The sequence below is a fragment of the Scyliorhinus canicula genome, chromosome 16, assembly GCF_902713615.1.
Source record: "Scyliorhinus canicula chromosome 16, sScyCan1.1, whole genome shotgun sequence".
Taxonomy (NCBI): domain Eukaryota; kingdom Metazoa; phylum Chordata; class Chondrichthyes; order Carcharhiniformes; family Scyliorhinidae; genus Scyliorhinus; species Scyliorhinus canicula.
Genome location: NC_052161.1, coordinates 106066992 through 106139080, shown reverse-complemented (window position 1 = coordinate 106139080; position 72089 = coordinate 106066992). Strand labels below are relative to the sequence as shown.

The following is a 72089-nucleotide window of genomic DNA, read 5'->3' as shown; positions in this document are numbered from 1 at the left end:
TAAGACCGAAGGTGGCTATGAGAAAGAGGAGTCCGAATTTAATAGTTGTGACAATAATGAATAGTCAGGCGAGAATTTTAATTTGATCATATTTTTGATTATGAGGTGATGGTAAACAACTGTTACTGAATAGACCTATCACTACCTGATCTTGAATGAATGGCAAATAATTCTTCCAAAGTTAGGAAAGAAGACAGGAAACTGGAAGAAGAAAGTGACTTGGACCTTTCCAAAAGTAATTTGTTACAGCCTCTTGTAGCAACCTCATTGCTTGACCCTTCAGGTACAAATATTTCCCAGAGCATGCTTGCTTTGAAGGAAAATATACTTGATAGCATGGCATCAGATAGTCAGCACGAGGACTGTGAAGTGATATCAAATGAACAGCTGGTTAACCCTAATCATGCTAAAGGTCCACAGTGCCTCTTACAGGTAAAAGAAGCCAAAAATAAAGGAGGTGAAATAATTTGTAATCAATTTATTTAAAAAATTAACAGGAAAGTGGATGGAGAACCATGTGGTGGTTCTACCACCACATCTGTTAACAACAGCCAGAAAGTTCAAGGTGCCAGGATTGGTAAGATACTTCTGTTGATGTAAACCTTCTCAAGGAGCTTTCCTGTTGCAATCTCACTCCTTATGTGAGGGGCGGAATGTTGCTCACGATTGGGAGCCAGGGGAGTTGAGTTGATTTTATTAGAGGATACCTGAGATGATGCACATTATTGTGTTGAGCTGAGTATTATAAGACTGGTATGGGATAGGTTGTACCATACTGGTGCACAGTACTTTACAGTCGAATAGACAGTGGTAAGAGCTAGCGTCCTTAAGGTTTGAGCATCTGCATACTATTAAGGGCCAGCAAGTTTGCTAAGGAGGTTGTTCCTTTTTTAAAATAAATTTACAGTACCCAATTTGTTTTTCCAATTAAGGGCAATTTAGCGTCGCCAATCCACTTACCCTGCACACCTTTGGATTGTGGGGTTGAGACCCAGGCAGACACGGGGAGGTTGTATAAATGCCATATGGACAGTGACCCGGGGCCGGGATTGAACCCGGGTCCTTGGCATCGTGAGGCAGCAGTGCTAACCACTGCACCCACCATGCTGCCCTTGCTAAGGAGGTTGTTTCAACTTTTGATCTTTGCTGTTGTCTTGCTCAGATGTTTCTTTTATGTTAGTATTCAGTTAAAGGGACGTTTGGTGACACATGAGGTGGCTCCCGCTGGAGAACTGATCGTTTTGCTCTTTTTCTTGGTGCCACTGGTTGTTTATTCCTTGGAAACTCATTAAAGTTATCGGGATAGTGTTCTCTCATTGCTGAGATGCCCAGAAAAAACAAAACTAAGAAATATTTGAGCAAAAAACCGTCGACAGAGACTGAAGCGTCTCCGGGCTCAACGGGAAGTAAGATGGCGGAGTTGGTTTCTTTCTCTTCGCCGACTCCACTAATGACCGAGGCTCTCACTAGTATTTCGGCGAAAGAATTTGAGAAATACCGACAAATCGTATCGGGGGATTTCACACCTATCCTTAACATTTGGGGGAAAACCACTCATCCTTGCCCTAGTCAAGTGCAGCCTGTGCAACACTTTAAACTGAATTAGGCTCAACCTGGCACATGAGGTTGTGGTGTTGACTGTGTGAAGGGCCTCGCTCCGAACCTCACTGGCAAGAATGGGGCCCAATTCACTTTCTCATTTCGCCCTCACACCTGGGAGGCAAGTTCAATTGGGGACATTATCTTTTGGGGAAGTCATTGGCTCTGTCCAATTTATTGTTTTATTACTGGGCCGCTAACATTCAAAGAATGTTGTTGTGGATCAGTGACCCTGATTCTATTTGGGGACAAATGGAGGCTCACTCCTGCACGACTTCTACTCTTCCTGCCACAGTCACTACACCATTGCCCTCTTTCCCCACTACGTTTTCCTCAAACCCAATGCTGGTCTCCTTTCTGAGAATTTGGAATAATTTTAGATAACACTTTAAGCTTCTTACTCTGTCTTCACTGGCCCCTATTTGTAATAATCACCTTTTCCTACCTTCTGGTTTGGACCCAACATTTAAATTTTGGGAAGGGAAGGATCTGGAGCATTGTTTGGGACCTGTTCGTGGAGGGGAGGTTTGCCAGTTTTAGGGATTTACCTGATAAATTCCAGCTGCCCAACTCCAGCCTTTTTCGGTATTTTCAGGTTTGTGACTTCTCGGGTAAAGCTTTTTCTTCCTTCCCTTTGGTGCCACCATCTTCTTTGATGAGGAAGATTCTGTCCCTGGCTAGGCTTAGCGATGGGTCTATTTCAGACCCAAATGGCCATATTCTCTCCGGTTCCAATCCACAAAGTGTGAGGGCGAAATGGGAAAGTGAATTGGGCCCGATTCTTGCTGGGGAGATTTGGAGCGAGGCCCTTCACACAGTCAACACCACATCCTCATGTGCTCAGTTCAGCCTCATTCAGTTTAAAGTGTTAGACAGGACGCACTTGACTAGGGCAAGTATGAGTGGATTTTTCCCAAATGTTGAGGATAGGTGTTATCACTCTTCTCTTGGTCACAGTGCCAGAGTCCCGGGTTCAATTCCCGCTTGGGTCACTGTCTGCACGTTCTCCCCGCGCTTGCGTAGGTTTCCTCCGCGTGCTCCAGTTTCCACCCACAAGTCCCGACAGACGTGCTTGTTAGGTCAAGTGGATGTTCTGAATTCTCCCTCTTTGTACCCGAACAGGTGCCGGAATGTGGCGACTAGGGTATTTTCACAGTCACTACATTGCAGTGTTAATGTAAGCCTATTTGTTATTATTAAATTATTCTGAAGAAATTCTAATAAACATCCTTTTAAAAAAAAGTATTCAGTCAAGAGTAACACCAAGATAAACAGGATGTTGTTCATGGTTCCATCTATTGCCATTCAAGGAGATGTAGAGTTCCCTCTTGGTGCTGGCATTGTGGAGGTGAATATACTTGTGACTGGTTTTGTTGCTGTGGGCTGAAGGCACCATGTCTTACAGTAATTAGCCAGCTTTGCAACATTGTTGTTTAGTGTTGCTTCAAGTTTAGAAAATATGTGAGCACTCTTTATTGAAGCAGGGTTGATCCCCTGGCTCGGTGGTAATGGCAGAGTGGGGGATCCATGAGGTTGCAGATTGTGGTTGAGCATAATTCTGCTGACGGTGATGGCCCATAGCGCCTTATGGTTGCCTAGTCTTGAGTTGCTGGATCTGTTTCAAGTCTATCCCTTTTAGCACGATGGTAGTGGCACACAACAAGATGGAGGGTACGCTCAATGTGAACATGGAACTTTGTCTCCACAATAAAATGGGGTAGTTACTCCTACCATTACTGTTTTGGACAGATGCATCTGCATCAGGCAGGTTGATGAAGATAAGATCAAGTATCTTTTTCTTGTTGCTTCCCCTCGCCATCTGCCGCAGATCTCGTCATGTTGCTATGTTGTTTAGGACCCAGCCGGCTCAGTCTGAAGTGGTGTTACCGAGCCACATTTGGTGATGGACATTGTAGTTCTCCCACCCAGAATACATTCTGTGCCCTTGCTCCAAATGGTGTTCAACATGGAGGGGTACTGATTCATCAGCTGAGGGAGGACGGTATGTAGTACTGTAAATCAGCAGGAGGTTTCCTAGCCTGTATTTGACCTGATGTCATGGGACCTCATTGGGTCCAGAGTCGATGTTGTGGTCTCCCAGGTCAACTCCTTCCCAGTATACCACTGTGTCACCACAGCTCCAGGCTGGTGATGGTGGTGCTCTGCTCTTTCTTAAAAAATCTTTTAGCGGAGATGTTCTTTAAATCTCGCTCTTTTTAAAAGGAAAAAAAAATCACCGGAGTTTCTTCCATTTGACGTTCTCTGTTTTCACTCTTTTTCTTGCTCTGTTGTTTTTGTTAAAGGAAGGAAAAAATTTGAGATATAAATTTTTTTTTTGTAAGGGGATAAAAAGAAGGATGCAAAATAAAAATCACATAAGATTGGTCCCGGTGACACTTAAATTGTCTGCTGATGTTACTAAGGTAATTAAAAGGAACCCCCGGCCCCCCCGGGTCACCAAATGCTGCTGCATTTGCCACAACAGTTAAAAGAAACCCCTCTCCCCCCCCCCCCCCCCCGCAGTGCTGTTTCTCCGCTCACCACTGTAGTCCAGAATAAAGATAAAAGTGCAATCAAAATGGCAGAAATAAAATCGTGAGATGGCGCTGATGCACTTGTCACAGTAGATATCCTCTTTGAGATCATAGCTGCAGATTTTGAAAAATAATTCACCAAACACATCGAAAGACAAAGTAAAGAAATGATGAAAACCCAGTGGAGGATACCTTGGCCTCAATATAGGAGGCTTTGAGCATCAATGACAGTGCAGGAACATGGCTAAGTTTTGAAAAGGATAGAAGAAGCGCTTGGCATGGGAGTGTCCCTTTAAGAAATATTTTTGTCTTATCACATGGCTTCAGTGCTGTCACTGTGTGGGTGGAGCTGGGCTGTGGCTCTGAGTTTTTACTTTTGTTTTTCAGTTGGGAGCTAACTGTGGCTCTGAGGTTTACTTTCGTTTTGAGCTTGACCTGGTTTTGTGGTGCACAGGTTGGAAAGACCTGTTATCAGTTTAAAAGCTATTTCCAGATTACTTGATAACTTAAAAGTGATAACTGTTTTCTGGAAGGAATTCAAACTTGCTGTTTCGGAAAGGAAACAGGTGTATCCATACCAAGTCTTAAAGATAGTAAGAGTGCTGTGTGTTGGGCCACACCTTTGAAAAGGGGTTTCTGGTTTATGGGATCTTGTTATTAAATTGGAACAGTTAAAGGGGGGAATTTATGAAGGGTGATACATAGATTACTGTAGCTGTGTGGGGTATTTATGTTTGTAGTTGATAAAAATGCTTACTGTGTGTGTTATAAAAATGTTAACTAAATTCGTTGAATAAAGCTTGTTTTTGATTTAAAGTGCTTAAGGCCTCCGTTGAATAACACCTGAAAGGCAGGCCCTTGAGCTCATCATAACCAAAATCGATAAACAGTTGTAGGTCAGGTGAACGCCATGATATACTTCGGGGTTTTCTAAGACTGGTACAAAAGGTGAAGTCACACGGGATCAGGGGTGAGCCGGCAAGATGGATACAGAACTGCCAAGGTCATAGAAGGCAGAGAGTAGCAATGGAAGGGTGCTTTTCTGATTGGAGGGCTGTGACTAGTGATGTTCCACAGGGATCAGTGCTGGAAACTTTGCTGTTCGTAGTATGTATAAATGATTTGGAGGAAAATGTAACTGGTCTGATTAGTAAGTTTGCAGACGACACAAAGGTTGGTGGAATTGCGGATAGTGATGAGGACTGTCAGGGGATACAGAAGGATTTAGATAGTTTGGAGACTTGGGTGGAGAGATGGCAGATGGAGTTTAATCCGGACAAATGTGAGGTAATGCATTTTGGAATGTCTAATGGAGGTAAGGAATATATAATGAATGGTAGAACCCTCAAGAATATTGACAGTCAGAGAGATCTATGTGTACAGGTCCACAGGTCACTGAAAGGGGCAACACAGGTGGAAAAGGTAGTCAAGAAGGCATAGGGCATGCTTGCCTTTATTGACCGGGGCATTGAGTACAAAAATTAGCAAGTCATGTTGCAGCTGTATTGAACCTTAGTTAGGCGACACTTGGAGTATAGTGTTCAATTCTGGTCGCCACACTACCAGAAGGATGTGGAGGCTTTAAAGAGGGTGCAGAAGAGATTTACCAGGATGTTGCCTGGTATGGAGGGCATTAGCTATGAGGAGAGGTTGAATAAACTCGGTTTGTTCTCACTGGAACGATGGAGGTTGAGGGGCGACCTGATAGAGGTCTACAAAATTATGAGGGGCATAGACAGAGTGGATAGTCAGAGGCTTTTTCCCAGGGTAGAGGGATCAATTACCAGGGGCCATAGGTTTAAGGTATGAGGGGCAAGGTTCAGATGAGATGTATGAGGCAAATCTTTTACACAGAGGGTGGTGGGTGCCTGGAACTCGCTGCCGGAGGTGGTGGTGGAAGCAGGGACAATAGTGACGTTTAAGGGGCATCTTGACAAACACATGAATAGGATGGGAATAGAGGGATACGGACCCTGGAAGTGTAGAAGATTTTAGTTTAGACGGGCAGCATGGTCAGCATAGGCTTGGAGGGCCAAAGGGCCTGTTCCTGTGCTGTAATTTTCTTTGTTCTTTGTTAAACCCTGGCCCATAACAAATTTGGGGCTCGTCCGGGATAAAAGTCAACCTTTAGTGATTGGGTTGGCTTAGTGAACTTAAAGACAGTGAGGGGTGAACATGTTTGTGTTTGCTTTTCAGGTGTGGTATTCCAGTTTAAGTAGGGAATGTGTTGTGGACAATGGTTCTTTCAGAGACTCAGAGGTTTTTGAGGGTGGAGAAGGTAATACACAGTACCTTACAAACAGAGACTAAAAAAAGGCTTTTAGATTTGCTAAAAACATTCCAGTTAACATTGCCTGATAAAATACAAAAAGAAGAGGGGCGCGATTCTTCACTCCCCACACCGGGTGGGAGAATCGCGGGAGGGCCCCCCGACTAATTTCACGACCCCCTGGCGCCCCCCGCGATTCTCCCACCCCCCGTTCGGAAGAATCGCTGCTCGCCGTTTTTCACGGCAACCGGCGATTCTCCGACCCGGATGGGCCGAGCGGCCTGCCGTTCACGACCATTTCACGACGGCGGCAACCACACCTGGTCGCTGCCATTGTGAAATCGCCGTGAGATGCCTGTTTTAGGGCTTGTAGGGGGCCTGGTGGGGAATGAGCACCACGACTGTGCTCGGGAGGGGACAGGCCCGTGATCGGTGCCCACCGATCGTCGGGCCGGCGTCTCAATCAGACGCACTATTTCCCCTCTGCCGCCCTGCAAGATCAAGCCGCCACATCTTGCGGGGCGGCTGAGGGGAAAGACGGCCACCGCGCATGTGCGGGTTCGAGCTGTCAGCATCGTGACGTCAGCTGCACATGCGCGGGTTGGAGCCGGCCAACCTGCGCACGCGTGGCTGACGTCACATAGGCGCCGCCGTCGCGTCACTCTCGGTGTGCCGCTCGGTGTCCGAGAGTTACGGAGCCCCGCTCCTAGCCCCGCCGGGAGGGGAGAATAGGGGGCGAGGAGCGGCCTCCGAGGCCATCGTGAAACTCGGCCGAGTTCACGACGGCCCTCCCGATTTTTCCCGGGAGCGGAGAATTCCGCCCGAGGTAATTGCGGCGGTAGCTGAGCATTTAAAATTGCCTGTGACACAGTCAGAATCATTGGAAATGGCAAGAATTCAATTACAGATCAAGCAGCTTGAACATAAAAAAACAATTAAAGCAGCTGGAATACAAAATGTGGGGAAAAGAAAAGGAGAGAGAATAAAGGGAAAAAAGCCTTAGCAGAACAAAAATAAAGAGAAAGGGAGGTACAGATCAGGGAAAAAGAAAAAGAGAGAGGCTTACAACTTCAGAAAATGGCCTTGAAACATGACAGTCAGCTAAAATTGGAAGATGTAAAGAGAAACATACAGTCTGAGGGTAGTGATGAGGATAGTGAGCATGAGCGGCATAGTCGAAAGCTGGTGGAGAAGGCCAGGGTGGATCTTTTTTTTAATAAACATTTTATTGAGATATTTTTTGGTTTTACAGCGACAACAATATAAACAATATACATGAATCTATAAACATAGTGCAAAAGTCGTCTTCCTCCCTTACAGGTCCCACCTTTATTAACCCCCTACTCTAAGCTAAACTAGCCCCCCCCCCCCTTCTGCTGACGATTAATTTTCCGCACAGAAGTCGTCAAACGGTTGCCACCTCTGGGCGAACCCTAACATTGACCCTCTCAAGGCGAACTTGATCTTCTCCAAACAGAGAAAGCTAGCCATGTCCGATAGCCAGGTCTCCGACTTCGGGGGCTTTGAGTCCCTCCAAGCTAATAATATCTGTTTCCGGGCTACCAGGGAAGCAAAGGCCAGAACGTCTGCCTCTTTCTCCTCCTGGATTCCCGGATCTTCCGACATCCTGAAAATCACCACCTCTGTACTCAGTGCCACCCTTATTTTTAACACCGTGGACATGACATCTGCAAACCCCTGCCAAAATCCCCTAAGCTTTGGACATGTCCAGAACATGTGGACATGGTTCGCTGGCCCTCCCGCACACTTTGCACACCTATCTTCTACCCCCACGAACCTGCTCATCCGGGGCACTGTCATGTGAGCCCAGTGAATGCCCTTAAATTGTATCAGGTTGTGGACGCTTTGACTCTACTCAACGCGTCCGCCCATAGATCATCCTCTATCTCTCCTCCCAACTCCTCTTCACACTTGCGCTTCAGCTCCCCAGTCTGCGTCTCCTCTGACTCCATAAGTTCCTTTTAAATGTCAAAGACCCTCCCTTCTCCCACCCACTCTCTGGAAACTACCCTGTCCTGCATCCCCCTTGGTGGTAAGAGCAGGAAGATTGAAACCTGCCTGCGTAGGAAGTCCCGCACCTGCAGGTACCTGAATTTGTTTCCCTCGCCAATCCAAGTTTTTCCTCCAGCTCCCTCAAGCTAGGAAAGCACCCCTCCATAAACATATCCCCCATCCTCTCAATCCCTGCTTTCTGCCATCTCTGAAACCCCCCCCGTCCACCCTTCCCGAGGCAAACCAGTGATTATTACAAATTGGAGGCCACACCAATGCGCCCTCCGCTCCCACATGCCTCCTCCATTGCCCCCAGACTCTCAGGGCCACCACCACCATGGGGCTGGTGAAAATGAATATCGCTTATTGTCACAAGTAGGCTTCAATGAAGTTCCTGTGAAAAGCCCCTAGTCACCACATTCCGGCGCCTGTTCGGGGAGGCTGGTACGGGCATTGAACCGTGCTGCTGGCCTGCCTTGGTCTGCTTTAAAAGCCAGCTATTTAGCCCTGTGTGCTAAACCAGCCCCTGGAGTGGAGTGCCGCGGGAAAGGTAGAGGCACCGTTATCAACACCCCTAAGCTGGTGCCCTTACATGAAGCCGCCTCCATACGCTCCCATGACAACCCTCCCCCCACCACCCACTTCCTGATCCTGGCTATATTCACTGCCCAACAGTAATTACTGAAGTTTGGCAGCGCCAGTCCGCCCTCTCCCCGGCTCTGCTCGAGCATCCCCCTCTTTATTCGCGGGGTCTTGCCCGCCCAGACAAAGCCAGTGATCACTTATTGACCCGTTTAAAAAAGGACCGCGGAATAAAGATGGGGAGACACTGAAACACAAACAGGAATCTCGGGAGGACCGTCATCTTCACCGTCTGCACCCTCCCGGCTAGTGACAGCGGAAGCGCGTCCCACCTCCGAAATTCGTCCTTCATTTGGTCTACTAGTCGGGCCAGATTTAATTTGTGCAGCCGTTCCCATTCCCAGGCCACTTGGAGGCCTAGATACCTGAAGCTCCCTCCTTCCAGCCTAAACGGCAGTTCCCCCAGTCGCCTCTCCTGTCCCCTCGCCTGGACCGCAAACATCTCACTTTTCCCACATTTAGTTTATACCCCGAAAACCGTCCAAATTCCCCAGAATCCTCTTGATTTCTTCCATCCCCTCTGCTGGGTCCGATACATACATGAGCAGGTCGTCTGCGTAAAGCGAGACTCTGTGCTCCACCCCGCCAGACCAGCCCCCTCCAGCCCCTTGAGGCTCTCAATGCAATTGCCAGCGGCTCTACGGCTAATGTGAACAACAGTGGGGAAAGGGGGCACCCCTGTCTCGTCCCCCGGTGCATTGTCCGATGTTGTCCTATTCGTCCGTACGCTCGCCAAAGGAGCCTGGAACAGCAACCTGACCCAGTCAATAAAGCTCGGCCAAATCCAAACCCTCCCAGTACCTCCCACAGATATTCCCATTCTACTCGATCAAAGGCCTTCTCTGCGTTCATTGCGACCACTACCTCCACCTCCCTACCCTGGGGGGGGGGGGGGGGGGGGCATCATGATCACGTTTAATAGCCTTCTTGGCCACCAACTGCCTTCCCTTAACAACCCCCGTCTGGTCCTCCCCAATAACACAATCCTCAATCCTAGAAGACAAAATTTTGGCCAGCAGTTTGGCGTCCACATTCAATAAGGATATCAGCCTGTCGGATCCACACAGCTCTGGGTTCTTGTCCTGCTTCAGGATCAGCGAAATCATGGTCTGACATCGTTGGGGGAAGCACCCCTCTCTCCCTTGCCTCATTGAATGTCCTCATCAACAATGGCCCCAGTATCCCAGAGAACCTGTTATAGAACTCCACTGGGTACCCGTCCTCCCCGGGGCTTTACCCGACTGCATGACCTTCAGACCCTCCGCTACCTCTTCCATCCCGATCCGGGCCCCCAGCCCTTCGGCCAGCTCCCCGTCCACCTTCGGGAAATTCAGTCTCCCGAGGAAGTGCCTCATCCCCTCCGGCCCCGTTGGGGGTTCCGAACCATGCGGCCTAGGGTAAAACTCCTTAAATGCCTCATTCATCCCTGCTGAGTCTCCAACCAGGTTCACATCGCCATCTTTTAATTTCCCTATCTCCCTGGCTGCCTCCCTCTTTCTAAGCTGTTATGCAAGCATTCTGCTGGCCTTCTCTCGATGCTCATAAATCGCCCACCTCACCTTTCTCCGCTGCTCCACCACCCTCCCTGTGGTTAACAAGCTGAACTCCGCCTGTAGCCTCCGCCGTTCCCTTAAAAGTCCTGCCTATGGGGTCTCCGCATATCTCCTGTCGACCTGTAGTATCTACTTTACCAGTCGGTCCATCTCTGCCCTGTCTACCTTCTCCCTGTGGGCCCGTATCGAGATCAGCTCCCCTCTGACCATCACCTTCAATGCTTCCCAGACCACCGCTACCGAAATTTCCCCTGTGTTGTTGACTTCCAGGTAGTTCTGAATACATTTCTTCAGCCGCCCGCACACCTCTTCATCAGCTAAAAGATCCACGTCTAACCTCCAGTGTGGGCACTGGTTACTGTCTTTACTCACCTTATATAAAAAAAATTTAGATTACCCAATAATTTTTTCCAATTAAGGGGTACTTTAGCGTGACCAATCCACCTACTCTGCACATTTTGGGTTGTGGGGGCGAATCCCACTCAGACACGGGGCGAGTGTGCATACTCCACCCGGCCAGTGACCCAGAGCCGGGATCGAACCTGGGACCTCAGTGCCGTGAAGCAGCTGTGCTAACCACTAGGCCACTGTGCTGCCCTCTGTCTTTACTAACCTGTCGGTCAACCCAGTGCGGGGCATGGTCTGAGATTGTGATCGCCGAGTACCCCATGTCCACCACCCCCGTCAGTGAGGCCCTACTCAGAATAAAGAAATCATCTGGGAGTACTCTTTATGCACGTGTGAGTAGAAGCAGAACTCTTTCACCCTCGGCTGCCCAAATCTCCATGGATCCACCCCCCCCCCCTCCCCCCTCCCCCCCATCTGCTCCATGAACAATTTTAGTTCCTTTGCCATTGCGGGCACCCTGCCCGTTTTTGAGCTTGGCCGGTCTAAACCAGGGTCAATAACTGTGTTGAAGTTGTCATGTGAGAGTATCTTTAAGAAATTAGTGTTTTACTTTCGTTTTAGGCTGTTTGCTGCAGGGTTTGTTTTAGTTTCGTTTTCAGAGCTGGATAGCTGCAGTCACAGCCAGAAGGTGTATTAGAGTCTCTCTCTCTGTAATCTAAAGACTGTAAATCGATCCTTTGGTGATTTAAAATGAATAACTGCTCTCAGTAGTGACTTTAACCTGATGTGCTTCTGTTTAAAGGTTTTTCAAAAGTCTTATGGATGTTAAAAGGACAGCTTAAGGATTACTTAGTGTTGTATTCTTTGGGGGTTATATTTGAATTAATGGTTGTTAAGATGTTCACTGTATGTTTTAAAAAGGTTAACTTGAGTTCATAGAATAAACATTGTTTTGCTTTAAAAATACTTTTCCATTTCTGCTATACCACACCTGTAGAGTGGACCGTGTGCTCCCCCATACCACAATCTTTTAAAGTTATGGGTCAGGTGAACTCCATGATACACTTTGGGGTTCTCTAAACCCTGGCCCATAACTAAGTCCCCTCCCATGACCAACTTACGCAAATCCAGGTCCGGTTTCTTTCCCAGCATCCTCTTTATAAACTCCACATCGTCCCAATCTGGAGCATAGACATTTACTAGTACCACCTGCACTCCCTTCAATTTCCCACTGACCATAATGCACTGGCCTCCCACATCCAAAACTGTTCTTCCCGCCTCAAACACCACCTGCTTGTTGATCAGGATCGCATCCCCCCCCAGTCTTCGAATCCCATCCTGAGTGAAAAACCTGTCTGACCCAACCTTTCCTTACTCTAATCTGGTCAGCTACTCTAAGGTGCGTCTCCTGCAGCATTACCACGTCCGCCTTCAGTCCTCTCAAATGCGCAAATACGCTTCTCTTGACCGGCCCATTTAGCCCTCGTACATTCCAGGTGATCAGCCTAGTTGGGGGGCTCATCGCCCCCCCCCCCCTTCGCCGATCAGTCATCACCATTCTTGGGCCAGTCTCCAGCCCGCGCCCCGCCCTCAGCAGCCTCTGCCCCCGAACTCCTCTCTGTCCCTCAGCAACAGTCCCTCCCTCGTCAGCAGAACATTTCCCCCTCCCCCCCCAGTAACAGCGCAATGTAAATCGACCCCTTTGATAAGCCTAACATCTGCTCACCCCCCACTTCGCTTCTGTGGGCTAGCCCGCCCAGCTAGCTTAGTGGCCCCCACCCTTGGAGCCAGACATTCTCCCACCTATTGTTCCCTCCCCACCTTCCTCCCTCCCGCGCATACACACATATTCAAATGACAAACAATCCCAACACAATTGCCTGACAGAGAAAAAAAAACGCTAAACAAAGAAAAGATCAAATAAGAGATGCAGCATCTAAATAAACACACCTCCATCCCTCAACAGTGCAAATGTAAACTTTAACTCACTCAGCTCTGCTACTTGCCCCAAATCAATAGAGAAGCCATTACAAATAGCGTCCACAAAACAAAAAAAAAAGAAACTTTTTAAAACATGAACGTTACAGCAAAGTTCAAAAGTTCTCAGTCCGCCACCAGTCCTTTCCCTTTCGCGAAGTCCAGCGCTCCCTCAGGTGACTTGAAATAAAAATATTGCTCCTTGTATGTGACCCAGAGACGGGCCGGATACAGCAGTCCAAACTTCACCTTTTTCTTAAAAAGGGTTGACCTGATGTTGTTAAACCCCACTCTTCTCCTGGCCACCTCCGCACTCAGGTCCTGATAGATCCGCAGGATAGTGTTGTCCCACTTCATAGAATTTACAGTGCAGAAGGAGGCCATTCGGCCCTTCAAGTCTGCACCAGCTCTGGGAAAGAGCACCCTACCCAAGGTCAACACCTCCACCCTATCCCCATACCCAGTAACCCCACCCAACACTAAGGGCAGCTCTGTGTCTGGTTGGCCCACTGTAGAATGCGCTCCTTATCTGAGTACCTGTGGAATCTCACCACCATTGCCCTCGGGGGTTGGGGGGGGGGGGGTCTCCCATTTGTGGCTTCCTTGCGAGTGCTCTGTGAGCCCTGTCCACCTCCAACGGCCGGGAGAATTCCCCATCCCCTTCTCAAACATGTCTGTGATGTATGCCCCGGACCTCTCCGGGAGCCAAATGATTCTCAGGTTCTGCCGGTGGAACCTATTCTCTAGGTCCTCCACCTTCTCCAGGAGCCTTTTCTGCTGGTCTCTCAGCATCCCCACCTCCAGCTCCACTGCAGTTTGATGTTCGTCCTGCTCAGCCAGCACCTTCTTGGACCTCAGAGTGTGGAGACCTGGATTAATGACATGGCGGGATTTATTAAGTTGGAAAGGGGAAAGAGGGGGGAAGGGGGAAAGAGGGGGGAAGGGGAAAGAAGGGGAAAGAGGGGGGAAGCGGGAAAGAGGGGGGAAGCGGGACAGAGGGGGGAAGCGGGACAGAGGGGGGAAGCGGGACAGAGGGGGGAAGCGGGAAAGAGGGAGGAGGGGGAAAGAGGGGGGAAGAGTTGGAAGGGGGAAGGGGAGGGGAGGGGGAAAGGGGGAGGGGGAAAGGGGGGGAGGGGGGAAAGAAGGGGAGGGGGAAAAGGGGATAAATGGGGAAGGGGAAAGAGGGGGAAGGGGAAAGAGGGGGAAGGGGAAAGAGGGGGAAGGGGAAAGAGAGCGGGAAGAGAGGAAGGAGAAAAGAGGGGGAAAGGGAAAGAGGGGGGAAAGGGGGAAAGAGAGGGGAAGGGGAAAGAGGGGGAAAGGGGGAAAGAGGGGGAAAAGGTAGAAAGAGGGGGGAAGGGGAAAGAAGGGGGAAGGGGGAAAGAGGGGGGAAAGGGGGAAAGAGGGGGGAAAGGGGAAGAGGGGGGAAAGGGGAAGAGGGGGGAAGGGGAGAAAGAGGAGGGGAAGAGAAGGGGAAAGGGGGAAAGAGAAGGGGAAAGGGGGAAAGGGGGAAAAAGGAGGGGAAGGGGAAGAGGAAGGGAAAGGGGAAGAGGAGGGGAAAGGGGGAAGAGGAGGGGAAAGGGGGAAGAGGAGGGAAAGGAGGAAGAGGAGGGGAAGAGGAGGGGGGGAAATGGGAAAAGGGGGGAAAGAGGGGGGAAGAGGGGATGAAAGAAGGGGAAAGAGAGGGGAAGGAAGCGGGAAAGAGGGGGCAGAAAGGGGAAAAGAGGGGGAAAGGTGGAAATGGGGGGAGGGGAAAGGGGGGGAAGGGTAAAGAGAGGGGAAGAGGGGGAAGGAGGAAAGAGGGGGAAAGGGAAAGAGGGGGGAAAGGGGAAAGAGAGGGGAAGGGAGGGGGAATGGGGGAAAGAGGGGGGAAGGTGGAAAGGGGAAAGAGGGGGAAAGGGGGAAAGCAGGAAAGAGGGGAGAAAGTAGGAAAGAGGTGTCTCTCATCAATGCCCTCTACATTAATGTTTCAATATAAGGGACTCCATGTTGCACTTAAACTTCTCAGAAAAGTATACCCATCTTATAGAGTGCTGCTTTCGCCTTGTTGAAATCCATACGTTTGTTTGCCAGCTCAGTTATCAAATCTTGGTAAATGCGAATGCCGTTGTTTTCCATCGCACTTCACGTTTCAGCTTCGCCCATCATAATATTCATTCCTTCGATTAATATCTGCTGAAGCAAATGATCACTGCTATTGGTGGTTGGTTTGCCTGGGAAATCGGGCAAAGTGATCAGTAGACCCTGTCTAGCACGAAAGGGGAATCTCCTCTTCTTCACCAAGAGCTCCACAAACCTTCCTTTTAAAAAAATGTATTTTATTACAAACATGTATGAACACAGGTTACAACAAATAAACACCCTGGGAAACATACTTCCCAATAATCAACGAGACAGTTCGTACAACTTTTTCCCCCTTTTCACCTGATGCACTATCAATTACCACAAAGACGAGAGTAGTGGAATAATCAAGACTTTATTGAGCAAAGATGTTGTGCCTCCTGTAGCTGGAACCAGAATGGCTGCAGCACCGGCGAGCACACACATTTATAGGCCGCCTACTGGGCGGAGCCAGCAGGCAGGAATTTACCCATGTACCTCTAGTATCTGTGTCTTACCGTAATACATATAATACAGCTAGTGGTGAATACCACATCACCCCCCGAAACCCCCCTCACGACGAACAGCTCCTCAAACATGGTCACAAACATCCCCTTTTCTCAACCCCCTCAGCTGAGCCCTGTAACTCATACTTTATCTTCTCAAACCGCAGGAAGTCATACAGGTCACCAAACCAAGCCGCTACCCCCCATGGCGACATCGACCGCCACTCCAGTAAAATATGCCGCTGATATGGTCCCTCATGGCAGGCTGGTGCAAAAGATCAGATCACATGGGGTCAGGGGTGAACTAGCTGGATCCAGAACTGGCTTGGCCATAGATGACAGAGGGTAGCAGTGGAAGGGTGTTTTTCCGAATGGAGGTCTGCAACTAGCGATGTTCCGCAGGGATCAGTTCGGGGATCTCCTCGTAATACATATAAATGACTTGGAAGAAAACGTTGTGGGTCTGATTAGCAAGTTTGCGGATGATACTAAGATTGCAGGAGTTGTGGATAGTGATAAAGATTTTCAGAGAATACAACAGGATATAGATAGACTGCAAAATTGGGCAGAGAAATGGCAGATCGCACTTAACCCAGACAAATGCGAGGTGATGCATTTTGGTAGATCCAATTCAGGTGGGAGCTGTAAAATAAATGGCAGAACCATCAGGAACATAGAGACACAGAGAGATCTTGGCGTGCAGGTCCACAGATCCTTAAAAGTGGCAGCACGGGTAGAAATGGTGATGAAAGCAGATGGCATGCTTACCTTCATAGGACGGGGTATCGAGTACAAAAGCTCGACAATTGTATTAGAATGATATAGAACGTTGGTTAGGCCACATTTGGAATACTGTGTCCAATTCTGGTCACGGCACTACCAGAAGGACATGGAGGCTTTGGAGAGAGTACAGAAAAGGTTTACCAGGATGTTGCCTGGAATGGAGGATATTAGTTATGAGGAGAGATTGAATAAACTGGAATTGTTCTCCCTAGAGAGACGGAGGCTGAAGGGCGACCTGATAGAAGATTATAAAATTATTACGGTATAGATAGGGTGAACAGTTGGAGGCTTTTTCACAGGGCGGAAATTACAATTACAAGGGGGCACAGGTTCAAGGTGAGGGGGGAAGGTTCAGTGGAGATGTGCAGGAGCAGTTTTTTTACACAGGGGATAGTGGTGGCCTGGAATGCACTGCCAAGTTAGGTGGTTGAGGCAGATACGTTAGCGACCTTTAAGACTTATCTGATAAGGCACATGAACAGACGGGGTATAGAAGGATACAGGCGATTGGCCAAACAGGATACATGATTGGCACAGGCTTGGAGGCCCGAAGGGCCTGTTCCTGTGCTGTATTGTTCTTTGTTCTTGCCCTAGTCATATGTACCCTGTTTACCACATTAAACTGTATCAGGCTCATACCTGCGCAGGAGGTGGTCCCGGTTACCCTATGCAGTGCCTCACTCCATACTCCCCAATTGACCTCCCCTCCCAACTTCCCTTCGCATTTTTCCTTGATCTTCACCACCCATTCGGTTCACTGCTCCCCCAGCCACTTGTACATCCCCAAGTCTTCCCTCCCCTTCCACATCCGGAAGCAGAGTCGCTCCAGCAAGGTGTATCCCGGCAACCTAGGGAACTCCTTCCAGACCTTTTGCGCAAAGCCCCTAACCTGTAGATACCGGAACTCCCTCCCCCGCGGCAGATCTACCCTCTCCCTTAGCTCCTCCAAACTGGCGAACCCCCTTAGCTCCTCCAAACTGGCGAACCCTTCCACCAAATACAGGTCTCTCATCTTGACCAACCCCATATCCCTTCTGTATACTCTATCCATCCTCCCTGGCTCAAACCCCTGGCACAGCTGCATTAACACCGACATCCTCTCCACCCTAAAATGCCTCCTCAACTGATTCCAAAATCTTCACCGTGGACTGCACCACCGGGCTCTCTGAATACCTACTTGGCACCATTGGCAACACTGCTGCAACCATAGCCCGTAAACTGGACCCCTTACAAGATTCCTCCTCCATCCTAACCCACTCTATCCCTTCTCCTTCCCACCACCGCCGCACCTTATCCACATTCGCTGCCCAATAATAATGAAGAGGATCAGTTGCACCAACCCCCCCTGCTGCCTCTGTAGCAGGGTCCTCCCCACCATCGGCACCTTCCCCACCCATACAAAGCTCAAATAATCGTGACCATTTTCTGAAAAAAGACCTTTCTTTGGTATAAAGATCGGGAGTGCCTGAAAAATAAACAAGAACCTCGGCAGAAGATTCATTTTGACCACTTGGACCCTCCCCCACAAAGTCAACTGCAGTGTGTCCCACCTCTTAAGATCCACCCTGGCGATTTCCGGTGGCGGCTATGAAGGAGTAAGTCACACATTTGGTGACTCCCGCTCGGGTCGTCTTTTGGACCTTTTCCCAAAATTTTATTACTGGTCCTGATTTGAAAAATCAATGACAGAGGCAATTTGGTACTGGATTCTCACATCAGTGCATGGAGAGGAGGACTAGAAGTTCCCGCAAAGGCAGAAACAGGCGGACAGAGAAGGCTTGGGCTGAAGCTGCATGGGGAGAAAGCATGGCGGATGACCAGACCGCAGGCTTGTCGACCCAGCGGTCAATGGAGCAGCTGATGCAATTCATCCAGGAGGGCTTCACCAAGCAGAAGCGGGACTGCTTGGACCCGATTAAAGAGTCAATTGTGCAGCTGGAGCTTAGATTGGATGCCCAAGATCAGGCGATCCAGAAAGGGTTCTTTAGGAGGTGGCAGCCTTTCCTCGACTTTCTGGCTCAACGATAAGGTACTAGGTCAGCAGCAGCAGCAACCCGGGGGGGGGGGGGGGGGGGGTTTAGGGGGATAGTGTTTAAGTTAATTTGCTTATTGTTAATTTATTCTGTTGTTTATTGGGGTTGGGGGGGGGGGGGGTTTGTTATATGCGTTGTTACGGGTGCCGGGGGGGTGTTTATTATTATTATTGTTAGTGTTATTATTGTATTGTTGATATATATTTTCCAAAAAATTTCAATAAAAATTATTTTAAAAAAAAGAAAAAGCCGGATACAGGAACAAAGGAGTATAAAGAAGTTTGCCTGAGGTATGAGTTTATTAATTATGCCGCTGCAAATCAGAATGCAAAGTTCGTGTGTATTATATGTGGGGAAGTACTGGCAAATTAAAGATTAAAACCCTCAAGTTAGAGGACAATTACATTCTTTCTACGGATGCAATGAGATCTTAAATCATCAGCTGACGTCCTTAGCAGAAATGTAACGTTGAATGAAAAAGCAGTGATCGTGAGGACCAAGCAGACTCACCTGCCACATTAAAGGCAAGCGAAGATTATGGATCATAAAGTTTGGGCGGCATGGATGGGTGGTTGGTAAAAATGGGTCCCAGGCAAAAAAAAGTTTGAAAAACACTGGTGTACAGCATTCCTGCATGGATGCCATCAATGACTATTGCACTTTGCAAAATGCAGTTGTATTAAATAGCTGAGCTATGCTATGGTTGTTATTCAAAGAAAAACAATAGAAGAGTTTGCCCTGGTGTACACCTGCAGTCACTTAAGTAGATGATCACATGTTGTAAGTTAGCTATGGGTGCCCTCATGGCAGATGGCACAGCACTACATCAGCCTGAGTTTATCAGGAGCCTGCATAGACCTATACCAGTGCTTTATAGGTGTGGCAGGTGCCGAAGTGCAGCTGTAAAGGCAGATTAGTTTTCATGTCACCTGCTATGCCCTCTATGCTCTTTTGTCTTCAAGCATGTAATAAGAGTACTTTGTAAGAACAAAGTAAAACAAAAAGCAGTTCAAAAAGAAAATTGCTGTGGAGGCAGATGTAGCCTTCGCCCTGTTCATTGCCCGAAGGCAGATGCTGTTCGGGTGGAGATCAACCTCTCCACCCTATGCACTGGCGTGGCGGGGGGACTTGCTGGAATTCTTGACGCTTGAAAAGGTCAAATGTGAACTGATGGGAAGGATGGAGGGATTCTACAATTCATGGGCGTTATTCATTTATGCACTTTCGAGAATTGGATCACGTCAAACATTAGGGGGGTTGGGGAAAGAGGTCTGTATGTGTTAATGGCAACTATGGGTGATTCCTGATTCCTCTTTGTCATTTGTTTATGTTAACATGCAGGCTGATGTTTTGGGGGGGGGGGGGGGGGGGGTTTGGTGGGAGGATGGGATCGTTGTTATTGATATGGGGATTGACATTACATTCGTTACTGTTGGGTGTAAATTTGGGAGAAAATGTGAAAAAGGAGGAAAAAAAAGAAAATTGCTTTGTTTTAAGTATGACAATATTGCTATCCACATTATCTAGTTTATAGGCAGACTAGGGAGGCCTTGTAGTGTAATTTCGGATCAGGTGTGAAACAAAGCTCCCACCTCTCCTTTTACATGATGGCATATTCTTCAACTTACGTCATATAAATTTTTAACAAAATTTGATTTGGCATCAAAACAAGTCAGAGGATCAAGTTGCAAAATTTAACCCTATTTTTTCAGATCAGACAGCACACAAAAACTTCATGCTGCTTACGCATTACCATGAATGCAGCATGCAATGAGTATGCCGGAGTCTGCACGTGCTCCCCATTTCTGCATGGGTTTCCTCCGGGTGCTCCGGCTTCCTCCCACAAATCCCGAAAGACTTGTGCTTGTTAGGTGAATTGGACATTCTGAATTCTCCCTCAGTGTACCGAACAGGCACCAGTGTGGCTACAAGGGTATTTTCACAGTAACTTAATTGCAGTCTTAATGCGAGCCTACTTGTGACACCCAAGCACAGGGCTGCACCACAAGGTGGTGAGCACCACTTACAGTGAGCTAAATGTACAAGTCGTGTTACACTTTTCCATCCTTCTGATCTAGCTTTTATTAAACATTACTTGCATCACATATCTTCACACTGCTGAGTTGCTCAAATAGATATTTTGGTAACATTTGTAGCACAATGAACAGAAAACCTCAATAAATACTTCAATCATTTGGACCCGCCCTTTGAGTAGGTCCCACTTTGGGAGTTTGACATGGTTTACCACACCTCAACAAGTTGTGAATAATGGGCGAACCCAAGCTGGAGTTAGGAACCTTTGGACAGGCAAGTTCAAAAGGTGTTGCCAACTTCACATATCATAATGTAATTGTTTAAAAAAAAAGTGTTTTTTGTTGGGAGTTTCTTAGAAAAGGTAAATGATTAAATTGACCAGTATTGTGAAAGTGGAAAAGTTTTCAGATGCATTAGAATACATTACCCATTTGATATTCAGAAATGCATTCTACAGACTTAATTTTACAGTGTCAATTGGACCTGTGTTTTTAACTGATTCACAACCCAGGCAACTGCCGAACCTTTGAAGCAATGGATGCATAAGATCTTTGCTGATAGGGCAACCATCAATTCAGCATTTGAAGCAGTGCAGTAGATGGCCATTTATTATACTATTTCTATGTATTCAGCTCTGGAGTCTTTTGTTGTGCAGTTGAAGATTAGGGAGAATTGAATAAACTTCAACCCCCACTAATGGATTCAGCGCAACTGTTTTAATTGCTAATTTCATGAGCTCCTCGGGTTTATTTTTGAAAAGGTTTCTGGATGCTAGTTTGTTAATTTTGACAAGTGTGCGATCATTTATGTTTTATGAACTCTTCAGAGGATTAATGCATTTTTTCTAGCACAATTTGAATTAACTTTTGTTTATCTTGAGCATCCAAACATTCTCAAGATTCAGATTTTATGCAAGGTAGCAACATTTTTAAAAATTAATTTACGGGATGTGAGTGGTACTAGTAAGGCCAGCATTTATTGCCCATGATAAGGTGGTATGAGCTGCCTTCCTGAACTGCTGCAGTCTCTGATGTAGATATACCCATAGTACTCTTAGGAAGGGGATCTCAAGATTTCGACCCTAGGTCTGAAACCAAAAGCCAGGAGTAGCAGCAAACAGTTCAATGTTTAGCTTCTTGGGTATATTTAACAAGTACCATAATTAGACACAAATATTTATACAGTCAGATCATAATTTTGTCCAAATACAATTTATTTATCTGTGCTGTAAAGAACAGATTTTTCAACTTCAGTGTTAATTATGCTAAATTCAGCAATCATTGCTTGGTATAAACACAAGCATAATTGTAATGCTGATGGCATTGCATTAAAACAGTGACTATGCTTCTTAAAAGTAATTCATTGGCTTTTGGCTGTAAAGCACTTTAAGATTCTCTGAAGTCGTGAAATGGGCTTTTTCATCGAAATCTAATCTTTCTTCATTAGAAATTATGAATGTCAGGGCAGCTGGGCGGCACAGTGGTTAGCACAGCTGCCCAACAGCACCCAGGTTCGATCCCAGCTCTGGGTCCATGTGACGTTTGCATATTCTCCCCGTGTTTGTGTGGGTTTCACCCCCAACCCAAAGATGTGCAGGGTAGGTGGATTGGCCATGCTAAAACTGCCCGTTAATTGGAAAAAATGAATTGGGTATTCTAAATTTAAAGAAATTATGGATGTCTCCAAAAAGATCAAAAGAACTTAGCCTTCACTTTGCTCAAAGTCAACCAAGTGATCAAAATGACCACAGATTCTCAGGCTTCTGGAAGGGGGCCGAATCTCTGCAGGTGAAATGCATGAGAAAAAGTAACAAATAATGAATTTAAAAACAGGATAATCCGAGAAATCTGCTGTGTGTGGGGAAGAGAGTTCCTGGGAGTGTATTAATACCTTTACGAACCAACCCCCCACCACGTTTGCAAGCCGCCTCAGGAATCAGTAATCAGAGCAAAAAGGTTAACTTCAAGAATAGCAGATTTAAGTTGCATATGAACAAAGTTATTCTAAATTAGAAAAGGCTGAGTATTTAAAATTTTATTTTTCATGAACATTAATATTAATGTCTGTAGCATTAGAAATGTGTGCAGATTTATACAAAGTCAATATGAATAAATAATGAAACACTACATTATGATACAGCACAAAATCCCAAATTAGATGACAACCTAATGAGCTTTGTGGCAAGACATTCCTGCGAGAGAGATTGTGGTTTCCCAGCATATTTTAAAATGGATTTTAGAACTAAAAAGGGTAAATATGGTCATGTTTTGTATAAACACAATAAGTTGCAAAAATTCCCAGATCAGATACTTTACCATAGTAAATGGCCAGCGTACAAGATCACCCAAATTGCCCACCACTTCCAACGCCACAGTGATTGGAAGTTATTCAAATATGATTTCACCAACATTGGATGTGCAATGACCTTGTAAATCCATTCTTTGTTAGCGAGTTTCTGATGTTACTCCAGTGCAACCGGAGGGAATCTTTTCATAGTTTTGAACCCATTGGCGATGCCAAGTCATGCTCAGGACTGAATAAAAAGGGGGACCAAGGCTTTGTTCCCAACTCGAGGAACAAAAAAAGCTGATGGATTAGACGGCAAAGGTCAGTTGCAGATTTTAAAAATCCAAACCTTCATAAGGTCAGTTATTCAAACAGTGAGCAAGTACAATAAAATCCCATGTTAGATACCACTCGCTACATGCAGGAATTTCACACCCTCTATACAGCAGCTACTTGTACAACCAGAATGAGCTGTCGGACCATTGAAGCCAAAACAGTAACTAGAAATTGGGAAGCATCTTAAGAATCCAGATGCTTTCCAGGAATTTTAATTGTTCTCCATCAATCGTATAAAAAATATATACACAACAGGGAATACTGGAAAATTTCACACATCAGTCAGCATCTGTGGAGCAAAAAGACAAATTAACCCTTCAGACAGTGTCCTCCATAAGTACTCCAAAATGTTATCCTGTCTTTTTCCTCTATAGGAGGTTGATGCACTGCTTATCATCAATTTCAGATTTCCTGTTCCCCTCCCCTCATACTGACAGAAATTGGAAAAACCATTTAAATTTTATGTGCCCACGCTCAACAAACTGGTGAAGAATTAATTCATCTATAGGGCAAGAGAGCAAAAATAGGATACAAATTAAAAAACAAGCTATAGCTGTGCTAAGAGACCTTTAAAACTATTGGTCCATAAGCAAGACAGAATTCTTAAGTACCAAATGCATTCAACAAGATGTGGTATCATCTCAACTGAAAGAAAATGTTAACAGCATTTGGTGATTATAGTGTGGGTTGTACGCTAGTTTTATATTCAATATATTTTATACATTTCTATTTCCAATGGGTTAATTTTAACACTTAAAAAAGGTATATCCGGAGCCCAGGCTACACTCCTGCTGGTGATCGGAGATTAACCGCTATATATTGCCATAGTTGAAGCTTTACAAAACGAACCCCAAAAAAAAAAATGACAAGCAGATTTCTCTTTTAAGGTGAATTGTGTTCCAGGTGAAGGAAGTGCACTCAGAGGCAGGAATACTTGCCCCATTTCAGGCCCCGTCACAATCTAGCAGTTCCCAGATCAGATACTTTACCATAGTGAATGCCCAACGGAAAGTCTCTTTTAACAAGTTCACCCGAACAGGTTTGCCATTTGACATACCTTGAGCAAGGCTGGTATTTCAGTGTTAAATCTTATACAGGATGTGCAGTGATAACTAGGTTGAGGCTGCCAAAACTAGTTTCATTTGAGGTTTTGAAGGTATGGAGTATCATGTATTGTGGTACACGAGAACTTTAGACTTCTGTGGATTTAAACCCACGTCCCATTGGTGAAGCAGTTGTCTTACTACAGTTTATACGCTATAAACCATGAAGAATTCCCAGAATTCCCAATTCTACTTTGAGGAAAGCCCCCACCCCTATCCTAAACTCGGAAATATTTCTTGAAATTGCACATGATAATTATATTCCAACAGATAAAATAAATAATGGTCATTTCATCATACACTGCCCACTGATTTTTAATGATAATCCTGCAAGTACGATAATTCTAGAATACAATAATTTAAATCATAGAAATTGACAATTAAATTATTTAAAACCAAGCTACTTTTAATAAAAAAAGTAGTTAGAATCCCAAAGTAGTTAGAATCCCAAACAAGTAGAATATTCCTACATGACAGATCCTTGATGCCAAATTCAGTTCGCCTCATTTCAGAGCAGTAATCATTTCCCGGTCTATGATCGAATAGAGTCTTGAAATCTGCAAATGCATCACGCTCTACTGGAAATACTTATAAATTAAATCATGGCATGTAGTTACTTCAACTTGTTTGAACACGTGGTCTATCATTTGGAATCACACCAAAAAGGTTTACTGTAAACTAACTTGGTTCTGAGGAAATTACTCAACATCTTGGACCAGCATTGCTGTGAATTGTGCAAGTGCAAAGAACGTTAAAAGTACAGGTTTGCATTTTAAAACCATTAACTTAGATAACACAGGCACCCCCACATAAAATCAGGTTAAAAAACAAGTTGAGCTGTAACGAGTTTGGACAGCATACTTGCGTGCTGGTTACTAATTTACTGAGTAGGTTAAATTTCATTGTTTTGTTTTACATTTCGGAGATTTTATGCAGAGTTTTGACTACATGTTTTTCCATGGAAATGGAACCATAAACAAGGTGGCTGCAACAGTGACTGTAAATCAATGGTCCCCAATGACTTAATTCCATTTTATTACATCAAAATTTCTACTGGTGCATTGAGAATCCTATTCAATTTTTTAATGAAATTAGTGGCCTTCATTTGAGCTTCCACATTGGACTATGGCTTAAAAAAAAAAAAAAAAAAAAAAGAAAAAAAAAAAAAAAAAACTGCGAATGGCACAATGGCTAGGTTTATTGGCTGTTCACGCCAGCGGGAAATTCCTGTTCCAAGCCGCCGGTAGAACACCGATTTCCCGGGCGCTGTTGGGAAATCCTGTTGACAACTGTGGAACTGGTAGATCCCGCTGGCGGGCCACCTCCTCCACCGAAAAGCATGCAGAGGGGTGTTCGGTAAATCCCGCCCAACATATCAGGGCCAATCTTTAAAGGTGAAATGATGGAAGGGGGGGGGGGGGGGGGGGGGGGAGAAGAGAAAAGAGTATGTAAATCATTACTTTAAAAATAAACTTTGATCTGAAGCCTCAAGGAAATCAGCCACCTTCCTCACTCCAAACACTGAAAACAAGTAGCTCTATTGAAAGCAATGGGGTGGGGGTAGTGATAATCATGGAGAGGTGATTGATGGCTTACAGGCCTTGGGAGAAGCAAATCAGATTTGGGTTATAATTTTTAAAAATTCCTTGGGACATTCCTCCCCTTATGAGGATGTGCAATTAACAGGGACCAAGATTTAAATCTTCAAGAAACTACAAGTCCTTTTAAATACAAGTTTGAGAAACCAAACCATCTGAAGGTTATGATTTCAAAGATCAATTGCTGGAATTTGCTTGCCTTTCCAGGAAAAGTTCACAGTTGTCCAGAATATGATCTTCTAGTGCCATGGCATCTTTTCAGGATTGCCATTTATTAGCTCCCTTCCACCACAATATTTTATCAACCAACTTTTCATAAACATATGTGCCTTCAGTTTTTCCAGTTAAAGCTCGCTCATCCTTTTTCAGTGTGAAATACTGGGTTGTGACGAATGGAACAGCCGTGACGAGGAATAGATTCTGTTTGCTCAGTTACAGAAAGGAATGGGAGTGTGAACCATACAGCCCCTCAAGTCTGTTTTGCCAATCAATACGATTATGGTCGATCTAATTTTCCTTCCTACTCCCCATATCCTTAGATTCCATGGGTCACAAAACATCTCCTAGCCTTGAAGAAAGTCAGGTGATGGCACATTCCAACATTCCAAAAGATATACAATCCTTTTGAGTGGAGAAATTTCTCCTAATCTCAGTCCTAAACGACGATCCCATTTCCCCCTCCCTCCCCCCAAGACTGTGACCCAGTGTTCCAGATTCCCGAGCCAGAAGTAACCTCAGTGACCGCCCTGTCAAATCCCTTCAGAATCATCAGTAAGTTACTAAACAGGCAAGTATTACATATAAAAGTCACTCTTCATTTAGCTGGTTTGCAATTATTTGAAAACATCCAAGACTGGAGAGGGAGAGAAATATACAACTGTACAGGCACATCGACAGAGGAAAAAAAGAGGGGCGGAGAGAAAAGACAGTCCATAAGGAAAAGGAAGAAAGAGAAGCAAATACTCAAGGGTAAAGGGGAAAGAAAATATCATATAGGAGTTGTAAAGGGAAACGGCACTGCAATCCACTACACACTGAGCTAACTTGAGAGTTGCTACTCCAACACAATTGGAATGAATCCTACTGAAGAGAGCATCACACTTTAAAGATTAAACATGCTGTTTGGACATAAATCAATCAGGATTTGTTGGTTCCTTTGTCTCAGTTGAAAGTACTTGATGTCAAAGTTTTCACACAAGTTCCAAACGTTATCTGGTTGCATTTTATTAGTATTTTCTTAAAACCGTTTAACCCTTTCCAGTTTGGGACCATCATGGGTTAAGGCCTCAGCGGTCCACGCCATCAGCCACGTGCAGTTGTCTATAAACGGAGGTTACTGGTTAGTCAGCTGACCTGACAAGGTCTGGAGGTCCGCTGCACACCTGACCAACTCCATAAGAATCAGCGATCACCCAACAATCCAGGGGGAAATCACAAGGCCATGACTTCCCTTTCTGAAACATGGTCTTTTATTTCTGGACTTTCTGGGTCGTTGAATGACAAGTTTCCTCTTTGAAGACAGGAAAGGGTTAATTTGCAGTACGGTACAGGACAGGTCCATTATAAACAGACGATGGAATTTGTAAAAAAACGTTTTCCAGTATTGAAGGCAGCGAACACAGAGCAATGGAATTGGTTTTATGCATCATTGAGTGCCTGCAAGATTAAAGGGGGAAGAAAAGAAAACATTTGTTTCTACTGCAAGAACTCATTTTCAGAAACAAAAAAGTTATTTATAACGATTAGGCGTGCAGAATGTAACCTGAGCCTAGAGTGAAATTCCAGGAATCTCGCGCAAGGAAAGCTCGGTTCCCACAAAAGTTTCTTGGTTATATCAGATAGCAGCCCCTTTGCAAGACAATTCCTATTTTGGTCACAAATGTGTTTGAAAAACTGATGGAATCACAATTTCCTAAATGGGCATGGAATTGGTTCAGTCGTCGTAGCATGAACATTGACCTGACCAAATTTGCATAAATTGAAACACCAAAGTATTTGGCACAAGAATGGCAGAACCTGCTGTGGCGAAACAACAGAATTGGGGAGGCAGTGACATTCTCACTGGACTTTTAATTCAGAGACCCAGGGTAATGCTTTGTAGGTTCGAATGCCACCATGGCAAATTCACTAAAAATCTCATTTAAAAGAGTTAAAAGTCTTATATGACCATGAAACCATTGCCGATTGCTGTAAAACCCGTCTAGTTCACTAATGTCCTTCAGGAAAGGAAATCTGCTGCCCTTACTGGTCTGGCCTACATGTGACTCCAGACTTACACAACGATGCAGTTGACTCAGCTGAAATGGTCGAGCAAGCCACTCAGTTCAAGGGCAATTAGGGATGGGCAACAAATGCTGGCCCAGCCAGCAATGCCCTCACCCCAAGAACTGATTTTTTTTTATAAATCCTGCAAACATCAGTGGCTAATCAGAAAGTCTGCTGTTTAAAATATTGCCATGGGATTTCCAAGCTGCCACCTGAAGCATCAGAACAGGCAACAATCTCCTGGTTTAGCTCACTGGGCTAAAATCACTGGCTTTTAAAGCAGGCCAGCAGCACAGTTCGATTCCTGTACCAGTTTTCCTGGATAGGCGCCGGAATGTGGCAACTAGGGGCTTTTCACAGTAACTTCATTGAAGCCTACTCGTGACAATAAGCGATTTTCATTTAATTTAATTTTCATTCACCTCCGCAATGCAAGGCAGAGTTGGAAAAACAGTGGGCAGAAGTTTAATACTGCAGATGCAAGAACTTGCTGAGCATTAAGGGTCTCAGCAGCAGGGGTGAGGAGAGTGTCCACGCCATGGAAGGAAAGAAAATATGCTAAAGCAAAGTCATTCAAAATTTTGAGGTTCGCAGAATTAAACTGATTTTATTAAATTACCTTTCTGGCAAACTCTGGCAGAACAAATGCTGCCCGATGCATATCAGCATTGTAGTATTTCAGCTGCATTCTGTCCACTTCCACTGCTGACAGTTGTCTCACTGGCTCACGAAAACTCGTTTTCTGTAAGGTAATCCAATCAGCAAGGTTTCACCAACAATAAATCATTGTCAAAGATTTTATATCAAGAGGAATGCTTACATAAGGTGCATGTATATTTTGAATGCCAGCAAAGTGCAACACAGTAAACAACCTTCCCAGTGAAACAGGCAATTGGTCAACTAACCATTCTGTTTCATTTCCAAGGCTGCAGGTTCTCCAACGCCAAACACATCCATTTACACAGGAGTTCAGAACATGTAGTTCTGACAAAGCCATGGCCATAATGTCAGAGAAAGTCTGCACAGGCCCATTGTCAAAAACCTCAGGGGCATAAAAATTTCAAACCTACTGACAGGCAGCACCAAATGGAAATCTGGGCCCTCACCGACATTGTGCCTCCAAAAATAGAAGGATTAGTGAAGGTGCTGTGGCCAGCTCAATCTGTTTTTATTCTCAGTAAGGCAAAAATTGTTAGTGCTGGTTCTTTAATACAATTAGTGGAACATCTGCATGTCAGGAATAATTGGCCAGCTCTCAGTTTTTTTTAAATTTAGAGTACCCAATTATTTTTTCCAATTAATGGGCAATTTAGCATGGCCAATTCACCTAACCTGCACATCTTTGGGTTGTGGGGGCGAAACCCACACAGACACGGGGAAAATGTGCAAACTCCACACGGACAGTGACCCAGGGCCGGGATTCGAACCCGGGTCCTCAGCGCTATGCTAACCACTGTGCCACCGTGCTGCCTAGCCAGCTCACAGTTAATGAATAACACAATGTTTGAACTTATTGATTTCACGAAGGTAAAGTGCTGGAGATGCTGGAAATCCAGAAATAAGGTAGGCCCTTAAAGCCAAAGTTTCCGGTAGAGGGCCTTTCACCAGAGCTGGTAAAAATAATAGGATTTATGCAATCACAGGCAGGGGAGAATAGAAGGAACAAAAAAAAAGCAACGGCAGGAGAGATTAAATGGCAGTGATTAAATGATGCCTGGGATCATGGTTGCAGACCGAATGGAGGTGTTCCCCAATCTAGGTTGCCTGTCATTTCAATTCTTCATCCTGCTCTTCAGTCCTAGGCCTCCTACACCTGTTCTAAAGAGGCTCAAGCATAAACTCAAGGAAATCATTACATCTTTCAAACTTTATAGCATTCCCGATTCAGCTCAACAATTTCAAAACATAACCACTGCTCCCATTCTTTGCACTGTTAAAAGGATTCCATTGTTGCCATTTGCAGCTCCTCTAGATCCATCTTTTGTTTCTTTCCTTGTTCGAGTGGAGGCCATTCAGCCCATTGTGTCTGCACCACCCCTCTGAATGTGTATCCTACCTAGGCCCACTCCCTATCCCTGTAACCCCACCTAACCTGCACATCCTTTCAGTACTGAGGGACAATTTTAGCATGGCCAATCCACCTAACCTGCACATCTTTGGACTGTGGGAAGAAACCGGAGCACCCGGAGCAGTGAGGCAGCAGTGCTAATACATTTTGCCACTACATACTTTTACCTTGCAGCAACATCATTCTTTGTTATTTAGTCTCCCCAATCCTCCCCACCCCGCTTCCCCCAGTGACTGTACTTTCATTTATCAACCCAAAACATTTACTTGATTTCTCTTTCAAGAGAATTTACATGACCTGCGAGTAATTCCAGCATTTTCTGTTTTTATTATTCACTTCACGCACCTGCCTGCTCAGAGCAGATACAACAACCTAGAATTCAAAACTGGGAACAAAATTAACTGAAGGGCACTTGACTCACTGGATTTTTACTGCACAGCATAAAGCCGATCTGTCCACTGGGGTACGTGGGGATTGTGCTGTAAGCATATTCAACTACAGGAAACAAGGATTTACAGAACCTCCGCATCTCCTTTATGAGTTCGAGGTGCAGCCACTGACATTCACCTGCAGAAATCACAGTTAGATCAGCATTTCCAGGCGTCTTGTTTCTTAAAATAAATACGTGTCAACTTGTAAAACTTTCTCTGCTCCAAATTTATATCCCTTATTTTTTTCTTAATTACAGACATCTAGCCTTACTTCAAAGGAGCATGAAGCAAATTATAAAAGCAGTAACCCAGTTTGGTGTTTTTCCACTAGTTCTGGGTCACTGAACCCTCATCCGAAATTGGCGATCAGATCAAATTTGAAACTTCCCAATTTGAATGGCTCAATAACTCATTGGAATAGTAGATTACCCTCAATTTCACTTCCAAGTAAACACTAAAAATCATGAATACCTCACATCCAGGCTTCTAACAAAATTGGATTTGACCCCCCCCCCATGCAACAGATCAGATAGTGTCGTTGTTCAAAGAGATCACCCTGGCACATTTCCTTGATTTAACAGGCAGTATGGAGAAAACAACGTACTTCATGGTGAGGACTTTAAGGAACAGACAAGCAAAGCCTTTACTTCATATCCTGTAGCACAAAGAAATAGGTCATAACTACTGCGGTGTATTACAAATGTATGGGTTTGTCAAAAACCCTTCAGTTCATATCTTGTAGCACAAAGAACTATGTCATAACTACTGCGGTGTCACAACTACTGCAGTGTATTACAAATGTATGGGTTTGTCAAAAACCTCAATATTGAGATTTGGAAAGTGTTGGCAGGACACTCAAGTGAGGTCAAAAGTGAAAATTTGAAATGATGCTAATGCATCAAAATGTTGCTTTAATCAGACAGGTGGTTCACTTTACACTGCATAAGGGCCAGAGCTTGTAGAAAAGGTGGAGGAGATTGTTATGAAATAGGGTAAATAAATTATGAAAAAAAATATTGCTAGGGGAGAAACTACCTTGAAGCCGTTAAAGGGGTAATTGGTTTATTAAAGACTTCTTAAATTGAATGAGATTTAAAAAAAATATGGGCAGACATGTGGCAAATGCAATTTAAAGCATGCATCAAGTCATACATTCAGATAGAAAAATAAGAGGTGGCAATATAAAAATAGGGTACAATTCTAAAGGCTGGGGGTGGGAAGAGGAGAGGTGGAGCGTAGGCAATGTGGGTACTAATTGTTAAAGGTGGCAGAGCACAGAGATAGGTAAATTAGGCATTTGGGATCCTGGACATAAATGGAGAAATCATCTCAAACAAACAACGTTAGGGTTTAAACTGCCTACCTTGTGCACCAAGGATCCCATCTTCATGCAGAGCATTCTTCATCAGCTGGTAGTAAGACTCTTGAAACAAACTCTCAGCTGGCCCTTGGTATTGGACACAAGGAGGGCAGGAACAAGAAGAGGAGCAATGAGGTGCGAAAGAAAGAGGGAAAGGACACAAATGAGAGAATATTAGATTAGCAGGTTGTGTTGTACGAAAGAGAACTAATGACAGAGCTCCTCCACTTCACAATTACTTTTTGGATTTCTCCCCAGGATAACAATTCTGGGTGTCAAACTGCTGGACAGTCAAATTGACAGGCTGAGGGTGTAGGTGATAGAAAATAAACTACAGCCTCAAACACAATTCAAACGTTAAGATGTTAGCAGCTTCACGTACCAACATCACTTGTATTTTTTATATTTACTGTACAAGTGGAAGGCCAGTGAACACGAGTGTTAAACCCTCCTATTAAGCAGATTTTACATGATTCACATGCCAAGTACCACCAGTCCCTGAAGAACAGGTATACAAGGCAAAAGTAGAACATTTGGGAATCACCAAAGGCATAGCCTGGAAGTCTTACTAAAAACAGGCTTTGCAAACAGCTTCAGGAAAGGGTGACATAAAGGCATGCAGCAATGCAAAACAAGATAAATTTAGTTCAGAATACTCTACCTTGACACTTGTAAAATTACTAAGCTATGTCACGATCCCTTGGACTAGAGCACCGGCAAATTCAGTCCCATTTAACCTAGACGGCACATGTGTACTGAAAAGTACAAATTTCCTATGGAACAAAAGTTTAAATGGAACTGGGATATAATCTCCACTCCTTAGAATAGTTAGGGGCTTGGCTACACCATTTGATGAAAATGAGGTGATCTCTTCTCTTTTTCTCTTTCCCTCTTCCCCACCCTCCCCCCCCCCCCCCCCCCCCCCCCCTCCAAAACCCTCCATATCTCTCATCGGTCTCATTCACCACACCTGCTCCCATTGCAGTGTTTACCTCCAGTATCCTGGTTCTAGTTAGGGCAACAGTCTGTCCTGGAGTATTCAGTTCTGTTCCCTTTTCAGTATCCTCCTTATGAATCCCAATGAGCTCCATGGGCTTTCCTCGCAACTTTCAACATGCTGAACGAGTCCCGCTCAAGTGCAATGGCAACATTTAGGCCTTCACCTCCACCTTCAGTACCTTCCTTCCAAGATCTGAGCATTTCCTACCTTGGCTACCTGCCTTCCTTCCTCACCTACTTCGGTTCAAACTTATGGGGGTGATGGAACAAAATTTATGGATCAGCTCATAGTCAGCCATTATTGTTGCTTGCTGAGCTTTGTACGTTTGGTCCTTTGGTCTTCGACCACCATCCCCCCCCCCCCCAACACCCCCTCCAGGAAGCATACATTTCCTGCACCTGCCCCATCGATTTATTTCGCATGGGTAATGTCCACTGACTGTTGTCAGCCAGAATATTCTCCTGCGAATGAACTGCTTCCAAAGCCGGTTCTTTAAATTCACCCGGCACAGACAAATGTTTGCCTCTCCAGAATACAAAGCCTGGAACACAGGGGGGGGGGGGGGGGGGGGGGGGGGGGGGGGGGGGAAAGCACAGTGGTGCAGTGGGTTAGCACTGCGGCCTCACAGCGCCGAGGCCCCAGGTTCGATCCCGGCTCTGGGTCTCTGTCCGTGTGGAGTAACTAATTTCCCTTTTGCTCGCGTTTATTTTATATGTCCCTTCAAGCATTGTACTCCAGCCTGCTACTCACAACAATGTGTTCAAGCATTTTTTTTTTATTGGCAAAATTAAAACAAATTTTTTAAAAGATTTTAAAAAGAAAATGCTGTTGGTTGATCTGAAACAAATTTAACCCTGCTTGAGAGCCAAACAAACCTGCCACTACATCCACCAAATACAGCCACGGCCATTTGACACATTAGTTGAACCCATAGAACGGTCAGCACCACACAATCCAGAAGTCTATTTCATATATTGATCACTGTCTGAAGAAGAACTCTGAGCATCAGTCCCAATTTGGTTTGCTCTACTTGTGGTTTTGTTTGAAGTAACTTCTGAATCTATCTTTCCAAATAGTTTACGATCCAAACATGCAAAAGTTTGTAATCAAATGTAAAATGAAGTTTCTTTCAAACAACAAGTCAACTAGGCACAGCTTTAGGAGCAAGTAGGAGACAGTACAATAAGTATAGGAACATTTCATGATTAACTATTCTTATCATTAACAAAATGTCCATTTACCCTTTAAATCAAGCGTACAAGATTACAGTAGATGACTAGGTGGAGATGTTTTCAAAAGACAGCTGGAAGAGTCCAGTAGCCAGTTACCATCACTCGTTACCAATTGAACTCTTCAGCAGAATTCGTACCTACTGGATCGGAGGAATCAGTGATAATTACATCAAATGCATCCTGGTTTTCTTTCATGAACTCAAAGCCATCACCGACATGGAGTTTCAGCTTTGGGCTTGAGAAACCCACTGCCATACCAGGAAGGTATTGTTTAGAAACCTTTATTACATCCTAAAGAGTCACAATAAAAAATTCAAGTTACTCAGGTGTGCACCACAGTGGCAATGTGTTCATTTAGTGATCTGAATAGTAATGGCAAAATAAAAGTCAGGGTGAGGAACTGGCTGGGCCAGGCTTGATGGGATGAATATTCTCAGTTTATTAAAAGGTCTTATGTGAAGAACAACTGAGGTCGGTATCACGTTATCAATCTGGGTACACATGTAAACACTTATGCTGGAAAGGGAATTAAATTTCCCCTCACTAGAATTCAACACCTTGATGGCCACAAGGAATACAGAATAGACAGCAAGGCAAGAGCTGAATATTAAAAGCATGGCGTATCAGAAATTGTCAAATTAAATGTCAGATTGGTCAGCACGGTGGTGCGGTGCAGTGGTTAGTACTGCTGCCGCATAGTGCCGAGGATCCGGGTTTGACGCCGACCCTGGGTCACTGTCCGTGTGGAGTTTGCACATTCTCCCAGTGTCTGCGTGGGTCTCACCCCCACAACCCAAAAGAGATGTGCAGGGTAGGTGGCTTGGCCATGCCAAATTGCTCCTTAATTGAAAAACAATAATTGGGTAATCTAAATTTATTTTAAAAAAATGTCAGATTTACAGTAGGGATCTCCATTCAAAGCAGCTCATCCTTCACATAGAAATGAACTAGAAAATAGAAAGAAAGATTCATACGGCACAGCAGCCGTGCAAACTATAGTCTGTGCTGCATGTATATGTCACATCCTGCTCTGATAAGCCTCAGGTCATGTGATAGAAGTGACCAGGTAGAAGAAACCTACAATTCCAACCAGAGAGGTAGAGTGTATATATTCTTATGTACTATATAATGTTGATTTGTCTTCTTTATAACATCTTTCCTACTTGGTCTAACCTAGCAGTGCAGAATAAATATTTTTTTTTTTTTTTTTTAAATTTAGATTACCCAATTATTTTTTCCAATTAAGGGGCAATTTAGCGTGGCCAATCCACCTACTGTGCACATTTTTGGGTTGTGGGGGCGAAACCCACGCAGACACGGGGAGAATGTGCAAACTCCACACGGACAGTGACCCAGAGCCGGGATCGAACCTGGGACCTCAGCGCCGTGAGGCGGTTGTGCTAACCACTAGGCCACCGTGCTGCCCCTGCAGTGCAGAATAAATAATGTTAAGTATTAAAAACCAAAAATTCACTGTGCATTTTATTTTGTAAAATGCTTTATGGAACACAACGTTATGTTGAACATCACCATGATTTAAATCAAAAAGTGAGAAGACCAGATATCGCAAGTAGCATGTGGATCGGGGTCATTTCATGAGGAATATAAAGTGTTCACCTTGTGTTTTGTCACAGTAAAAAATTTCAATATCCATTTTAAATACAAGAGTACTTGCAGGTAGGCTCTGGTGATCATCCTTTCAAATCCATTAAAACATCCCTGGATAACCAGGGGGTAAATTCCACTTGAACTGTTCAGTCATAAGGAGTCTGTCACATATTGTTCAGATTTGACACATCATGGAAGTAGATTCCAATGTGATGCCAAGTCGAATTACACATCTACTTGGGGGTCCATTCATACTCCTGTGTATTTTATACAATGAAGCAGAGGTACATGTTTACAGCTTTGGAAAAACAGACACTGCATGTTTCGCAAACAGGCAGTCTGCAGTTTGAAACAGATACCACTGGCAGTGAACTCTGCTCTACAGATGCCTGACTCAGATCAGTAGCAAATTTAACCCCAGCCTACAGTCACAGGGCAAGAGGAGTTCAGGCAGAATTATTCCCCCCCCCCCCCCCCCCACGAATGCATCTACGCTATTTGCCTCAACTACTTCCTGTGTTTGCAAATTCTTACCACTAAATAGGTACAGTAAGTGATTTGATTACTGTTGTATCTTCCTGAAAAAAGTGCAACTTTAAATGAAGCACTGTTAAGTGAATTAGAGTTCCCATTATAACCAATGTAAAGGCTGTTTCCAATCAGAAAAGCAACACATTATACCATGCAAGTGATAATACTTTATCAATTCCAATACTGGTAAATATGCTGTCTCTTCATATTTTTATTACTCCTTCCACCTGATCAATGTGGACACTATATTGTGATAAGGTACACATAGGGAAGCTATTTCCACTTGAGGGGAAACCAAAACTAGAGGCCGTACATGCAAGAGTCACCAAATGCAAGAGTGAGGAGATACAACAAGTCCTCGTTTTAAAGTCAGTCAGTTAATAGGATCTACTAGGAATTTTGAACATAGATTTGTGCTAGGTCCGGCACTGGGTTACATGACTATTTGGAGTAGCTTCCCCCACTCCCTGACCCTCCAGTTACAGATCATAGAACATATAGTGCAGGAGGAGGCCATTCAGCCCATCAAGTCTGCACCGACCTTCTTAATCCCTCACTTCCACCCTATCCCGGTAACCTAATAACCCCTCCTAACCTTTTTTGGTCACTAAGGGCAATTTATCATGGCCCATCCACCTAACCTGCACATCTTTGGACAGTGGGAGGTAACCAGAGCACCTGGAGGAAACCCACGCAGACACGGGGAGAATGTGCAGACTCCGCACAGACAGTGACCCAGCAGGGAATCAAACCTGGGACCCTGGCACTGTGAAGCCACAGTGCTACCGTGGTACCCAGTGCTACCGTGGTGCCAACCTTCCCCCGCTCCCTGACCCTCCAGTCGCTGCCAACTATCCATCGCTCCAACCCATCCCCTCACTACTTATCCCTGCAACTTGAAGCTGCTCATCCTGTTTCTCGTAAGCCCTCAGGGGAGGGAAGTCAAGAGCATGATCAGCAACAACAGAGCAGGGGAGAGGGAGAGGCAGCAAGCCCGAAGGAGATACAAAGGGGCAGCATATTCATTTTAAGTTATTTTATTTCATGGAAGTAGCTTTGCTATGTGCACCTTATCACAATATAATGTGGCAGAGTGGGAGGGGTAAGAAAAAGAAAAGCACACACAAATTTATTTCTTTTTAAAAGTTGTTTTCTTTACCAATACAGGAATTCCACTTGCGTGGAATGATGTGTTGTTTTTCTGATCAAAAAGGTCCTACCTTGGTTATAATGGGAGCTCTAATTCACTTAATGGTGCTTCATTTAAAAGTTGCTCTTTTCAGAACACAATTACAACAGTAATCAATGACTTACTGTACATATGTACTCAATGGTAAGAATTTGCAAACACAGGAAGTTGTTGAGGCAAATAGCATAGATGCCTTCAAGGCGAAAAATAGATAGGCACAGAGAAGATAAAGAAATAGAAGGTTAAGCTGATCGGGTTAGGAGCATTGGGAGGTGGGGAGTTTTTAATGCAGCTTTAATTGGGCCAAATGGCCTTTTGTGTTGCAAACTATGTAATTCCAGGTCTAAGAAAAAAGTTTATTGTTTAATTTGTCAACCTGCATTTTCATTACCTCATCGATTTCACATTGCGCTACAGACTCTACGGCGGAATGTTTGATCACTTCTCGCAGAACACCGCCATCACCACCTCCAATAATAAGTACCTGAAATTTAATCAGAGCAATTTAGTTCAGTTCAGCAGGCATTTCCACAGCAAATTCCTTTTGCTGCCATGAATAGCAATTTCAGCAAAGTAACTTGCCTGAAATTGACTGCTGTTTGTCTCCATAACATCTTGGCTCAGTGGTAAGTCATACGTTAAAGCCCAATTCCAGAATGAGTGACTATGCTGACACTAGTACAAAATGGAGGGAGTGCTGCACTATCCGGATGCCTTTTTTGGATAAAAGCAAGGGTCATCTTGACATCAGGTGGAAAGGTCCCATGGGTGTTCTATCCAAATCAAAACTTAACCCGCAACCAACACCACCCAAGTATTAGAACATTTAGCTTATGCTGCATGTTTTTTTGTTGTGCATCATTTCCCTGCATAAAATTAGAATTAGTTATAGCATAGAGCACAGAAATTTAGCCCGCAAAAGCAGACCAGAACATTTCCTCGCCCTCAACGATAACATGGACGACGAAAATGCCAGGCAGCAGTGGCTCAAGAAGCCACAGGGACACCGGGAACTGTGGAAAGGAACAGGTGTGGTGAGCAAGCGGGTCAGTGGACTCGTGAGGCAAGGGGGTCCCCAGCCACCCGAGTGAGGGAGACAGACGACTTGGAAAGCGAACTCTCTCCCCCCACCCCCTCCCCCTAGCCCCTGGCAACGGATGGAAGCAGGGAACTGAAAGCAATGAGGAATGACATCAAGGCCGCGATAAAAGCGGCAGGTGGCAGAGGTACTAGCTGCCATGCAGATGGCTCAATGACATAGGACAGGTACAGGAAACCCAGGGGAGCACGATACGAGAGCTGGAAAATGCATTGATGGACCAGAGCAACCAAATCGTTGCCCTGGAGGCAGAGATCAAGAGGTTGGCGGCGACCCGAGGAGCCCAAAAGGATTGGTCAAGGACCAGGAGAATCAGTGGAGGAGGCAGAACATCCGAATAGTGGGCCTGCCGGAGGGAATAGAGGGCAGGGTCCTACTTGGCCCAAATGCTGGGCAACCTGGTGGGTAGGGACAGCTTCCCAAGCCGCCAGAGATTAACAGGGCTCACAGGTCACTCTGACCAAAGCAGGGGAGGAGCCGAGAGCAATAATAGCCAAGCTGCACAGGTACCAGGACAGGATCCTTCACTGGGCTGGACAGATGAGGTATGCAACTGATAATGATTTGATTGTGTCACATTTATTAGTATACAGTGAAAAGTATTGTTTCTTGCATGCTGTACAAACAATGCATACCGTACATAGGGAAGGAAGGAGAGACTGCAGAATATAATGTTACAGCTATAGCAAGGTGTAGAGAAAAGATCAACTTAATACGAGGTAGGTCCATTCAAATGTCTGATGGCAGTAGGAGAAGCTGTTCTTGAGTCGGTTGGTACGTGACCTCGTTTGGTATCTTTTTCCTGATGGAAGAAGGTGGAAGAGAGTATGTCCGGGGTGCATGGGGTCCTTAATTATGCTGGCTGCCTTTCTGAGGCAGTGGGAATTATAGATAGAGTCAATGGATGGGAGGCTGGTTTGCGTGATGGACTGGGCTACATTCACAACCTTTTGTAGTTTCCTGTGGTCTTGGGCCGAGCAGGCTCCATATCAAGCTGTGATACAACCAGAAAGAATGCTTTCTATGGTGCATCTGTAGAAGTTGGTGAGAGTCGTAGCTGACATACCAAATTTCCTTAGTCTTTTGAGAAAGTAGAGTCATTGGTGGGCTTTCATATCTATAGTGTCGGCATGGGGGGGGAGAGAGAGAGAGAGAGAGAGAGAGAGAGAGAGAGAGAGAGAGAGAGAGAGAGAGAGGAGAGAGAGAGAGAGAGAGAGAGAGAGAGAGAGAGAGAGAGAGAGAGAGAGAGAGAGAGAGAGAGAGACCAAGACAGGCTGTTGGTGATCTGTACACCTAAAAACTTGAAGCTCCCGACCCTTTCTACGTTGTTCCCATTGTGTAGACAGGGGATATTCTCCACTACGCTGCCTGAAGTCGATGATAATCGCCTGCGTTTTGTTGACATTGAGGGAGAGATTATTGTCGATGCATCAGCTCACCAGATTCTCCATCTCATTCACATACTCTGTCATGTCATTGTTTGAAATCCGACCCACTATGGTGGTGTCATCAGCAAATTTGAAAATCGAGTTGGAGGGGAATTTGGCCACACAGTCATAGGTGTATAAAGAGTATAGTAGGGGGCTGAGGACACAGCCTTGTGGGGCACCGGTGTTGAGGGTGACCGTGGAGGAGGTGTTGTTGCCTATCTTTACTGATTGTGGACTGTGGGTTAGAAACTTCAGAATCCAGTCGCAGAGGGAGGAGCCAAGGTCACGGAGTTTGGAGAGGAGTTTCGTAGGAATGATGGTGTTGAAGGCGGAGCTGTAGTCGATAAATAGGAGTCTGACATCGGTGTCTTTGTTATCTGGGTGTTCCAGGGTAGAGTGCAGGGCCATGGAGATGGTGTCTGCTGTGGACCTGTTGCAGCGGTAGGCAAACTGTAGTGGCTCAAGGCAATCTGGGAGGCGGGAGTTGATTCGTGCCATGACTAACTTTTCGAAGCACTTCATGATGATGATGATCCGAGCCATTGGACGATAGTCATTAAGGCACACCGCTTGACTTTTCTTTGGTACAGGGATGATGGCCGTCTTCTTGAAGCAGACAGGGACATCAGATTGTTATAAAGAGAGGTTGAGGATGTCTGCAAATACCCCCACCAGTTGATCCGCGCAAAACCCGAGTGCTCGCCCGGGTACCCCATCCGGACCAATGGCTTTCCGTGGGCTGACCTACGGGAAGGCTGTTCTGATGTCTGCAGTGGTGATCTCAGATAGAAGTTCATCGCGGCTTCTGGGGTGGAGGGCTTGCTCTCGCTGACCTCTTGCTCAAAACGGGCATAGAATGCGTTGAGCTCATCAGGGAGGGGTGCATTGGAGCCGACGATTTTACATGGCTTCATCTTGCAGCCTGTTCTGTCTTGCAGACCTTGCCATAGACGGCAGGGATCCGTGTGGCGAGCCTGGGACTCGAGCTTGGTCCGGTACTGTCTTTCGGCATCTTTAATGTATTTCTTCAGATCATAACTGGCTTTCTTGTAGAGGTCAGGGTTGCCGGACTTAAACGCCTCAGACCTAGACTTCAGCAAGCAGTGGATATCCCTGTTCATCATTGGGCAGCATGGTAGCATAGTGGTTAGCATCAATGCTTCACAGCTCCAGGGTCCCAGGTTCGGTTCCCGGCTGGGTCACTGTCTGTGCGGAGTCTGCACGTCCTCCCAGTGTGTGCGTGGGTTTCCTCCGGGTGCTCCGGTTTCCTCCCACAGTCCAAAGATGTGCGGGGTTAGGTGGATTGGCCATGCTAAATTGCCCGTAGTGTCCTAAAAAAAAGTAAGGTTAAGGGGGAGTTGTTGGGTTACGGGTATAGGGTAGATACGAGAGTTTGAGTAGGGTGATCATTGTTCGGCACAACATCGAGGGCTGAAGGGCCTGTTCTATGCTGTACTGTTCTAAATCTAAATTCTAAATCCAGGATTTCCGGTTGGGAAACACGCAGATTTGCTTCTTTGGGGAGGGACAATGAGGCAGACTTTGCAACACACAGGGTGGAATCTAATCATGCCGGCCCTAAATAAAGCAAAGTCAGATTCAGGATGCTATTTCCAGCCAGGCTTGAGGTAATATATCAGGGCAAATAAAATTATTTTACTGCCGCTACAGAGGCCGACAGGTTCATCCTTAAGAACGGCTTGGACAGACAAGAGTGGTAGCAATGAGGGGTGGAGGGGCGGTACCCAAACCAAACCTCGGGGGGGAACAAAACAACAAAGGGGGGCTCTAGACTGACTTCAGCAGGTTAATCTCGGAAACGTGGAACAAAAAGGCACTGTTAGCAGCCACTTTGGGGGATCCCTAAACAAAGGGAAACCTCGGAACCCACATAGTGTACACAGTTGGGTTCCAAGCTGAGTGGCCCTGGGCACAGGGAAACCCCGGAGTGTGGGGACCCATCCTCATGGTGTAAACAGTGACCACAGCCATTTTGGTTGGCCCCCTAACAAAGGGAAAGGGAAACCCTAGAGTGCAGGGGCACATCCACAAGATAAGTATGGTTAATCCTCAGGGGGGAGGGTCCCAAAGCACCACCCCCCACAAAAAGAAAAATCAGGATAGTCACCTGGAATGTCAGGAGACTTGATCCAGAGTCTTCACCCACCTGAAAAGGTAAGAAAGCTGGCCATCTTCCTCTCAAGAGACATACTTGAGGGAGAAGGATCAATTGCGGGTAAGCAAGGGCGAGAGCTAGGGGGTGGGGTGTGGCATTACTGATAAGAGGATGGTGTTTACTGCAACGAGGACAGTTATGAACCAAGGGGAACGATATGTCATGGTCAGCGATGTACTAGACAGGGTACTGGTAGTCCTTGCCAACATGTACACTCCCAACTGAGACGTCACCGAATTTGTAAAGACTACTGTGGCCGAAATCCATGACATAGATACACACCAACTGATCACGGGGAAGAAAGATTTTAATTAAAGCACCCACCTGAATCAAACCCCAGAATAGGGAATATAGCAGGCATGGCTAGAGAGCTGGAACAGAAGGGGGTGATGGACGCATGACGGTTCATGCACCAGAGTGAGGGGAATTCTCATTTTTCTCGCCAGTCCACAGGGTATACATCTGCATAGACATCTTTGTAGTGGGGAAAATCAGTGTTTCCAGAGATAGTCAGAGCAGAATACTCCGCTATTGTAATCTCCAACCATGCTCCACATTACTTGGATGCAAGGTTGGAGACGGGATGTGCCCAACACCCCATATAAAACAGTTCCTCGGTGAACGACATGCCAATTGTGGGGGCCGACAGACAGAGGGAGCTGGAAGCACCACTAGGCCTGGGAGATGTCATGGACAGCATCAACTCCATGCAGGCATGGAAGGTACCGGGAGACGATGGGTTCCCGATAGACTTCGACAGAACATTTACACTGGCACTGGCCCCACACCTGCAGGTGATGCTTGCAGACTTGCCGTCAACACTAACACAGGCCTCCCTATCGCTGACACCCAAAAAAGACAAAGACCCAATATATTCACAAAGGTCTTGGCTAAGCAGCTGGAGAACTGCGTACCAGAGGTGGTTGCAGAGGATCAGATGGGCTTTCTTAAGGGTAGGCAGCTAACTGCAAACATCAGACAACTGCTGAACGTGTTAATGACCCCTTCCGGAGAGAGAACACAAAAGCTGATTGGCTCCCTGGACACAAAATCGAGTGGAACTACCTCTCTGAGGTACTAGATCTGTTTAGGATAGGGAGAGGGTTCACCTCATGGGTGAAACTCTTGTCCAATGTTCCAAAGGCAAGCGTACAGACCAAATCCAGCAGCTCCAAATACTTCCAGTTGCACAGAGACATAAAGCAGGGAAGCCAATGTCCCCACTCTTGTTCACCCTGGCAATCACAAGAAGCTGGAATGGAATCCAAAAAGGAGGCAGCAGAGGGCAGAGTTTTGCTCTATGCAGATGTCCTGCTCCTCTACATCTCAGATCCGCAAAAATGAAAGGGATCATGGAGCTCCTGGAGTGTGGATCATGAAGCTCCTGGAGATTTCAGAGCTCTATCGGGCTGCAAACTCAACCTGGGGAAAAGTATTCCTGGTGTACCTGAGAGGAGGTGGTGCAGAGCTGGTGGGACCACCATTTAAACTAGCCCCCCAAAAATTCCACTACCTGGGGATCCAGATAGCCCATGACTGGATACGGATCTACAAGTGGAACCTGAACAGTGTGTCAGAGGAAGTTTTAAAAATAAAAGGACCTAGAGATGGGGTATGGGGTACACTCTCGCTTTCCCTGGCAGGGAGGGTACAGACGATCAAGATGAACATACTGCCCTGGTTAGGTCCATACCGATCTAAATCTCCCAAGGTCTTTTGAATGAAATAAAATGAAAATCGCTTATTGTCACAAGTAGGCTTCAAATGAAGCTACTGTGAAAAGCCCCTAGTAGCAACATTCCGACGCCTGTCCGGGGAGGCTGGTGCGGGAATCGAACCGTGCTGCTGGCCTGCTTTAAAAGCCAACGATTTAGCCAAGTGAGCTCAACCAGCCCCTTTTCAACTCAATAGAGGGATGGGTGGGGCTAGCAAATGTGACAACTGTGCAGGCATGTCTATGATTTTGAGCCCAGAAAATGGGGTCACCTTATACACCACAGACTACAGTACCTTTCTTTACAAGACTAATTACACAATCAAGTACCCCGGTAGAAAGGCACATTTGGGATGATCGAATCATACAGTGCAGAAGGAGGCCATTGAGCCCATCAAGTTTGTACCGACCCACAAAGAGCACCCTACCTAGGCCCACGCCCTCTCCCTATCCCATAATCCAGCTAACCTTTACGACACTAAGGGGCAATTTAACATGGTCAATCCATCCAACCTTCACATCTTTGGACTGTATGAGGAAATCAGGTCACCTAGAGGAAACCCATGCAGACATAGGAGTTTCTCCCCTGCGCAATCTCCAGTCACCCAAGGTCAGAAATGAACCCAGGCTCCGGACAATGAGGCAGCAGTGCTAACTACTGTGCCGCCCTTAGAATCAGTGCAATAATAATTATAATAAATAATAATAAAGCTTATTGTCACAAGTAGGCTTTAATGAATTTAGTTCGAAAAGCCCCTAGTCACCACATTCCGGCACCTATTGGGGGAGGCCGTTATGGAAATTGAACCCGCGCTGCTGGCATTGTTCTGCATTGCAAGCCAGCTGTATAGCCCACTGTGCTAAACCAGCCCCTATGTGAAAAGACAAGAAGAAGGTTGCCTACTTCTATTAATGGAGCTGCTTGTATAATATAGCACCTTACAAACAGGGATATGCAACTCGAGGCTTATCAAACCAAAATGATTTACTGTCCACTATAGTGATAAAATCAACATCTGGACAGCAACACCCTGGACGAACCAGAGAATGCACTTTTAGAAAGGAACGCTGCAGTTTGAGAAAAGGGGTTGCTCCCCAAACAGATGAAACCATTTGCCAAAAAGTGAGTTTATATACCCATTTCGCTTTCCAATGGATGCATTTCACAATTCAACACAAATGCGTCATCTTTCTAGTCTTAGCTTCAATCAATTACTGTTAAAAGTGCATGCAGTCAGTTCTGGTATACAGTTTAACAATTTGCATGCAGCAATAAGATGAACAACTGGTTAATTGGTTTCAGTGATAGTCAAGAGCTGGCTAGTAACAACATTCCTCTATTCCAAATTGCATGGGTTAGATAGATGCAAGCTAGAAATCCAAAAATGCATTTAAATTGATCAGTGACATTAAGGTCCCAAAGATTCTTAAAAAATAATTAAATCGTACCTTTTTAGGGTTAGGATGGCTGCAAAGAGTTAGGTTTGCAATCATCTCTTGGTATGCAAATTCATCCCTTTCAGTGCACTGTATCACACCATCCAGCACCAAGACATTACCATAGGTTTTACTGCACCAAAACAAAAGTGAACAATTTAAATTTCAAACAGTGCATTTTAAACTCTCTAAACTAGTAATGTCACAAGACATTATTTATAAATAAATTTTATTTATTTTCAAACCAGCCAAGTTTATGTAAAAAAAAAGATAGACCCCCCCAAACACCTGTTGGGTAAAAGCACCAGTTTGGTACAAAATATGCAGTTTTAAAAAAAGTGTTTGATCTGCCAAGGCAGCAGCTGCAGACAGACAGATTTTTATTTATATAGCACCCAGTGCCCCAGCACGAGAGAGGAGATGGGTATAGGAATTAGTCCAGGAGGACATCAGAATCATCTGCAACCACTTACATTCACCATACTAGCAGAGACATTTCAGCACAATACCACTGACTTCAGAAAGCAGCTAGGATTGGTTCAGAGGGGAAAGGAGAAATTCAGAAATGCCTTCCCAACTGCCCTAAAAGTTTTGTCCTGGGCACCAAATATTTCTTTGTTTCATTCTTAAAAGGTGTTGGGCCAAGACAGGCAGTTGAAAGAAGCATTAATCAAAGGCATTACCAATCTAGTTAAAAAAATTGGCTAATTTTATTCGTTAGGCTCATGTCCGCAAGTGAAGAGGAGATTAACCAAATTTCAAACTGTTAACAGAACAAGTGGATCCAATACCCATTGTGGGGTGGATTCTTAAAGCTAAGCATTGCACATGTGTATCCCACAGTCAGCATCGTCAACGAGGGTTGAAAAGGACACGAAACAATTTTTTTTTATATAAACAAAAATGGTCTTCACAAGCACTTCTGTACAATGGAGCACTACCAGGGAATAACTTAGCGGCGTTAACTATTAGAGAGCTTATTTGGCTAATGTTTAATTACAAAAATATGACCCAAAATCTGGCTACATTTTCAGTTGGGAAGATTAAAAAAGTGATCTTTACAGGATAGATATTTGTAGCATCATGTGTGTAAATATACGGTGACAAAGTTCACCTTCAGAAGAAGCACAACTGCAAGGGCATAGAAACTTGGATAAATCATTTTAAACAACAACTTTTTGTTGCCTGGATCGTGTGCAACGTCACATTATTCCACGGTCTCACTAATGTGATACCAACAGGGTATAAAGCATTGTTTCAATGCTACTTTACATTCTATTCTGGAACAATCAAACTAAACTCATGAACAAAAACATTTCAGGTTGATTGGCTCTGACAAAAGGTCATTGGCCTCTCGGCATGAGCTGCCAGATCTGCAGACAACTTGTAACATTGTTTTTTACAACCTGTAGCTCAATGAATAAATGCACTTTGATGAAATCACACTGTACAGAAGAAGGCTGCACTCAAGTCAAACCTCTGGTCTGTGCAACATTCCCTTCCCTAACTTTGCAAAGAGCAGGGAAAGAAAAAATAACTGGTCTCCAAGTCAAGTTGACTCCCAACACAGTGGCAATGAAGTGGCACAGTCCCATCCTGCTGCAGCAGTCTTAATAATCCAATAAGGAAACATTCAGAAGTCACCAGATACTAATCAGATCCAGGAACCTCTATCAATTCTCAAGATTGTCCTCTCTCAATTCTCAAGATTCACCAACCAGTGCGGAGCATTGACAGGACATGGGAGTGGCGACAACAAGAGGGCTTAGGATTCTTTACACTTGGCTCCAAATAGCCCATAAAGCTTATGGGCAGGATTCTCTCACCCCGGGGCTGAGTCGGAGAATCGCCGGGACGGGGGCGAATCGTGCCACGCCGTCCCGACACCGATCCGCCAATTCTCCGGAGAGCAGCGAATCGGCGCTAGCGCAGTCTGCACAGCACCGGTTGGGGGCGCACTAAGCAGCCCAGCCCACCAGCCCACCCCCCCCCCCCCCCAGGTGATTCTCCGCCTGGGATGGGCTGAGCGGCCATGCAAAAAAAACTGAGTCCCGCCTGCGCCATTCACACCTGCTCTTACCCGGCGGGACCTCGGCGTGGATCCATCCGGGGGGGCAACCTGGTAGGAGCGGGAGTGTGGGCCTCCACTGTGACATGGCCCGCGATCGGGGCCCACCAATTGGCGGCCTCTTGGGCTACAGGCTTCTTTCGTTCAGCGCCAGCTCCTGTTGCCCTACGCCATGTTGCGTCTGCGTCGGTGCGGAGAAGGGAGCCGCTGTGCATGCGCACATTGGCGCTGGTCCCATTGCGCATGCACAGACCCGTGGCGCCCATCTGATGCCGGGGATCGGCAGCTGGAGCGACATGGGTCACTCCAGTGCCGTGCTGGCCCCCTTTAGGGGTCAGAATCGCTGCTCCCGAGTCCATGTTGACGCTGTCGCGTTTCCCGACGGCGTCAAACTTACCCTCAGGATCAGAGAATCCCACCCTATATTCCCAATGAAAGCAGTCTTTGTTTACACAAGCAGTGCTGGTTTATCAGTGCCAAGCTTTAGCTTGTTCAACGTGAACAGTGTTTTTTGGGGGGTGGGGGTGCATCAGCCTGTAACTGGACACAATCCTGACAAAGAGGATGCATCAAGTAAACAGAGGGTTAATTTATGTTCATTTCTTTTGACTCATGCATAATGCTCAAACTCTGCCAACTGACAAATCAATCATCGGGCAAGGGAAGTGATTGGGCAACTTGGATGTAAACAGGAAACACATTCTTGGTTGCTATCGAGAAACACCAGCTGGAAAGTACACGTGGACAAGAATTGGATTGGACTTGGATGTTATCTCCAGTGGCCACTTGGCCAAATACCTGCAGGGGATATTGGACTGGATTTGTTTATGGTCACATATACTGAGGTACAGTGAAAAGTATTGTTCTGTGAGCAGCTCAAACAGATCATTCAGCACTTGAAAAGAAAAAAGAAAATAAAGAGAAAATGCATAATAGGATAACACAAGGTACACAATGTAAATACATAGACACCGGGTGCATGGAGTGTAGTTTTATTCTCCTCTATTTCCACATTTTCATCCAAATTTACACCCGCCAAACAAATCAACGGTAACAATACAATGTCAATGTTATTGTTCCTGGCTAACAATTCCTCCCTCCCACCCACCCCCAACATTTTAAATACAAACTGTGCTGAGGGCAGCACGGTAGCATGGTGGTTAGCATAAATGCTTCACAGCTCCAGGGTCCCAGGTTCGATTCCTGGCTGGGTCACTGTCTGTGCGGAGTCTGCACGTCCTCCATGTGTGCGTGGGTTTCCTCCGGGTGCTCCGGTTTCCTCCCACAGTCCAAAGATGTGTGGGTTAGGTGGATTGGCCATGCTAAATTGCCCGTAGTGTCCTAAAAAAGTACGGTTAAGGGGGAGGGTTGTTGGGTTACGGGTATAGGGTGGATACTTGGGTTTGAGTAGGGTGATCATTGCTCGGCATAACATCGAGGGCCGAAGGGCCTGTTCTGTGCTGTACTGTTCTATGTTCTATCAAAGAAAATAATTCAGGAATCCACCCATAGAGTCATCAACAACATACACAGTCCACCCACCTAACCTGCACACCTTTGGACTGAGGGGAAACCGGAGCACCCGGATGCAGACAAGGGGTGAACGTGCAGACTCCTCACAGACAGTGACCCAAGCCGGGAATCGAACCTGGAACTCAGAATCTGTGAAGCAACTGTGCTAACTACTGTGCTGTCCTGCACACCACTGTAGAGAGCAAAGGTGAAGGCCAGAAGCCTCGTCACCGATTAAACAGAATTGGCATTGAATGTAGTCATCGGTCAACATCTCAAAACATTATATCGTGCATATCTTTAAAAATATTTTTGTTCTCCTCCTTTTTCACATTTTCTCCCAAATTTACACCCAACAATAAACAATAATCACTAACAAATATGTCAATCCCCATATCAATAACAATGATCCAATCCTCCCACCAAACCCCAAACATTAGCCCGCATGTTCACACAAACAAATGACAAAAGGAATCAGGTATCACCCATAGTCGTCATTAACACACACAGCTCCCCTCCACCTTTGGGCAATCAACGAGGCGAAGGCTACAACATCTGCCTCCGCACCCGTTTTCAACCCTGGCTGGTCAGACACCCCGAATATGGCCTCCCGAGCGCCTGGGTCCAGTTTCAAGTGCACCACATTAGAAATTACCCTAAAAATCTCCTTCCAGTAATCCTCTAGCTTTGGACAGGTCCAAAATATATGAACGTGATTAGCGCCCCCCCCCCCTCACCCCACAACGTTCACACATATCTTCTACTCCTTCAAAGAACCGGCTCATCCTCGCCCTCGTGAGCTGTGCTCTGTATACCACCTTCAGCTGTATCAGCCCCAAACTCGCGCACAAAGTGGAGGCATTCACTCTCCAGGGCATCTCACAACACAACCCCTCCTCCATGTCCTCTCCCAACTCTTTCTCCCACTTTGCTTTGATCCCTTCCAGTGGTGCCTTCTCCGCTTCCAAAATAGCTTCGTAAACCGCTAACACTATCCCCTTCTCCAGTCCCCGTCATCAGCACCTCCTCCAGCAATGTGGAGGCCGGCTCCACCAGGAAGCTCTGTATCTCCTTTCTGGCAAAATCTCGAACCTGCATGTATCTGAACATTTCTCCCTGCTCCAGCCCATACTTCGCTTCCAGCTTCTTCAATCCTGCAAACCGACCCCGAAGAAACAAATCTTTTAGTGTCTTAATCCCCTTCTGCTCCCATTTCTGAAAATTTCCATCCCACCTCCCTGGCTCAAATCTATGGTTCCCCGAATCAGCATTTCCCTTGACCCTGCACCCAACCCGAAGTGTTGGCGAAACTGCTTCCAAATTCTCAATGAAGCTATTATTACCGGACACCCAGAATATTTCCCCGGGGCTATCGGGGACAGCGCTGTTGCTCGTGCTTTCAATCTCGACCCCCTGCACAAACTCTCCTTCATTCTGACCCACTGGGAATCAACCCCACTAACCCAGCTCCGCACCTTCTCCACATTCGCCGCCCAGTAGTAATACATCAGGTTCGGAAGACCCCAACTCCCTGCCTGCCTTCCCCACTGTAGCAGCACCTTTCTAACTCTGACCCCCTTCGCCCTCCCATATGAATGAAGTTATCCTTCCCTCCCCATATGAACAAAGTAATCCTTCCCTCAATCTCTCTGAAAAAAAGCTTTTGGCAGGAAAATAGGCAAGCATTGAAAACTAAACAGAAATCGCGGCAACACGTTCATTTTAACTGCCTGCACCCGACCCGCCAGTGACAGAGGGAGACCATCCCACCTTGCCAGATCAGCTTTCGCTCTCCCCACCAAACTAGAAATGTTGCACCTGCGGAGCCCCCACCCCCCACTCCCAAGCAGCCTGCACCCCCAGGTACCTAAAGTGAGTCCCTGCCCTATGGAATGGCAGCCCCCCCCACCCCAGGCCGAGACATTACAAAATACTCACTCTTGTCCAGGTTCAGCTTGTACCCCGAGAAAGACCCAAATGTTCGCAGTAGCTCCAATATTCCTCCTATCGACGCACTGGGTTCCGACACATACAGCAGCAAGTTGTCAGCATACAAGGACACCCTATGCTCTAACCCCTCCTGCACTATTCCTTTCCATGCTCCCGAATTTCTTAATGCGATGGCCAACTGCTCAATCGCAAGTGCAAACAGCAGGGGGGACATAGGACATCCCTGCCCCGCCCCACGGTGGAGAGAAAAGTATCTCAAGCTGATGTTGTTTGTGCGGACACTCACCCTCAGCTCCTTATATAGCAGCTTTAACCAGTTCACAAATTTTGGTCCAATCCCAAACCGCTCAGAACTGCCATCAAGTACCCCCATTCTACCCGGTCAAACGCCTTCTCAGCGTCCAATGCCACAACCACCTTTGTTTACTTCCCCTCTGCCGGTGCCATAACGACGTTCAATACCCTTCTAACGTTTGAAAAGAGCTGCCTCCTTCTCATAAACCCCATCTGATCTTCACCCATCACCTTCGGGAGGCACTCCTCCAGCCTACCCACCAGTACCTTCGCCAATACTTTTACGTGCACATTCAGAAGTGATATGGGCCTATTCGACCCACACTCCGTTGGATCCTTATCTATTTTTTTTAAGCAACAGGGAAAATCGTGCCTGCCCCAAAGTTTGTGGCAACAACCCTTCCCTATCGCCTCTTCAAACATCCCACCATCAGGGGTGCCAGCTTATCCTTGAATGTTTTATAATATTCCACCGGAAACCCATCCGGTCCTGCCACCTTCCCCGACTGCATCCTCCCAATCTCATCTTTTATCTCCTGCTCCACTATCGCTCCTTCTAATGTAGCTCTGTCCTCCTCCCGTAGCCCTGTCCCCCTCCCCTAACCTCAGGTACTCCAACCCATCTAGAAAATCCTGCATCTCACGGTCTCCCCCAGGTGGCTCTGACCTGTACAACCTCATAAAATTCCGCAAAAACTTTGTTAATCAGATCCAGAACCACCACCAACATCCCTGCCCGATCCCTCACCCGAATAATTACCCTTACCACTGCCTCCCTCCGGAGCTGACCTGCTAACATACGCCTATAGCAAACCAAGCCTTATCTCCATGTTCGTAAACTGCACCCCATGCTCGTCTCAGTTGGCGCATCGCCTTCCTGGTATATAGTCAGTCAAAGCTCGCCTGTAGTTCCTTCCTCTTTTCCAGCATTACTGGGTCCCCATCTTCTGCACAACTCCTATCTACCTCCAACATCTCATCTATTACCCTCTGCCGCTCCAACCTCTCCTCTTTGTCCACCCTGGCCTTAAACAAAATCACCTCACCCCTCACCATCGCCTTTGGAGCCTCCCAAACAACTGCCTTCAACACCTCGCCTGTACAGTTGAAACCTAAATATTCCTCAATTACCTTTTCAATTTTGTCACAGAACCCTTGGTCCCCCAAAAATCCCACATCTAATTTCCACCCCGGCCTCTTGTGCTACCCCCTTCTCCAGTACCATATCCACCCAATGTGGAGCATGATCTGACACTGCAATTGCCGAGCCGGCAAAGCCTTTCCCACCACAAAAAAGTCGATCCGAGAGTATACCTTATGGACTGCTGAGCAAAACGAGTACTCCCGTTCCCTCAAGTGCAGAAACCTCCAAGGGTCCACCCCTCCCATTTCCACCATTAGCCCAGCTAGTGCCTTTGCCCCCCCCCCGATGGGACCAACGAGTGCACCCGTGACCTGTCCAACCTTGGCACCAAGTTCCAGTTCCCCCCCCCCTATCAGTTTGTGTATGTCCAAGTCGGGGATGGCCCCAAACACCTTCTTTGCGAATCCCACATCGTCCCAATTGGGACCGTGGGCACTTAACAGCACCACTAACCTCCCCTCCAGCACCCCTGGCACAATCACATATCTACACCCTGATCTGCCACCATCTTCTCCATCTGGAAGCGTACTCTTTTGCTGACCATTACCGCTACACCTCGAGCCCTTCCGTCAAACCCAGAGCGAAACACCTGACTAACCAGCCCTTTTTAAGTCTCACCTGGTCCTTCACTCTCAAGTGAGTCACCTGCAGCATTGCTACATCAGCTTTCAAACTTTAAGATGCGCAAGCACCCTTGACCGGACCTCCTAACCGCCTCACGTTTACTATGATAACGTGACTATCCTAACTGGGTGTCTCTCTCCCTCCCCCCCACCCACCCCTTCTTATCCACCATCATCATACCACCAGGCTCTGCCCCATGAGCTTGACCCGCCCCTATCTATATCGTGCATATCTAAGGAGATTGTGTTTTTCAATAAACTTGCTAATCTTTGAAGACACCTTGTCCTTTAAAAGATATGGTTACAGCAATCCAAAAAGTCAAAAGGAAAAATGCACTGCAACCACTCAGATCCAAACATGCTCGTTTCAGCTACTTATGTCAGTGGGACTGCGCAATCCCGCTGGGCAGGAGGGGCTGCAGAATCCTGACCATTAATTCAATTTCCCCCACTGGTGCTGTGACACCTGTTGAGTATTTCCAGCATTTTCTGTTCCTTTCAGATTTCCAGCAGTATTTTGCTCGGGTTTTATGAACATCTAGTTCCATGCATCACCTTGTAAGATGTTTCCTACGTTCAAGGAAAAATAGTTGTTGTAATTAGTTTTAGATTTTAACCGCCGAAGGGACTTTACATGGAATGAGATTTAATAAGCTTTCAAAAAAATCAGCCAAAACATTTTGTTTGGCCGAGTGCATCTACTGATACCAACCATACAGCAGTTCTAAAAACAAATAAATCATAGGAATTAAAGAATGACCCGGGTTTGGTTCTGTCACATTAACTTTTCTCAAGCAAAGAGGCGATGAGGTGTGCTGTAAATGTCCACAATGACCTTAGCTGGACAAGATCTCTATTGAGTGACTGTAAAGAGCAGTTGCATGAATGTCAGGTGAAGCTTTGGAGAGCAGCAAGCTGCAGAAGTGCACCCAGCTAGTCCTCATCTTTCAAATTGCATACTTTCAGTGTAAATCACTTGAACAGATCGGATGGAAACATGAAAGGCTTGTAGTGGTCACGCAAGTTCAACACTTCCAAAAAAAAACAGCAGTGGGAAAGCTGGTAAACCTCCAAACCAAAAGTTTCTGTTTGAATTGTTAAGTGAGCCAAGTCATGAGAATTTCTGTTGACTCAGCTCCCATCTGTCACTGACTAAACTCATGTGCCACGTATAGGATAGACAAAAAAAAAAGACAGGAAGCCGGCACAGATACCACAGGAATTGCAATGTTAACTTACTCTGTGCATAATAACATTTTCTTCATTAAAGCAAAATGGAAATTGCATGCATCAATGATACACCCGTTGGGACATCTCAAACATTAGAAATTAAGATTTATAACTCAGGAGGGCACCATTTGCTGTATCAGACGTAACCAGCCAAATCACACCTTCCAGCTTTTGGTCTGTAGGTTACAGCACCAGGCACACGTTACAGCACTGGGCACGTATGAGAGTTTCTACCTCTACCACCCCTGTTATTCAGGAAGATTCCCCCATCGTCATCGGGGTGAAATAAATTACTACTCCTCTCCTTATATCAACTATTTAAAATCTATGCCCTCTTGATTATTGACTCCTCTGCTAAGGCAAGTCGGTTTTACACAGGATATATAGTATAGAAACAGGCCATTCGGCCCTACCTGTCCATACTGGTAATTATAATCACTCAAGGCTCCCCCCATATTTTGCTATCTAAAATCTACAATCATAACCTTCTATTCCCTGCTCCCTCCCATATAGTTTCCCTTAAACACATTCACTTCAAGCACTTGCTGTGACAGAGAGTTTCACATTCTCACCATTCTTTGGGTGAAGCTGTTTTTTTTAAATTTTCTACCAGAGTACTTGGTCTTGAACGCCACTAGTTTACTATTGTCTATTCTTTGTATCTAGGTCCCTCAATTTTATATCCCCTCCGGCTCCCTCTGTTCCGAAGGCAACAACCACAACCAATCCAATGTTACCTCAACTAAAATTCTCCACTCCGGAGGAGGAGATGGATGTTTTTCCAACTAGAGGAAGGTACAAGTGAGGTGCTCCAGGGGTTGCTATGGACTGCTACTTTTCCAGATCTATATTGGGTGTACAAGATAAAACTTCCAACTTCAGGTGACACAAAAGTTGAAAGCATTGCGAACAGAGGATAGTGATAAACTTCAGGAGGACAACTAAAAGTTCTAATCGGAGGACACGCTGACATGCTGAAGACCTCCACTGAGGTTGAGAGCCACCCGAGTTTGGCAGCTGTAGCTTCAGAACTGACTTTGTATCTAGTTGAGATCTTGTTACACCAAATGCTAACTTGTGCATCAAAACACCAGGATAACTCTCACCACAGGGCAGACACAAAGGGTTGGACCCAAGTGCGACATGAACTGAGCAGCTTCTGGTAGACTATTGACACCAGCTAACATCACTCTGTCCAGTGCTTTCCTTAATGGCAAATGAGTCTTTAGACCGCCGCGGCCACAGCCCCAACGGGCCTGGGTGGAAATCTCTGCTGCCACAGCCCCAAAAGACTTGAACTCTCATACTTAAAATCAACTTGCATATCTCCCCCTACTGATAACCAAACAACCAGTTTACCTGTTGCAACCAGGACTCAGTCTGACAGAGATTGGAAGTAACCATTATTTTGATGCGGGGGCTACTTGTTGCTGAAAGCATAATGGTTTTGATGTGCAGCAGTACAGATAGCAGGCACTGCTTTGCCCCGTGACAAAGTTTGAAAACAGTGCCTTGCATCTCTAGGGCTCTATTCAATTTAGAAAGACATCCTAAAACTCTTGACAAAGGGGACAAAATATAAAAAGCTGATGTTAAAAGTACTGGCTGAAAGTACAGAGCAGCAAACGTAAACCTCAACAGAGTGGACGAGGGCTTAAGAGCATGGTTGGTTCTGCTACCAATGTAAGAAGGGAGGAACTTGAAGTGTAAAGTGATTATGAAGGCACACAAGGTTTGCCAGTGTTGATGTTAGGGTGTGTTATGGGAGCGGCGTTCCCAGAACCCCAAAATGTATCATGGAGTTCAATCAACCTCTCCCTTTAATGTATTGTTGCTTTTGAACCACACGGCTTGTTCTCCAGGTATGGTACTACAATTATGGACACGTGGGTTTTTAAACACAAAACAATGTTTCTTCCATGAATTCAACTTAACCTTCTTAAATAAACATTGGATCCCTTAACACCCCTTACTTAAAATAATACAACACTAAATAATTCCTCAAAATGTTCCTTCAAACCTCCAAAAGACTTAACACCTTTAAACAGAAACACATCAGGTTAAATACATTACTATTATGAGCTTAAATCACCCAAATGATTCAGAGATATTCTTTCCTGGCAAAGATCACAGCAGATCCAGCTTATTGCAAACACAGACACACCCAAGCTCTTTTCTCAAAACTGGCTTTCTCCTTTCAAAACAGCTCACAGTAAACCAGCCAGGCACTTTCAGCTGCTTTCTCAAACTGAAACTAAATGCAGAAAAAGAAGTGATTTCAGCTCAGCTCCCCCCTCTGACATCACTTCAGTAATATGAGCTGCTCCATTTCTTAAAGGTACTCTCACATGACAGATGGGGCAAAACATGTACAAACTTGAAGATGGAGACTTTTAATTCAATATGTTCAGATATGCGTTTGAGGAGAAGAGGATGGGAGGTCAGTAATGAGGATACTGGTGAAATCTTGTGTAGCAGGTATCAAAGCATGGATAAGCGTTTCAGACTGTAGTGGACAAGGTCAGGGCAGGAGTGGAATGTAGTCTTAGTGTTGGTAGAATATTGGGTTTTTTTCTGGATGGAATGGGATGTCAATTTCTTACAAACTGGTCAACCCTGGGCGAGTGACCAGAAAAAGGGGCAGTGTGTGTTACTAGAGGCAGATGAGTTTGTTATCAGACAATTATTATTTAACAGAACAATGATCTCCAAACACTGCCTGTCAAATCCAAGTAGTTATGCAGTCCCACAATCTTCAAGCACATCTTTACTGCAATGCTATGGTCCGCCCACAAAACAGCAAGATTCAAGATCACCTTTGAAAACCCCATATTGATCGATTACACAGAACTCCTATTGAAGGATTCATTTACACAACTAATAGTAATAACAAATCACAAACCCATTAACCTACATTTGGTGCAACAAATCCTCTTTTTGGTTTAAATTCATTTTGATACAACTCCAGAGGCTGACTGACTTCCTGGAATGTTTCTTCTGAATTCTCACAGGAACGGGGGAAGGAACCATCTGAGTGCACTTCAAGAGGTCTTTTGATTCTCATTCTATTACAGTGCGCCCCCCCCCCCTTTGAAAAAGCAACAGCTTCACAATTAAGAGTTATTTAACATGCTTCAGCCTGTCTGTTTTGGTTTCCTGTAATTGCGAGTGAAAAACTAAGCAGCAGCTCATGCCGCTTTATTTTAATTAGGACAGTTTAATTTAAATAGAACCGCAATCAATGTCACAAGTCTTGCATACTTCCTCAATGCTTAATTAATGTTGAATGTAACATTAACAGAAATGTTTTACATTCATTCCTCTTGCCTCCTAACCATTTACAAGTTGATGGATACAAAACATAACTTCCTTGTTTCCCATTAATTCCCCAGTCCCATCCTTCCAAGACATAGATGTTGACTTCAACTTTCCCAATCTTCTGTCCCATCACAAAACTTTGTAATACTGTATGCCTTTTCTTTCAGTTGGATACCACCTTACGGCAATGAATAGTTCATTCTTAAGAGTCTGAAAGAATTCCTTGCGTCATGTGAGAGTACCTTTAAGAAATGGGTGTTTACTACTGCAGCGATGTCACAGAGTGGATGGAGCTGGGCTGTCTGCCAGATTTTTCCTTTAATTTTTGAGCAGGTTGCAGGGTGTGTTTTAGTTTCGTTTTTAGTGTTGGAGCTGAAGCCAGACCAAGCAGATGTACTGCTGTTCTCTCTGCAATCAAAAGACTATCTCTGGATCATTTGGTGAATTCAGAATTATAAACATTCTCAGTAGTGAAGTTAAGCTGATGTCTTTCTGTTTTGAAGGATTTTTAAGTCTTATGGCTGTTAAAAGGAAAGCTGAAAGGTTTACTTAGTGTTGTAGTCTTTGGGGGTTGTATTTGAATTAATGGTTGCTAAGATGTTCACTGTATGTTTTAAAAAGGTTAATGTGAGTTCATAGAATAAACATTGTTTTGCTTTAAAAAATACTTTTCCATTTCTGCTGTACCACACCTGTAGAGTGGGCCGTGTGCTCCCCATACAACAATCTATGAAAAGTTGTGGGTCAGGTGAACTCCATGATACACTTTGGGGTTCTCTAAACCCTGGCCCATAACACTTAGTTGAGAATGGTGCAATATTTCTTAAATGTCTGCCACCACTCATCTACTGCTTTACCCATTTTCCCAGTCCACTTTAGCCAACTTGTCTTCACGGCTAAAGTTTAAGACACTAGTTTCAGACCCAAATTTTTCACCCTCAAACTAATTGAATATTTCATATATGATCACTCTTCCCTATAAGATATTTTAAAATGGAATTACCAGTTAATCCCATCTCATTACACATTGTCACATTTATAATGGCATATTCCCCACTTGGTTCACAGCAGAATCTCGAATGTACTGATGACTACCGTTGTCAATCTGATTTGGCCAATCTATTTTTCATTTCCTTCATGGGATTTGGACATCACGGGCAAGACCAGTGTTTCTTCTCTAACGTTTCAAAATGTTAGCACCCTTCCCTCTGTACAGATGCTGTCAGACCAACAGGATTGTCTCAAATGAATTAGGGATGGATAATAAAAAATATTGTCCATAGACATACATATCCCAGCAAGTAATAAACATTCTCAATTGGCTTAAGCCAATTATTGCAGGCACACACACACCACAATTACCATATTTGTATTTTACCTTGCTCATTCTCATTAAATTCCAAAACTTTAAGCCACATGAACCTTTCCCCCACCCCATTTATTTTAAAGCCATTTAATTTATTCCATTCAGCAGGACACTGATCTCAGCACAATTCAGGTGAAGTGCATCTCAAATGAAGACTTCCCTCTTCCCCCAGTAGTGGCACCAGCACCCCATGAAGTAAAACCCATTTCTCTCGCACTAATCTATGAGCCACACATTCAACTCAGACCTTATTGAACCTATGCCAATTTGCATACAAATCTAACAGCAAGCAATTGCGATTCAGTGTTCTAAAATACAGGCGCTAGCTGCTCAGACTCCCTCAGCAGAACCTCTCGGCTCTACTTCATCAAATCCCTACAGGGCAGGAGGCAGCCATTCAGCCCATCAAGTCTGTATCAACACTCCTAAAGAGCACCGCACACCACCACCCTATCCCCACTTCTACTGGCAATTCATACAGAGGTGGACCATGACAACAGGACACTTCCTCTCCAGTTCAAGAGGATGTCCATAACCCTACCACCAGACAGACAATGCAGCTTTGGGGGTATGTTTTCAATCTCAGAATACAATCAAACCCCTGACTATACAGTCTGCCCCCCACGACCAACTTGACAGGCTCCCCGACACCAGTGTAGCACTTATCCAGAGAAGACAGGAGCTGATGTCCAAAGCTAGACTACATCAAGAAAACCCATTGAGCAACGTGGGAAGTGATTAGAGGAGTGAGAGAGCCAGATTGACCAAAACATTTCAAGAGATAAGATGAAAAAGTGTTTTTTTTTAAAAGGAGGGAGACAAACTGCTATGAAAATGAATCTACCACTTTAATCAGCCTGGGGGAAGGAAAAAAAGTCTATATTTGACCTGGATGTCAAGACAGGCCTGGGTTTGGGGGGGGGGGGGGGGAGAGATCACACCCACCCCCAGTCACAACGGGCTCCACCAATACGTTCAATCTTATTCACAAACTTTACGTTATTTCTGAAGAATTTGCCTGAAATTTCTGACCTTTTGAAGACAACCACATCTTGGAAGGGGGATTTCTGGTTGTAAAGGACTTCGTCCACCTCCAGGGACATGGCTTGGCCCGGCCACAGGCTGGAGGTCTCCGTGAACCAGCCGCTCTTGATGGTGTCCATGGTCCGGCGGCCGGTGGTTTGCAGGCTGGGCGCCTTGCTCTTTCGCTCCCCGGCTCGCCCGCTCACCCACTACGTCCCTCGGAGGCGGGATGAAAGGGGCCTAGCGGGCCGCGCCGCCCAGCTTTATCAGCCGGCCGCCGCATGAGTGGCAGCCCGACCCGCCAATCAGCCGCCGCGGCCTAGCCGCGCGGGGCGGCACCGGCCAATCGGCGCGGCGGGGAGGGAGAGGGGGCGGGACTAGCAGCTGAGGTGCGGGGGAAGGAGAAGGCGGAGAAGGGGAGGGGAGGTGGGTGGCAAAGGGGAGGGGCGGGGGTGGCAAAGGGGAGGGGCGGGGGTGGCAAAGGGGCGGGGCGGGGGGTGGCAAAGGGGCGGGGCGGGGGGTGGCAAAGGGGCGGGGGTGGCAAAGGGGCGGGGCGGGGGTGGCAAAGGGGCGGGGTGGCAAAGGGGTGGGGTGGGGTGGCAAAGGGGCGGGGTGGCAAAGGGGCGGGGCGGGGGGCAAAGGTGCGGGGTGGGGGGCAAAGGGGTGGGGCGGTGGTAGGCAAAGGGGAGGGGCGGGGGCAAAGGGGAGGGGTGGGGGTGGCAAAGGGGCGGGGTGGGGGGCAAAGGGGTGGGGTGGCAAAGGGGCGGGGTGGGGGGCAAAGGGGCGGGGTGGGGGGCAAAGGGGTGGGGCGGTGGTAGTCAAAGGGAAGGGGCGGGGGGCAAAGGGGAGGGGCGGGGGGCAAAGGGGAGGGGTGGGGGTGGCAAAGGGGCGGGGTGGGGGGCAAAGGGGTGGGGCGGTGGTAGGCAAAGGGAAGGGGCGGGGGGCAAAGGGGAGGGGTGGGGGGGGCAAAGGGGAGGGGTGGGGGGCAATGGGGAGGGGTGGGGGCAAAGGGAAGGGGCGGGGGGAAAAGGGGCGGGGCGGTGGGGGGAAAAGGGGCGGGCCAGTGGGGGGCAAAGGGGAGGGGCGGGGGGCAAAGGGGGCAGAGGGGCGGGGGGGCAAAGGGGAGGGGTGGGGGCAAAGGAGAGGGGCGGGGGCAAAGGGGAGGGGCGGGGGAAAGGGGAGGAGCGGGGGGAAAAGGTGAGGAGTGGGGGGCAAAGGGGAGGGGCGGAGGGGTGTGGTGAATGAGATTCACACGGTATAATCTATATATATGTATCAATATTGTAAGTGCAGTTGCACTACCTGACCACCAGGGGGAGTAGCTCTGGGAGTACTCGAGAGTTTGTACTGGGCTCCTCCCTTGGCTCCGCCCAGGACTCCTCTCCCTGGAGCTGCTGTATAAAGAGCCGTGCCACAGGGTCAGCCAGCCAGTTCACCGAAAACTTCAACGGCTAACAAGCTGGCTCTGTTGTACGTATATTAAAACCGCTATTCTAATCCTACAAGCACGTGTCCGTAGAATTGTTGGTTCCAACAATTTAATATACTTACGAAACAGTCGAAGTAAATCATGGAAGCAGTCCTCAAGCCCGGACGCCTAGAACTCGACCCGCAGGATGCAGAGGCTAAGGAAATTTTTTCCCACTGGCTGAGATGTTTTAAGGCCTACCTGGCAGAAGCCAGCACCGCCGGAACAACGGAGGAACAAAAACTCAGCCTACTGCACGCGAGGGTCAGCCACAGAATCTCCACACAGTTGAATCCGTCCGGTTCTTACACCGCAACGCTGGCGATATTGGACAAAATGAACGTTAGGCCCATTAACGAGGTTTATGCACGCCATGTGTTTACGACTCGCCGTCAGCGGCCTACAGAAACGCTAGCCGAGTTTGTACGGGAACTGAACAATCTTTCCAATGATTGTAATTATCAAGCCGTTACTGCGGCTGAACATAGGGAGCTTGCTGAGCGGGACGTTTTCGTAGCGGGCCTTAGATCGAACTATGTGCGCCAAAGACTGCTAGAAAAAGGGTCCCAGGACTTAGATACTACTGTGGAGGCTGCTACCACTATGGAAGTCTCCTTCCGCAGCCTCACGTCGTTTCCCGCGGACCCCGCGACCTCATCGTGGGCCCCCGACCAACAATCCCCCCAGGCCTGTGCTGCACGGCCCACCAGCTACCGCGCTGCCAAAGACAGTTACTCTGCTGCCCCAGCCAGCTACTCAGCTGCTCCAGCCAGCTACTCAGCTGCCCCAGCCTGCCATTTCTGTGGCTAAAGCCAGCACCCGCGGCAGCACTTCCCAGCCCGATCCGCGACCTGCAGCAGCTGCGGGAAGAAAGGCCACTATGCCAGAGTGTGCCTCGCGAAAAGGGCCCCAGTTTTTAACTCCCCAGTAGAGAGAACAAATCGCTCCCAACACCAGCGGGCCCATGGGGCCCGAAACGCTGCGGCCTACGCCCCGACTCCGTCCCCTCCCGCCACGTGCGATCCATGGGGGCCGCCATCTTGGCAAACCCCCACCATGCGACCGGCCACGTGCGACTCATGGGGGCCGCCATCTTCCTCGCCGCTCACCACGTGCGATCCACGGGCCCCATCTGCATCGGCATGCTCAGAAAGCTCATCTGAAGAAGACAACTTCCTCGGGCACTCACCACGCGGCCCGCAACTCAACGCGGTCACCCTGGATCAATCCCGCCCCAAGCACCTACGAAGTTCGATGGCGGAGGTCCAGATCAACGGGTACAGCACGCCATGCCTCTTTGACTCCGGGAGCACTGAGAGCTTTATACATCCAGAACTGGTAAGACGCTGTTCGCTTTCTATTTTTCTGGTGAGCCAAACTATCGCCACGCTTCGGGCTCCCACTCAGTCCAAATCCAAGGACGCACCGTCGCTACGCTCACAATTCAAGGCGCTAGTTATTCTAAATTTAAACTTTATGTCCTGCCTGACCTCTGCCTGGATTCCCAGTGCAACCTCACGAGCCTCACCCTCAGCTTCGGCGGGCCCCTGCCCCCACTCACTATCTGCAGCCTTGCCACGCTGCGCATCTCCCCCCCCTCCTCTCTTCGCCAATCTCACTGCAGATTGCAAGCCAGTAGCTACTCGCAGCAGGCGATACAGCCTACAAGATAGGGTCTTTATCCGATCAGAGGTCCGACGGCTGCTCAGTGAGGGGATCATAGAGGCCAGTAATAGTCCCTGGAGAGCTCAGGTGGTGGTCGTCAAGACCGGGGAAAAATTTCACATAGTCGTCTACTATAGCCAGACCATAAATCGCTTTACGCTCCTAGACGCGTATCCCCTCCCCAGAATTGCAGACATGGTTAATCAGATCGCCCAATGTCGGCTATTTTCCACGGTGGATCTGAAGTTTACATACCACCAGCTCCCAATCCGCCCGGAGGACCGCCACTACATGGCGTTCGAGGCCGATGGCCGCCTCTTCCACTTCCTCCGGGTTCCCTTCGGCGTCACCAACGGGGTTTCGGTGTTCCAACGAACAATGGACCGAATGGTAGACCAGTACGGGCTGCGGGCCACGTTTCCGTATCTGGACAATGTTACCATCTGTGGCTATGACCAGCAGGACCACGACGCCAACCTCCACCGTTTTCTCCAAACTGCACAGAAATTAAATCTCACTTATAACAAGGAGAAATGCGTTTTCCGCACAGACTGGCCATCCTCGGCTACGTCGTGGAGAACGGAGTCCTGGGCACAGACCCGGACAGCATGCGCCCCCCTCTTAGAACTCCCCCTCCCTCATTGCCCCAAGGCCCTCAAACGGTGCTTGGGGTTCTTTTCATACTACGCCCAGTGGGTCCCTCAATATGCGGACAAAGCCCGCCCACTCTTTAAGGCCACACGATTTCCCCTGTCTGCTGAGGCGCGTCAGGCCTTCAGCTGCATCAAGGAGGACATCGCCAAAGCAGCCATGCGGGCGGTGGATGAATCCACTCCCTTTCAGGTTGAGAGCGACGCCTCAGAGGTAGCTCTAGCAGCCACCTTAAATCAGGCAGGGAGGCCCGTTGCATTTTTCTCCCGTACCCTATCCGCTTCAGAACTCCGACACTCCTCAGTCGAGAAGGAAGCGCAATACATCGTGGAGGCTGTTCGTCACTGGAGGCACTACCTCGCAGGTAAAAGGTTCACCCTCATCACCGACCAACGATCGGTTGCCTTTCTGTTTGACAACTCGCAAAGGGGCAAAATAAAAAATGATAAAATCCTTCGGTGGAGAATCAAACTCTCCACCTATAGTTACGATATTAAATATCGACCGGGGAAGCTCAACGAGCCCTCAGATGCCCTATCCCGCGGGGCATGCACCAGCGCGCAGATCAGCCGTCTGAAAGCCATCCACGTGGACCTCTGCCATCCAGGGGTTACCCGGCTCGCCCACTACATCAGAGCCCGAAACCTGCCTTTCTCCAACGAGGAGGTAAAAGCGGTCACCAGGGACTGCCCGATCTGTGCAGAGTGCAAACCGCACTTCTATAGAACAGACAGGGCCCACCTGGTCAAGGCTTCTAGGCCCTTTGAACGCCTTGCGATCGATTTCAAAGGGCCACTCCCCGCCACTAACAAGAACATTTATTTCCTCAACATCATTGACGAGTTCTCCCGATTCCCTTTTGCCATTCCATGCCCTGATATGACCTCCCACACAGTCATTAGGGCCCTGCATAGTGTCTTCACCCTGTTCGGTTTCCCCAGCTACGTGCACAGCGACCGGGGTTCGTCCTTTATGAGCGACGAGCTGCGTCAGTACCTGCTCGACAAGGGCATCGCCTCGAGCAGGACTACCAGCTACAACCCCAGGGGGAACGGACAGGTGGAGAGGGAGAACGCGACGGTCTGAAAGACCGTCCTACTGACCCTCCGGTCTAGAAAACTCCAAGTCTCTGTTGCTCGTTCTGGGTGAGTGTGCTTAACACTCACTTTGGCTCTGTTTCTCGTTCTAAGCTCTGGAGTCGCCAGGTGCCGTTAAGACACCGCCACAAGCTTCAAGGTGAAGTTCAAAGCAATAAAACCGTACACCAATTAGTAAGTCCAAACAACTAGAGTTTATTATAATACAATTATAATAACTACCCATGCACACGCTAAAGGATTAAACTTACTCCTACCGCTAAACAACTAATACTTACCTCGAAGGAAATGCTGGGTCAGGGAACAAGGCCTCTTACTCTGCTCTGGTCTGCAGACTTCGGATTGTTATCAATTGCAAAGGGTGTCAGGAGTGCCTATTTCTGGTAGCGGTCGTCGTTAGGCACTTGTTGGTGGCTGCTGCTCGACGGCTGGAGTAGAAGACAGGAGCCAGGAGACAGGAGACTGAACCATGTGTGGGACCTTTCTTTTATAGGTCCCAGGGGGTCCGCGCCCCTTTGGGCGGACTCCCTTACCTGCTTGGAATCGATTGGGTCTCTTCCCAATCGATATGTTTGAACCCCCCAATCATAGGGCAGTTCCTTGGTTGCTGGGGCGGTTCTTGGGACCCATTGTTTTGGGCTTCTCTGGCGCCACTGGGTCTGGCCTTCCATAGAATGTATCGATTTGTGCTTAACTTGTGTCCATTGTATCTGGGACTCGCCCGGTATTTCCTCATTAGTATGTTAACGGGTTTTCTTTCACAGTGCTGTCTGGTTTCTGCAGTCGTCCCAATACACAATCGCCTTGCAAGCTGCTTGCTTTCCAACATGTCCATTTTCCCTGCATTCCTTGCAATCTTACATTTTTTGTTGGGCAGTGGCCACCCCAGGTGGCTACATCTCCCAATGGCAAGAAGTCCTCCCAGACGTGCTCCACGCTATCAGATCCCTCCTCTGTACAGGTACAAATCAAAGCCCTCGCGAGCGACTCTTCATTTTGTCTAGGGGCACTACCACGGGAGTCTCACTTCCGGCGTGGCTGAGGACACCAGGCCCGGTCCTCCTGAGGAAGCATGTCAGGGGGCACAAAACTGACCCCCTTGTTGAAAAGGTGCGCCTCCTCCATTCCAACCCCCAGTATGCATTTGTGGAGTTCCCGGACGGTCGCCAGGACACGGTATCCCTTCGGGACCTGGCACCTGCTGGATCCAGCCCCCCTACCCCTGCTGAGGAACCCCTTACCCCATTCCCTATGCTGCCGCCCCCTCGCGCCCCCAATTCCGCAAGCTCACCCCACCGGTTCCACGCGCCAGAACCAACCCGCCCCCAGCGCCCCCAGTCTCTGGTCGAGCCAGAGGTGTATACTGTTCGGACGAGACTCGCCCCGGAGTCTGCCATCGTACCCCAGCTCTCAACACCCACCCAGCCACCGCAAGAGGCTGCAACCCCGGTGCTCCGCAGATCGAAAAGAACAATTCGCCCACCGGACAGACTAACTCTGTGAGCCACCACCCCCGCTGGACTCGATCTTTTTCACAGGGGGTGAATGTGGTGAATGTGATTCACACCGGATTATAACCTGTATATACATGTGTCTATATTGTAAGTGCAGTTGCACTACCTGACCTCCAGGGGGAGTAGCTCTGGGAGTACTCGAGAGTTTGTACTGGGCTCCTCCCTTGGCTCCGCCCAGGACTCCTCCCCCTGGAGCTGCTGTATAAAGAGCCGTGCCACAGGGTCAGCCAGCCAGTTCACCGAAAGTTCAACGGCTAACAGGCTGGCTCTGTTGTAAATATATTAAAACCGCTATTCTAATCCTACAAGCACGTGTCCGTAGAATTGTTGGTTCCAACAGGCAGCAAAGTGGAGGGGCGGGGGGCGCAAAGGGGAGGGGCGGGGGGGCAAAGGGGAGGGGTGAGGGGGCAAAGGGGAGGGGTGGGGGGGGAAAGGGGAGGGGTGGGGGGGCAAAGGGGAGGGGTGGGGGGCAAAGGGGGGGGCAAAGGGGAGGAGGAGGGGCAAAGGGGAGGGGGTGGGGGGGCAAAGGGGTGGGGGGGCAAAGGGGTGGGTGGTGGGGGGGCAAAGGGGCGGGGGTGGGGGGGGCAAAGGGGCGGGGGGTGGGGGGGGCAAAGGGGAGAGGCGGGGGTAAAGGGGAGGAGGGACAGAGGGGGCAAAGGGGAGAGGAGGAGGCAAAGTGGAGGAGGAGGGGTGCAAAGGGGTGGAGGAGTGGGGGCAAAAGGGAGGAGGGGGGCAAAGGGGAGGGGCGGGGGGGCAAAGGGGAGGAGGGGGGCAAGGGGGAGGAGGGGGGCAAGGGGGAGGAGGGGGGCAAAGGGGAGGGGGCAAAGAGGAGGGGCAGCAAAGAACATAAGAACTAGGAGCAGGAGTAGGCCATCTGGCCCCTCGAGCCTGCTCCGCCATTCAATGAGATCATGGCTGATCTTTTGTGGACTCAGCTCCACCTTCCGGCCCGAACACCATAACCCTTAATCCCTTTATTCTTCAAAAAACTATCTATCTTTACCTTAAAAACATGTAATGAAGGAGCCTCAACTGCTTCACTGGGCAAGGAATTCCATAGATTCACAACCCTTTGGGTGAAGAAGTTCCTCCTAAACTCAGTCCTAAATCTACTTCCCCTTATTTTGAGGCTATGTCCCCTAGTTCTGCTTTCACCCGCCAGTGGAAACAACCTGCCCGCATCTATCCTATCTATTCCCTTCATAATTTTAAATGTTTCTATAAGATCCCCCCTCATCCTTCTAAATTCCAATGAGTACAGTCCCAGTCTACTCAACCTCTCCTCATAATCCAACCCCTTCAGCTCTGGGATTAACCTAGTGAATCTCCTCTGCACACCCTCCAGTGCCAGTACGTCCTTTCTCAAGTAAGGAGACCAAAACTGAACACAATACTCCAGGTGTGGCCGCACTAACACCTTATACAATTGCAACATAACCCCCCTAGTCTTAAACTCCATCCCTCTAGCAATGAAGGACAAAATTCCATTTGCCTTCTTAATCATCTGTTGCACCTGTAAACCAACCTTCTGTGACTCATGCACTAGCACACCCAAGTCTCTCTGCACAGCGGCATGCTTTAATATTTTATCGTTTAAATAATAATCCCGTTTGCTGTTATTCCTACCAAAATGGATGACCTCACATTTGTCAACATTTTATTCCATCTGCCAGACCCGAGCCCATTCACTTAACCTATCCAAATCCCTCTGCAGACTTCCAGTATCCTCTGCACTTTTCGCTTAACCACTCATCTTAGTGTCATCTGCAAACTTGGACACATTGCCCTTGGTCCCCAACTCCAAATCATCTATGTAAATTGTGAACAATTGTGGGCCCAACACGGATCCCTGAGGGACACCACTAGCTACTGATTGCCAACCAGAGAAACACCCATTAATCCCCACTCTTTGTTTTCTATTAATTAACCAATGCTCTATCCATGCTACTACTTTACCCTTAATGCCATGCATCTTTATCTTATGCAGCAACCTTTTATGTGGCACCTTGTCGAAGGCTTTCTGGAAATCCAGATATACCACATCCATCGGCTCCCCATTATCTACTGCGCTGGTAATGTCCTCAAAAAATTCCACTAAATTAGGTAGGCATGACCTGCCCTTTATGAACCCATGCTGCGTCTGCCCAATGGGACAATTTCTATCCAGATGCCTCACTATTTCTTCCTTGATGATAGATTCAAGGGGAGGGGCAGGGGGTCAAAGGCGAGGGGCAGGGGGTCAAAGGTGAGGGACAGTGGAGCCTGAAGTACTTGGACCTCCTCCCATTTGTCGCTACACTCTCCATCGGGGCCTCGTACAGCAACCTCACCCATTTAATAAACCCCACCCCCAAACCCGAACCTTTCCAACACCTCCCACAAGTACCCCCACTCAACCCTGTCAAAGGCCTTCTCCACATCCAATGCCACCACAATCTCCGCCTCTCCTTCTGCTGCCAGCATCATTATCACATTTAGCAGCCTTCGCACGTTAGTGTTCAGCTGCCTCCCCTTCACAAAACCCATCTGATCTTCATGTACCACCCCCGCCACCCAGTCCTCTATTCTAGTGGCCAAGATCTTCGCCAGCAACTTGGCGTCTACATTCAGCAGTGAAATTGGCCTGTATGAACCGCACTGCAAGGGGTCCTTATCACGTTTTAGGATCAGGGAGATTAATGCCCGAGACATCGTCGTGGGCAAAACACCCCCCTCCCATGCCTCGTTAAAGGTCCTGACCAACAGGGGGCCCAGCAGGTCCGCATATTTCTTATAAAATTCAACCGGGAACCCATCCGGTCCCGGCGCCTTCCCCGACTGCATGTGGCCAATCCCACTGACCAGCTCCTCCAACTCGATCAGCGCCCCCAGTCCCTCCACCTGCTCCTCCTGCACCCTTGGAAATCGGAGCCTGTCCAAAAAATTCTCCATTCCCCCTCCCACCGCTGGTGGCTCCGACTGGTACAGTTCCCTATAGAAGTCCCTAAAGACCTCATTGACCTCTGCCCCCCTGCCGCACCACATTCCCATCTCTATCCTTCACTCCACCAATCTCTCTAGCCGCGTCCCGCTTACACAGCTGGTGCGCCAGCATCCTGCTCGCCTTCTCTCCATACTCCTAGACCGCTCCCTGCGCCTTCCTCCACTGCGTCTCCGCCTTTCTGGTGGTCAATAAATCAAACTTGGCCTGCAACTCAACAGCTCCTCCACCAGTCTCTCCCTCTCCCTCCTCTTCCCCCCTCTCCCCATGGGCTCGGATGGAGATCAGCTCCCCCCTAATCACTGCCTTCAGAGCCTCCCACACCATCCCCACCTGGACCTCCCCAGTATCATTGACCTCGAGGTACCTCACGATACATCCCCGAACCCTCCTACACACCTCCTCATCAGCCAACAACCCCACGTCCAGACGCCAAAGCGGGCGCTGGTCCCGCGCCTCCCCCATCTCCTGATCCACCCAATGCGGAGCATGGTCCGAAATTGCGATAGCTGAATATTCAGCCTCCTCCACCCTCGGGACCAGTCCCCTGCTCCGAACAAAGAAATCAATGCGGGAATAAACCCTGTGCACATGGGAGAAAAAGGAGTACTCCCGAGCCCTCGGCCTCCCGAACATCCAGGGATCCACTCCTCCCATCTGGTCCATAAACCCCCTCAATACCTTGGCCGCCGCTGGCCTCCTGCCTGTCCTTGAACTAGAACGGCCAGTAGGGGATCCAGCACCGTATTGAAGTCCCCCCCCCCCATGATCAAGCCCCCCACCTCCAGGCCAGGAATGCGGCCCAACATACGCCTCATGAAACCAGCATCATCCCAATTTGGGGCGTACACATTAACCAACACCACCCTCTCCCCTGCAGCTTACCGCTCACCATCACATATCTGCCGCCACTATCAGCCACAACCTCAGACGCCTCAAACGCCACCCTCTTCCCCACCAGGATCGCCACCCCCCGGTTCTTCGAGTCGAGCCCTGAGTGGAAAACCTGCCCCACCCACCCCTTCCTCAGACGGACCTGATCCGCCACCTTCAGGTGGGTCTCCTGGAGCATGGCCACGTCCGCCTTCAGCCCCTTCAGATGCGAAAACACCCGGGCCCGCTTAACCAGCCCATTCAACCCCCTCACGTTCCACGTAATCAGCCGGGTCAGGGGGCACCCCGCCCCCTCCCCCGTCGACTAGCCATAACCCATCGACTGCTCGCCCCTGGCCATCACCCATTCGGCCCGTTTCCCACGGCGATAGAACCTCACCCCGACCCCCCCCCCGAACTCCTCCCTGGCCAATCCAGCAGCAACCCGGTATCCCCCCACCCCCCCACCCCCCCCCCCCCCCCCCCCCCCCCCCCCCCACCCAGGCTAGGACCCCTCCTAGCCGCGACTCTCCCTCCACTGTACTCCCGTGAGCCAGCTGACTTCTGCTGACCCCGGCAGCTCCCGCTCTAACTCCGACCCCTCCCGATATGAGGTCCCCCTCCTCCCCTGCATCAGCTCCTGGGCACCGCTTCAGTACGGGAAATCCGGTCTAATAGCCATACCCCTCGCCACCAGCTCCACCCCCTTGTCCCGCAGCGCGGGAAACCAGAGAAAAGCCCGTGCTTTCACACTGCCCCACCCCACCAACGCAGCTCCCAAACCGCAGTCCCAACCCAACCACCAACTCCATACAAACAAAGACACAGATCAACCACAAACCCCAGTACCCCCCCTTAGAACACGAAACCATAACCCACATCGTCCGAAAGCGAGAGAAAAAACAAAAACAAACAGAATAACCCGCTACAGCATAAACAATGATATATGAATAGAATAGAAAAACGCCCGCAGCCCCCAATCTCTAGTACGAGTCCAGCTTTTCAGCCTGCACAAAGGCCCACGCTTCCTCCGGGGACTCCAAGTAGTGATGCCGGTCCTTGTAGGTGACCCACAGGCGCGCAGGCAGCAACATGCCGAACTTCACCTGCTTTCCATGGAGCACCACCTTCGTCCGGTTAAACCCGGCTCTCCGCTTGGCCACCTCCGCACTCCAGTCCTGGTAGATACGCACTACCGAATTCTCCCACTTACTGCTCCTCGCCTTCTTGGCCCATCGGAGAACACACTCCCGGTCGCTGAACCGATGGAACCGCACCAGCACCGCCCGCGTGGGTTCATTCGCCTTAGGCCGCCTGGCCAGTACTCTATGGGCCCCCTCCAGCTCCAGGGGCAGATGGAAGGATCCTGCCCCCACCAGCGAGTTCAACATCACGGCCACATAGGCCGGCAGGTCCGACCCCTCCAGCCCCTCCTCGAGGCCCAGGATCCGCAGGTTCTTCCTCCGTGACCAAAGCTCCATCTCCTCAAACCGATCTTGCCACTTTTTATGGAGTGCCTCGTGTATCTCCACCTTTCCCACGAGGGCCGAAACCTCCTCCTCGCACTCAGAGGCCTGTTGCTGCAACTCGAGTATCGCTGCACCCTGGGTTGTCTGGGTCTCCAGCAGCTTACTCGTCGTCACCTTCAGGGATTCCAACAACTCCCCTTTCAGCTCTGTGAAATAGCGCAGAAGGGCTGCCTGCTGCTCCTTAGCCCACTGCCTCCACTCCTCAGGGGCTCCACCAGCCGCCATTTTGTCCACCTTCCCCCGCTTTTCCAGGGGAGCTGCTGCCGTTTTTCTCCTCGCCCCACTTCGAGTCCGAACCATAAATCCTGGGGGGTTTTGCTCCAGACCCCTTTATCCACCGGGAATCGTCGAATCAGCGCCGTTTGGGGCCCTTAAAAGAGCCCACAAGTCCTATTAAAGCGGGAGCTGCCGAACGTGCGGCTTAGCTCCGCATAGCCGCAACCGGAAGTGTATCCGGCTTTTTCATGGGTTGTTCACCAGAGGCCCTGGAGCTCACACCAACACTGCTGGCAACTATGAAATGGAGGAATCTC

General features: G+C 47.5%; 1 protein-coding gene across 1 annotated transcript; it reads right to left on the bottom strand.

The window, feature by feature from the left end:
* Positions 1 to 22407: 22407 nt before the first annotated feature.
* On the bottom strand, positions 22408 to 60066 carry srm (spermidine synthase). The gene is made up of 8 exons (XM_038821611.1): positions 59789 to 60066; positions 45264 to 45384; positions 37787 to 37879; positions 34205 to 34358; positions 31839 to 31922; positions 30466 to 30611; positions 28596 to 28718; positions 22408 to 27367 (listed from the first exon to the last, which is right to left on the bottom strand). The coding sequence occupies exons 1-8, from the start codon at positions 59917 to 59919 to the stop codon at positions 27350 to 27352; spliced, it is 870 nt and encodes a 289-aa protein (XP_038677539.1). The 5' UTR covers positions 59920 to 60066; the 3' UTR covers positions 22408 to 27349.
* Positions 60067 to 72089: the final 12023 nt, after the last annotated feature.

Bases quoted from the DNA above. Each gene is read 5' to 3' on its own strand.
- srm (XM_038821611.1), bottom strand. From the start codon at position 59,919: ATGGACACCATCAAGAGCGGCTGGTTCACGGAGACCTCCAGCCTGTGG. The intron at 45,385-59,788 runs GTCAGAAATTTC...GTTTTGGTGCAG, and splicing joins GATGTGGTTGTCTTCAAAAG to TAAAACCTATGGTAATGTCT. The intron at 34,359-37,786 runs GTAATGAAAATG...GTGACTCTTTAG, and splicing joins CGCAATGTGAAATCGATGAG to GATGTAATAAAGGTTTCTAA.